General features: G+C 38.3%; 3 protein-coding genes and 1 long non-coding RNA gene across 4 annotated transcripts; 2 read left to right on the top strand and 2 right to left on the bottom strand.

Annotated features, from left to right (window-relative positions):
- Window positions 1–17,626: 17,626 nt before the first annotated feature.
- Reg3g (regenerating family member 3 gamma) lies at window positions 17,627–20,260 on the top strand. Its single transcript, XM_075982036.1, has 6 exons — window positions 17,627–17,694; window positions 18,005–18,085; window positions 18,643–18,761; window positions 18,950–19,087; window positions 19,663–19,786; window positions 19,992–20,260. Exons 2-6 carry the CDS (start codon window positions 18,010–18,012, stop codon window positions 20,057–20,059), a joined length of 525 nt encoding a protein of 174 aa, XP_075838151.1. The 5' UTR covers window positions 17,627–17,694; window positions 18,005–18,009; the 3' UTR covers window positions 20,060–20,260.
- Window positions 20,261–30,546: 10,286 nt separating this feature from the next.
- Window positions 30,547–36,895, bottom strand: LOC142855564 (uncharacterized). Its single transcript, XR_012911525.1, has 3 exons — window positions 36,852–36,895; window positions 35,447–35,545; window positions 30,547–30,763 (listed from the first exon to the last, which is right to left on the bottom strand). It is a non-coding gene; the product is annotated as an uncharacterized LOC142855564 (long non-coding RNA).
- A 6,423-nt stretch (window positions 36,896–43,318) lies between these two features.
- Reg1a (regenerating family member 1 alpha) lies at window positions 43,319–46,165 on the top strand. Its single transcript, XM_075982037.1, has 5 exons — window positions 43,319–43,422; window positions 43,959–44,098; window positions 44,394–44,531; window positions 45,635–45,746; window positions 45,926–46,165. The coding sequence occupies exons 1-5, from the start codon at window positions 43,359–43,361 to the stop codon at window positions 45,991–45,993; spliced, it is 522 nt and encodes a 173-aa protein (XP_075838152.1). The 5' UTR covers window positions 43,319–43,358; the 3' UTR covers window positions 45,994–46,165.
- A 10,551-nt stretch (window positions 46,166–56,716) lies between these two features.
- Window positions 56,717–59,441, bottom strand: LOC142855566 (lithostathine-2-like). The gene is made up of 6 exons (XM_075982038.1): window positions 59,409–59,441; window positions 59,003–59,113; window positions 58,323–58,462; window positions 57,903–58,040; window positions 57,136–57,247; window positions 56,717–56,953 (listed from the first exon to the last, which is right to left on the bottom strand). The coding sequence occupies exons 2-6, from the start codon at window positions 59,064–59,066 to the stop codon at window positions 56,886–56,888; spliced, it is 522 nt and encodes a 173-aa protein (XP_075838153.1). The 5' UTR covers window positions 59,067–59,113; window positions 59,409–59,441; the 3' UTR covers window positions 56,717–56,885.
- Window positions 59,442–72,089: the final 12,648 nt, after the last annotated feature.

Consider the following 72,089-nt stretch of genomic DNA (forward strand, 5'->3'; position numbering starts at 1 on the left):
CATGTTCAGAGAGTCCATTTTATCCCATGCTTTTTTTGGTAACAGTCCAGCTGGCCTTGGTGAGCTCCCAGTAGATCAGCTCCACTGTCTCAGTGGGTGGGTGCACCCCTCGTGGTCCCGACTTCTTTGCTCATGTTCTCCCTCCTTCTGCTCCTCCTTGGGACCTTGGGAGCTCTATCCAGTGTTCCAGTGTGGGTCTCTGTCTCTATCTCCATCCATCGCCAGATGAAAGTTCTAGGATGATATGCATGATATTTGTCAGTATTGCTCTAGGATAGGGTCATTTCAGGTTCCCTATCCTCAGCTGCCCAAGGAACTAACTGGGGGCCTCAGCTTGGGCACCAATCTTGTGCAACCACTGTGGAAGTCAGTGTTTCGGTTTCTCAGGAAATTCGGGATCAACCTACCCCTCGACCCAGCAATACCACTCTTGGGAATTTACCCAAGAGACGCTCTATCATATGTCAAAAGCATTTGTTCAACTATGTTCATAGCAGTATTATTTGTAATAGCCAGAACCTGGAAACAACCTAGATGCCCTTCAATGGAAGAATGGATGAAGAAAGTATGGAATATATACACATTAGAGTACTACGCTGCGGTAAAAAACAATGACTTCTCGAATTTTGCATGCAAATGGATGGAAATAGAAAACACTATCCTGAGTGAGGTATCCCAGACCCAAAAAGATGAACATGGGATGTACTCACTCATAATTGGTTTCTAGCCATAAATAGGGGTCACGGAGTCTACAATAGGCAAATCTAAAGAAGCTAAGTAAGAAGGTGAACCCAAGGAAAAACATATAGTTATCCTCTTGGATAAGGGAAGTAGACAAAATTTCCGGGGAGAAAAGTGGTATGTTGGGGGTGGGGTGGGATGGGGGTAAGGGGAGATGGGGAGAGAAAAGGTAGAAGGAAAGGAGGGGGGACTTGGGGAAACAGGAGTATCGGGATAAAGGAAGGTTGGATAGGGGAGCACGGAACCCCATTTCTTAGTTAAAGGACCCACTTTAGGATGGGCAGGACACGACAACTCTTATAATGGAAAATATTTAACTGAAGTGTCAGTTTGCAGTTTCAGAGTTTTAGTTCATTATTATCATGGAAGAGAGCAAGGCAGTGACATGGAGGCAGACATGGTGCTGGGGAAGGAGATGCTACATGGTGATATGCAGGCAACAGGAAATAAACTGAGAATCCTACATCTTGCAGGCAACAGGAAGTGCTCTGACTGTCACACAGAGCAAAGCTTAAAGGAAAGAGATCATAAGCCTGCTCTCACAGTACCACACTTCTCTAACAAAGCCACACCTACTTCAACAAGGCCACAGCTCATAATAGTGCCACTCTCTTTTGGGGTCATTTTCTTTCAAATCACACAGAAATATCTTCTTTGCAAGAACTGAAGGGAGTCCTGGTAACCAGGCACCCAATATGGCCAAATCTGTTCACTTTGGCCTTCATCATTCTGTCTCAGGGACAAAGCTGCTACTGTACTAAAAGATGCAGCTATCTCTGGAACAGGAAGAAGCAGAGAGCCATGTCTGCTTATTAATGGCCATTTTGACATCTAAGGAGTTGTTCATTAGTTCATTTCTTTTTCAAGTTTGTGTCTTGCAGTACAGCTCTGGCTCCTATCACATTCATTCATTATGTAGCTCACATTGGCCTTGAGTTGATGGCAGTTCTCCTGCATCATACCTTAGAAGTTTGAATTACAGGCTTGGGCCACCAAATTGCAAGTGGTATTATAAAACTGAGGCTAATATTTTACCCATGCTAATAAGGCTAGCAGCAGAAGTAGATCATGAGTCTCTCTACAAAAAGTCTGTGAAATTCAAGGGCAGAATCATACCCTCTGAAATAACACTGTATTTAGGACTCAGAAAGGAATCTTAGCTAAAAGCTTCATCTCAAAGTATATATTTCCCTCATAGCAGCTTCTGTTTTTAGGCTGGAGTTGGAGACAGATGGAAGAAAGGAGAGGTGTCAGGATTGAAGGCTTAGAGGAGTTTCACTGGTCTGGTGAATGGTCCTCTGGGGAAGAGTGTGATCAAATGTATCTCTGTTTTGGTAGACAAAAAGAATTCATTTTCAGGGGAAGTAAATTAAGTGAGCTTACCACCTGGCTATTTCGCCTGAAACCATCCTCTGCTTTCCCAACTTGGCAAGGATTTATCACTCGCCTCTTGGGTTTGTTCCAGTTTCTGAGCAGAGATGCACTTTGCTTTCTCTCCCCTCCAAATAGCTGCCACCCCTGCACCATCCCTAATGAATATTAGCATCCAATCACTGCCATTCCACTAAAAAGTCAAAACCCACAACATCTTGTTATTGTGTGATGGATGAGTGCCACATGTGGGGCAGTAAAAATACTGGGGCTGCAGTTAGGACGTAGTTCTCTATCACTGGTGGTACACGGGTTTAGAACAAGGTTTGTCCAGCCAGGGCCTATATATTGAACCCTGAGCCATGTGTATGCTAAGCAAGTCCTCTATCAAGCCCTGGAAATGGTTGATTTGGATGAAATTTAGATTACCTTTCAACTCTAGGAGTCAATCATTTTATACAAAGGAACACTTAGGGGCATACTTTCTCTTTGCTGATAACCACTGACACATCATCAAAGCTTCGTTCTTTGGACACTGAAGTTGAGATAGTCACCTCTACTACTGTGATATTCATTCGTGGCTCCAGGATAACTGAGCTTCAAAAGCTACAGTGCAGATCCACCCTGGCAAACACAAAACAAAATATCTATCAATGTCACTGTGAAAGTATTATTTAGGTATTTCAAAAAAATTTTAAGAATAACTAAATGCACCAAGCAAATGAGGCTGAAACTGAATGCACAGAGAGTGAGGAACTTGGCATTGTTTTCCTACCTCTTTGCCAAAATAGGTTGACAATTTGTCTTTAAATAATCACAATAGAAAACTTCATGACCTCTTTTACTTTCTCCTCCTCCATGTTTTACTTTTTTCTCTTAGTCTCTTCTCTTTCTCCTCTATCCTCTCCCAATAGGGCCCTCCTTCTTTCTGCCAAATACTCAACCCTGGCCCTGTTTCTATCTTCCATTTTCATGCATAAATAAGTGTATAAGCCTTATTGTACATAATATGATACTCTCCAGTGCTTTCCATTTTCTGCAATGACTCTTGAAATTTTTTATAAAGCCTGAATCTGGTTTATCTTAAGCCATGCAGATCTCCACTCCCATTATTAATCCTGTCCTGTCTATTGCCTAGATTCTAATTTATCATTTTTATCACCTCATGCTCGCACTTTGTCAGGCTTTATCTCTTTAAGACTCAGTTTCCCCACTTGTTCCTTTCCATCCCTAAAACACTCCTGGCATACTTTTCTTCCATATTAGCAACCAAATTTATAAGTGAGTTGATGATATATGCTGAAAATCACTTAAGTTTTTGTAAATACTTCTTATTTATGCACATGTTTGCTTGTTCCTTCCTTGTCAAAGAAAGCATGTAGAGGTGAAAATTGACTTGTGGGAAGCAGTTCTTTCCTTAGACGAAAAGTTAGGTGTTTGAATGCAGGATATGAGGCTTTGTCGCAAGCACCTTTACCTGTTAGGTCATCTTGCTCGTTAGTTTCACTTGTACTGTCTCCTTTATCTGTATTTTTACCCCAAGCCTGATCTACTTGCCTCCAGAAGGTCCCTTCACACTTAATGTTAACTAAGGTCATTTCATCATTGAGTACGAGAGTGATGGCAGTGTTCTTCATGCTCAATGAATTATATCCCCATAGAGATTTTATTTCCTGTTTTTTTTTCTTATTTTGGCTCATTAACACTTAGTTTGAAAGACTACCTGATTTTTTTAATCTTATAAAAATAAAAGAGGGGTCTACATTTCTTGGGGAAAAATAACCAAGTAGTTCAGAATAAGCAGACTAGTCCTGGGTACACATCAGCTGTGGGAGGGGATGGTCTTTGATGAATGCTGTGGGCCTCAATAAGGAAACATGAGCATTGCATACTTGAGAATAAACCAGAGTTGAAAATGAGAACGCACAGAAAGTTGAATGGGAGATGGTAGCTAGTCAGGAATGCTAGCCTTATCTCAAGAAAACCTCAGATGAAAATTATCACCATTGTCATTTATGGAAAGCAAAAATTGCAAACTAAAGATGTCATAAGCAGCTTCAGACACACAGCATGAGTGAATTTTGTGCTTACAGTATCCAGTGGGCCAGATCTAGCTTCCTTACCCTTTAGCCATGCTGAGGTCGATATTGGTCTTTGGTTCGCAAAAGAGTCTTGAAACACTGTTTCCACATCGTTATAGTTGAAATAGACTAAGAGAAATGAAGTTACTTACACTATGCTGTAAACCAGTAACTGCTGGTGTTAATATTGAAAGTCATGTTTGGCCTTGAAAAGCAGCCTTTTGCTTTTTTTTTTTTTTTTTTTTTTGCAAATCTTTACTGAGGGTGGAACTTGAAGTGGATCAAGTTGCAGTCCTAGATAAAGGTATTTCATCTATAGCAATCACCTGAATGTGTTCTGAAGTAGTACCTCCTTGCTCAAGTTCTGTGCTGCCTTCATATCTTTTTTTTTTAATCTTAATATAGACATATATTTATATCTAGGTTTTTCATAAGAAAGACAGAACATATCATCATTTCTGTTTTTCCTCCTATTATTCTCTTGCTTCTTTTTTCCCCTCAGATTAGCCTCTTTCCTTTCTCTTTGCTACTTTCATATCATCTATCTATCTATCTATCTATCTATCTATCTATCTATCTTTCTCTCTCTATATATGTATATATCCAGATACCTGGTATACTAGATAGATAGATGGATGATAGACAGATAAATGATAGATAGATGATAGATTATTAATAGAGATATACAGATAAATATTAAATATCCATAAAGCTATTATTTTATCTATCTGTTTGTTTATTCGTCTATCCATCAACCCATTTATCAGCTATCCATTTATATTTAGGTGTGTGTGTGTGTGTGTGTGTGAGTGTGTATCAGTAGTCTTGGTATGGGGTCCAGTATTTTGTTAGACAACTTCTCTACACCTGAGCTGTATACCCCTATGTATGTATTTACGAGTTGGGTTAAAGGTGTAGCACTTTATTGAAAGACTATATAAAGTACGTAATCAGAGGCTAAAGTACTTCATTTAAGATGAAAAGTGCTATGGACTGTGTGGATGAGACTTTGTTAATGGTGGCATAGAGGGTAAGCTAAGTGCACCAAGGTAAACTTATATTCTGCTAAGTCATTTTAACACTTGGCGTTTTTCCTGTTGAATTCTCTATTTAATAGCCATGCTCCCGAACTTCCATCAATCCCCATTAGTAGTGTTGAACTGTGAGTCATGCCCTCTGCAAAGGTAAAAGCTTTACTGAGGCAAGTGTACTCCCTATGAGTTCAGAACCTGCATTTATGAGCCAGCCGGGGGTAAAACGTAAAAACTTGACTGTGCTCGAACCAGATATATTAAGCCATAGGAGGTTGGAAAACAAATGTCCAACAGCTCAAGTTCCTACTGCTATTTCCCCTTAATAAATGAGAAAGCCGAGTGGACCACATCTTTCACTAAATAGGAATATATAAATATTCACCACAAGACACTTCAGTTAAAAGTTTATATAAGAAAAATGTTTTGAAGCAGTTTAAAATGAATTTTAGTGCTGTTTCTGACTTTTGGTTTCCACTTTGGGAAGTTCACAGACGCCAGAACTCTAGCTCCAGAGGTTAGACTACCTCTCCACCGCTCTGCACATACTCACACACATAAACACACACCCGCATAGATTTAAAGATTGAATAAGACTGTAAGCCTAAATAATCGCTGCATTTATAAGAGTACAGTAGAGTGTGTGGAAGTGATTTTGAAATTATTACCATTATCATCATCTATATTCTTTTTTTTTGTGGTCACTTCCCAGTTGTACAAGTGTATTCTATCATGCTTCCTTCATTTGCACCATTGACCTTCCTAGATTCTCACATTACATCTTGAAACTAAAAAGTAGTACCTAACTGGAGAAAAACCTTAGGTCTTCTACTCATTTGAGACAAATGATTCTTTTATTTTTCTTTAATATATGCCATCTTGATAACAGTTTGCTTTCCTTCTCCTTCCCCTAATTTTATCCCCCCACCTGCCATCTACCCTAGATCCACCCTCCCTCTATCTCACCTCAGAAAAGAGCAGCCCTCTTAGGAGCATTAACCACACATGGCATAATACGTTAGTATAAGACTGGGAAGATACTATCAAGTTAAGGCTGGAGGAGGAAATCCAATAGGTGGAAAAGGCTCCCATAAACAGACAAGAGTCAGTGACTGCCTCTTCTCCTACTGTTAGGAATCCCACTAGAACCCCAAGTTACTCAATAATAACATACATGCAGAGTATCTAAGTCAGACTCACACAGGCTCCCTCATATATGCAAATTCCCAGAAGTCCCAGTCAACTGATTCTGAGGGCCATGTTCTCGTGGTAACGGTGACCACATTGGTTCCTCTGATTCTTCCTCCCCTTCCTCCACAGCACTCCCTGAGTTCGGCCTAATGTTTGACTGTGGGGTTCTGCATCTACTCCCATCAGTTGCTTGATTAAGTCAGTCTGGTCTCTTTGATAAGGATTCTACTAGGCTCTGGTCCAAAACACTCTGTGAGCAGGACAAACCTACAAGGCCAAAGGTTTTGTGGCTGAGTTGGTGTCCTAGTCCGTCCACTTGACGTCTTACCTGGTTACAGAAGATGAACTGTTCAGTCTCTGTATTTAGCATTACTAGGAGTCATTGCTAGTGTTACACTTGTAGATTCCACGGAGTTTCTTCTGCACTAGGTTTATACCTCACTTCTGTAATGTCTCCCCAAATCCAGTCATTTCTTCTGCTATTTACTTCCCTATCACATGATCCTTCTTGATTCCAACCCCATTCAACTGCAGTTCACCTACGAAATATATTCTGTTTCTACTTCACAAGGAAATGCTTTTAATTCTCTTAATGTCTCCTTGTTTATTAGCCTCCCTGGGTCTGTGGACCGTAGCAGGATTATCTTTTACTTCACAGCTAAAATGCACTTATAAGTGAGTACATACCATGTTTATCTTTCTGGGCTTGGGAAAAGTGAAGATGATTTTTTTTTGTCTGCAAATTTTATGGTGCTATTGTTTTCAACAACTGAGTAAAGTAATCCTCCACTGTGCAAAGGTATCATATTTTCTTTATCCACTCTTCTATTGGGGGACATGCAGATTGTTTACAGTTTCTGACTATTAGAAATATAACTGCTACAAACATAATTGAGCAAGTCTCCTTGTGATAGGAAGGAACATCCTTGGGTATAATCCCAGAACTGGTAGAGCTTGCTATTGAGGTTGATACCTAGTTTTCTGAGAAAACACCATATTGCTTTCCTCTTCTCCCACATCTTCACCAGCATAAGCTGTCATGTTTTTGATCTTATCCATTCGACAGATATTTGCTGCAATCTCAAATGATTTGCTTTTCTCTGATGGCTAAGGATATTGATCATTTCTTTAAGTGTTTTTTGGACATTTGCATTTCAGAATTCTTTGTTTAGATCTGTACCCCTTTTTAATTGGATTGTTTAATTTGTTGATGTTTCCTTAGTTCTTTATATATTTTGGATATTAGCCCTCTGTCAGATGTGAAGTTGTTGAAAATATTTTCCCATTTTGTGGGCAGTCTTTGTTATTATTCTATTAGCCTAGTCCACATTCTCAAGTGTCAGCTTTGACTCTGTAGTTTATACTAGAGGTTTATAGGGGTACAAAGTCCAACATGGAAATTCTAGCCCTAATAGCTCTCCTGATAGCTTCCTGTAAGAATGTTGAGACTTCCTTGTATTACAGTCTTAGATTCTCCAATGTCAGTGACAACTTCAGATGCCCTGAAGCTTTCGAGCCACCCCCAGTGTCTTCTTCTGGGTGGACAAAGCTGTTTCTCATTTACTATGGCTTATGCATACCGCATATATTCACTGTCATGGGTTTTGAAGGCTGTATTCCTCCTCACAGATTTTCTCTTTTATAGCAATTCTCTTATCTCCAAACTCCAGGGTGATTTCTCAGAATATGCTTCATCGAAGTTCTTGTAATCCCCTGAACACTTGTGGGAAAGATACCAACTGGAATCTCCCAGAACAAATATTGTTTTTTCAAAGCAAAATCACCACATGGGACCTTATGTGCCTAGATGTTTCCCCAAATGCATAAGCTCAAATCTCCAATAATTGTAAGCCTTATAACCCTATTATAAAAATTATTTAGAGCAATTTATTTGTTCTGAAAAATAAATTACACCTGTCTTTCTTGAAGTACATATATTTGTATAAAAAGACATTAAAACTCTACATGACACTCAGGAAAAGTAACCAACCAATCATCTGTGGAAAACTCCATTAGCAGAAAGCAAATAAGATGTCTTAAACTTAATGAATATATCTACTGAAGTGACTTTTTAAAAATAGTACCAAGTCAGAAAACAATTAATTTGTTCTTTTTTAGAATTTAACTTGTGGCTGAAGAATGCCTGAAGAATCTTAACTGAAATGAAATAATACATGTCTAATACTAGGAAGGAAGAACACACAGGGCTCATTCACTTCATTCTCACCTCGCCCTTAACACACAGTATTGTTTAACCCAAGCCATTTGTCTTCTCTCTTCCTCAGTTCATTCATTGTAACACAGAGTAACACCTGTAATTTATAATGTATGGAACGGTCTGACTATAAAGGGAACTTGTGGACAGTATCAATCAATTGCTTAAATTAAAAAGAAGTTAAACTTAAAGCATTCAGACACTTATAGGGAAATGAAGAGGAGTATCTGTCTTATAAGAAAAAAGAAATTGGTGACACTGTGTTTTGAGTAAGTAAAGAAAATCCAATGACTCCACTGAGCACTCTTCTTCATAATATCCATTAAGGTAATGTAGCTTAGCAAATAACTACTCTGGACTATTGACCACAGAAATTTCCCTAGAGGTTTTAACTTTCCCATGCATAACATGATGCTGATTTTCTGGCCTTAAGTCTTCTTAATATCAGATATTCCCAATGGAAAATTAAGCATGTTCTAAGACACTTTTCCTTTTGCCTCATGTAGTAGTGAATGGGTTTATGTCTTCTCTTCCTCTCAGAGGAAGCAGGTGACAGTGACCTGAGAATCACTTTGGCCTTCAATGATGTTTCTCCCAATCTGTTACCAGGTGATTCATTCACTTCACATGTGCATTCCTTTATGTAAAAAGTGAGGGTTTGACGAACTGTGTCCTAATGATTCTCTGGATATGTCATTGCTGTGTACAGACTTCTGAGTACAGTGGCTACCACAAAATCAGTGCTAAAGAAATGACAGTCATTACTGAACTCCTCCACAAATTATTCTGGCAATTCTTTAATAATCCTCTTAGAAAGCAAACTCCTTAATTAGTAACATCTGAATTCCTTTGTAGAAATTAATATAGTTTTACTATACTTAAGAATACTATGAGAATGAAGAGAGCTGGACAAGTATTGACCATGTGCCCCCAAGGGAGCATTCAATGTTGAAGTTTAAAAAGCAGATTAAATTGATTACAGCTAAAAGCTAAGCTACAAAGTGATTCAGTGGTGCCACTTTATAATAATCTCACTTCAGATCAAAGGTTGGTTTTCCATTGACAACTAAGGAGCATCAACTATATCATGAGCAGCCATTAAGACTATAATTAGCTTCTATTTACTATGTTATGTATGGGAAAATTGATCAATGACTATGTATTGTTTTACTTGATTCCACTTTAACTTCATGAAAAAGATCTGATCCCTAAGCCCAGCTCCTTAATCTCTGTTTTTTGTTTGTCCACTATTTGGCCTGACGTGTAACAGCTCTATGGAAACAAGAATCTGAGAGATCATGAGATGCCATAGGTAGTAAAGGTAGTACCATATTCTTTTTTTTTTTTTGAAAAAATTTCCGCCTCCTCCCTGCTTCCCATTTCCCTTCCCCTCTCCCCACTCCTCTCCCCCTCCCCCACTCCTTTCTCCCTTCCTCTCTGGTCCAAAGAACAGTCAGGGTTCTTTGCCCTGTGGGAAGTCCAAGGACCTCCTCCCTTCATCCAGGTCTAGGAAGGTGAGCATCCAAACAGGCTAGGCTCCCACAAAACCAGTACATGCAGTCGGATCAAAACCCAGTGCCATTGTCCTTGGCTTCTCATCAGGCCTCATTGTCTGCCATGTTCAGAGAGTCCGGTTTTATCCCATTCTTTTTCATTCCCAGTCCAGCTGACCTAGGTGAACTCCCAATAGATCAGCCCCACTGTCTCAGTGGGTGGGTGCACCCCTCGCAGTCCTGACTTCCTTGCTCATGTTCTCCCTCCTTCTGCTCCTCATTTAGACCTTGGGAGCTCAGTTTGGTGCTCCAATGTGGGTCTCTGTCTCTATCTCCATCCATCGCCAGATGAAGGTTCCCTCCAGATGGAACCCCATATTCTTAAAGACCCATACTATCTGGGATAATTTCCAACTTAGGATGTCTGGTGGGCATCTCAAATCCATGTTACCCTACCTCAACAAGTCTGGCATCTCTACTTATGTAGAATAACCTGAATAAAAAACCTTCTTTTTTAAATTTATTTATTTATTAAAGATTTCTGTCTCTTCCCCGCCACCACCTCCCATTTCCCTCCCCCTCCCCTGATCAAGTCCCCCTCCCTCCTCAGCCCGAAGAGCAATCAGGGTTCCCTGCCCTGTGGAAAGTCCAAGGAACCCCCACCTCCATCCAGTTCTAGTAAGGTGAGCATCCAAACTGCCTAGGCTCTTACAAAGCCAGTACGTGCAGTAGGATCAGAAACCCATTGCCATTGTTCTTGAGTTCTCAGTAGTCCTCATTGTCCGCTATGTTCAGCGAGTCCGGTTTTATCCCAGGCTTTTTCATACCCAGGCCAGCTGGCCTTGGTGAGTTCCCAATAGAACATCCCCATTGTCTCAGTGTGTGGGTACCCCCCTTGCGGTCCTAAGTTTCTTGCTCGTGCTCTCTCTCCTTCTGCTCCTGATTTGGACCTTGAGATTTCTGTCCGGTGCTCCAATGTGGGTCTCTGTCTCTGTCTCCTTTCATTATCTGATGAAGGTTAATATTCAGGAGGATGCCTATATGTTTTTCTTTGGGTTCTCCTTATTTAGCTTCTCTAGGATCACTAACTATAGGCTCAATGTCCTTTGTTTATGGCTAGAAACCAAATATGAGTGAGTACATCCCATGCTCCTCTTTTTGGGTCTGGCTTACCTCACTCAGGATAGTGTTTTCTATATCCATCCATTTGCATGCAAAATTCAAGAAGCCCTTGTTTTTTACTGCTGAGTAGTACTCTAATATGTATATATTCCATACTTTCTTCATCCATTCTTCTATTGAAGGGCATCTAGGTTGTTTCCAGGTTCTGGCTATTACAAACAATGATGCTATGAACATAGTAGAGCATATATAAAAACCTTCTTGAATATTGGAGGTAAAACTTTTCACTGGATCCTCAGAGAGCTTCAACCACCTGGGTTTGTCTTGAGTGTGCTCATGCTATTCTACTGGGAACTTCCCAGGGTCCCAGGGTAGATTTCATCTCTGAGATCTGCTATGCCCTTTCTGTCTAGCCTCTGCATGTTCCTTCTATCACCCTTACCTAATCCCAAAGACTGTGCTTGCCTCTGTCCTAACTCTTGATGTTTCCTGCAATAATAACAAAATCATGTTTTCACCTGATTTTTCCCTAAGCAACATATAGAACATAAAGAGAAGATAATGAGAGACATACAGAAAATATTCCATATATCCTAGGTATTTCTGAAAAGTTTTTTTCTATAAGAGTCACTTCTTGTCTGTGGTTCCTACTTCAAGCCATGTGTTGTGAACCCCAATGAGCAAAGTTTCCTTGATCTTGAACTCTGGCTCACCCACAAGATATAGTATCTTGAAGAAACACACATATCTGAGTTTTTATTTGTTTCCTTTCTTTCCTTCATTCCCTCCTTCCCTCCTTTCCTTCCTCCCTCTCTTTTTTCCTTTCTTTCTTTTATCCATCCCTGCTTCCTCTACTCTTTTTCTTTCTCTTAGGAAACCATTTTCTAAAAGTTGACCGTGTGGACAATTTCAGTATTTTGAGCACTGATTTAGTACAAATATATCTGTAGAAATCTCTGAGTTAAATTCTTTATGCAAAATAGGCTTTCTTATAAAGCCGCTTAGGGAATAAGCTCAAAGGCTTAGAAAATAATCACCCTTTGAATAAAGTTATTTAATCTAAATTGTCATGTGAAGGCTTTCTACAAACATACTTTGTTTACACAAGCTACAAGGAAAGGCCAAAGAATGTGTTTTCATTTTAGAATGTTATTTCTAATACTGAGTAAAAAATAAAGTGGTTAGAATTATCCATAATGGTTTGCTTGCAGGCAATTCTGCTATCATTTTCTATTTCCATAGATTATTACAGATGAACTCTATGACCAATAAGAAATTATTTTTTCTGTAGATTGAGATTTTAGCATGGTAGCAACAAATAAACTTCCCAGTTGCTCTCTGATTCACATTCATAATATTCTAGTCCTCATCAAAAATAGAAAACAGGAATTGTACCTCAGGGACTTTTGTGTCTGGCATCTCATTAGAGTATTGAGAAACATATGTAAAAGGAGATAAAGTCATCACTCAAACTAATATATTTAATTTTGGAAATAATATCAAAATATTATTTTAAGATGAAAACACATTTTGAAGTCAATGAATTATTAACAAATATATTAGGTTATTTAATAAATATTAGAGGGTTTAACATACAAGTTGACAAAGGTATAAATCCACATTTAGTTAGTAGACAATGATCACAATGGCAATATATGATTTATTCTATCATATATAGAGATATATGTGTCTGTCTTTCAGGGTTCTGTGAGTGGTGGACATATGTGACAATGCAAGCATGCATGTATGTGGAAGCTAGACCATTTGAACTATTGTTCCTCAGATACTTTCCATATTGTCTCTCGCCTGGCCTGGAGCTCAACAAGCAGGCAATGCTTGTAGACCAATGGGCCACAAAGATCCATCTGTTCCTGTCTCCCCAGCACTGGGCTTGCAAGGATACAATACTACACTCGGCATTTTATAGCCTGGGTTCTAAAGATTGAACAAGAGACCACAAAGGTAAACTGAATCACCTCACAGGACCATGAGAAATAATAATTTGTCTCAAATTGGTAACTACAGGTAAAGTTCATTGTACAGTAATATGTCATCAGATGAACTAATAATGGCAAATCCATGCAAAGAGATTCAAGGGGAAGATGATGACATATTTATTTCTGACTTGAATTCTCAAGTATGGTCTTGAGATCAGAGAGCAGAAGATACATACCCTGTCATCTGCTCTTGCCTTAACATTCATGTTTATAGGGAGTTTTGAAGACTGATAGATGGAATTTGGTGAAGTTTTCCCTTTTGCATCCAAAAGGTATTTTATAGTTCACAAAGGTTTACCATGGGAGCAGAAAAAGGACCAAGTATTATAGATCACGTGACTTGTGGTCTATGACTTTTGAAGTATCAGATTTTAACACTGATCATTAGTTAAGTCTTCAGTATTTTTATACTTTCCTTCTGAATGGACAAGTGGAAGAAGCAAGGGGGCAGGGAGAATGAGAGAATCAGGTGGGAAGAGGGAGAACATTGGATTGAGGGAGGGAATGAAAGGAGATAGCTAGAAGTAAAGGGCATAAGAAGGGTGGTATGGAAACCTAGTGCAGTGGAAAGTAAAAATAAATTGACTCCTAATGATATTCTGCTATGCTTATAGATCAGTGTCTTATCCAGCCATCATCAGAGAGGCTTCCTCCTGCAGCAGATGGGAAGAGATGCAGAGACCCACACCCAGACATTGTGCAGAGACAGACAGATACACACACACACACACACACACACACACACACACACACACACACACACACGGGAGTGAGAGACAGAGAGAGACAGAGAGAATGACCCTGGAACACACAGCTCTAAATTTCATCAAATCCCTGCTCTCAGAGCTCACAGGAGGAAGAAGAAGGGAAGACAGAACACTGGGAGAACTAGGCCCCCTAAAACAACTGAGCAAAGCTCACATGAGCTCACAGAGCCCGAAGCACTAATCAAAAGCCTACACAGGTCTGTACCAAGTCCTCTGCATATATACTATAGCTATTAAGTTTAATACTTTTATGGGACTCCTGACTCTGAGCCGGTGGGTTTCTGATTCTTGGTCCTGTTCTTGTTTTGTTTGTTTGTTTTCTGTTGGCTTGTTTGGTACAACTACAATATGATGGTTCTTGTTTGATCTTACTATACTTTACTTTGTTAAGTTTGTAGCTATCTCCTAGATGACTGTCCTTTTCTAATGACAAACAGGAAGGAAATGGATCCAGATGGGATGGGGCATGGGAAGAAGCGGATGAGTAGATGGAGGGAATTGCTTCAGACTATTTTGTATGAGAAAAGAACTTATGTTTACTAAAAGGAAGAAATGTAGTACCTTTTGTAACAATATTTTTCTAACTCTGCTGCTAAAATTTAAGTGTTTAATTAAAATTTATATGTTGGCAATACTTTTCATGCATATTAAATTCTCTCATTAACTCTAATGATAAATTTAGAGATTCTTCAGGGTTTTATTCTTTACAGAAATGGAATGTTTTTACAAATACTGAAAACTTTATTTACCTTCTTGATTGTTTAATTTTCTTTTTCTTTGAAAAGTTGTGCTTTCCGTAATATGATACTGTTGAATAGAATCAAAAGGGTGGAGAATTTATGTTCATGGTTTTGAAGGAAATATTTTCAATATATTTATTTTGAGCCTTTGAAGGTTTCATTACCCTACTGAAGGACTTTTATCTACATCTTTTGTTGTTGTTGTTGTTGTTACAAAAGAATCTCCTCTCCTCATTTAATTTTCTTTATTCCCCTTTGTATACAATATGGGCAGAATAGTGTTATCACATTATAAAATGTAATTTTGGGGAGTTACCCATTTCTCTATTTCTTTTTTTTTTTTTTTTGAGAAAAGGAAAAAAAAAAACAAGTTTCCGCCTCCTCCCAGCCTCCCATTTCCCTCCCCCTCCTCCCACCCTTATCCCCATCCCCCTACTCCTCTCCCCTTTCCTCTCCAGACCAAAGAGCAGTCAGGGTTCCCTGCCCTGTGGTAAGTCCAAGGTCCTCCCCCCTCTGTCCATATCTAGGAAGGTGAACATCCAAACTGGCTAGACTCCCACAAAGCCAGCACATTAAGTAGGATCAAAACCCCGTGCCATTGTCCTTGGCTTCTCATCAGCCCTCATTTTCGCCATGTTCAGAGAGTCCGGTTTTATCCCATGCTTTTTCAGTCCCAGTCCAGCTGGCCTTGGTGAGCTCCCAATAGATCGGCTCCACTGTCTCAGTGGGTGTGTGCACCCCTCGTGGTCCCAACTTCTTTGCTCATGTTCTCCCTCCTGCTCCTCATTGGGACCTTGGGATCTACATCTTGATTGTTACCAATGTCCAGAGCTAATTAATGAGAGTTAGACTTATGCTAAGTACATTTTTCTCTGCAAGATGATCATTTAATTTATTTTCAAAAAGGAAAATTTTTCAATATGATAAAACAATAATTTCTCTGATGAAGCTACCTTTGTACCCCTGACGTTAATTCTTTTTTCTTTTCATTTATTGTACAGATTTGGTTTGTTTAGTATTTTGTTCAGGAAAATTATATATAGGTTCTTGAGGAAAATTGTCCTTTAAATTTCCTTCCTTTGTCAGTTCTCACTTTTTCCTTCTTCTCGGCATTCCATTTTATTTAACATTTTATGAAAAAAAATCATATAAATCCAAAAGGAACTGTATGATTATTCCCCACATGTCTGTTACTAAGAGATCCATTTATTGCCTACCTTGTTCCATTCAACCCCTCCCCTTTTGTCAATAATGCAGCAAATTATGTTGATGTAAGTTCTGAGAAACATTTTTTATCTGTAATTATTATATTAAGCTTTAAAGGCCAAAAGCATCTCAGATAATACAGTATCAACATCCAGGTTGGCATGTAAAAACATAACACCTTAACTTTATTAATTACTTACATTTCACCCTTAATTTCATAATTATTATGTTTTCATTAAATGTTTCCATATTAGAATATAAATGTATTTTATGTATTGGACTTTCCATATATTTCTCTCAGTTGTTAAGTATTGTGCAATTTTATTTTATTTATTCATTGTTTGAATTCACATTTTCTTGATTTTTCTACTTGCATTTGTTTTGATATAACATAAAATCTCATCATCTAATTTCCTGGAAATAGATGGATAGGTAATAATGACAACTTCTCAAATTGTTTTTCTCTTGGGGAACTTTTAAACACCAAATTATCATAAAAATGCCAATATTATTCACATCAGTGATGTTCATAGCACTAGACATTAAAGTAGGCACTAAACAATATTTGAGCATTTCTGAAGCATTTCTGGAAATGCCCACATGTTTTGAAAACCATATGTATGTCAAGTCATTTTACAAGGAAAGCTATGGAAGGTAACTTGCTTTTCATCAAGATAATCATTTGTCCTCAGGAAGAAGACTTCAACATACATTCAAAGAGAGTGTTTAAAAGTATGTATTTAAGGGATGAGGCTTGTTAATATTAATTATTTTCATTGTTTGGTGTAGTTCAAGGTCATAATGTGAAATGTCATCTTCATTCTGCCTGTACTTGCAGAATTAATGCAAAAGCACACACCATTTACTCATCATTTTCTTGACCTCACAAATACAAGGTTTTGTACCATAAAAATAGCACTCTTTACTACAATTATGAAAATGATACCTTCAATGCCATCCTGAGAGGATCTTAAACATCCCATCAGTGTGTAATCAAAGCTGAAGATATTACTCTGAATATCAGGTGCACAGCTCAGAATTACTGTTAGCCTAGTTCTTATTATGTCTCAATCTTGCCTCAAAGCAGCAGCAGGAGAGCAAGTTTATTTGACCACTGTTTCTTGAAACCTCAACTGTAATATTGACTCAAGAGATTATCAAGCTTCCTACGAACTTTGGTACAGGGTTTTCACCTTGGCCTAAAAATTCCCTTTCTTCTTTCAAGTAGTACACCATCATCATCAATAATTACAAGTCCTGACTAATCAAACATTAAATTATTAATATAGTTTAAATCTCACAAAACAAAGTACCAGGAAGCATGCATGTGAATCTACAGGTATGACTTCCTTCTGGTGGAGCAAAAGTTAATATCTGTTTTCCTCAGCAACTTAAGGTTCCAATATTTTGAAAATGGTGTCAGAGCATTTATCATTTTCTTAAATTTCCCAGAACAAGGTACCTGGGAGGAGGTGGGGAAAGTTCAAACTGCACCCACTCCGGACAACTGCGCAGGGCAGCTAACTGGAAAGGGCTCCATATGTAGCAGTTTACAGTCTTTGCCAGGAAGAAACTTGTGATTTTGATGGGAACCTCCTGGAGTCAGTGCCAAGCACCACCTACCTCCCTGACTTGCATAAGCATTCCAGTTATTCACTCTGATGCCCCTCCCTCAAATCCTGTTATAAAAGCACAGCCATCTCTGCCCTGACAAACCATCCCACATCTCTGCAAGACAGGTAAGTAGGAGCTGAAAGATGATGAGAGCCTTGCAGTGGTTCACCACTCATAACTCAGGAGAAAGTATGGTAGAGTACCAGTCCTCACCAAGTATAGGGTTCCGAGAATCAGGAATGGCTTCCTGAAAAGTTTTCAGAGGAAGGGGAAAAATGGGTTCTTTTCATTTCAGAATCAAAGAAGGAGAGGAATAGGGTGCAAATCTAAAAATTTCTACAGGGTTAGTCAAAGGAGAAGGAATGGGATGGTTCTCTCAACATATCAACTCTTATCATATTTCCCACCACGACACTGGTTGTTCCTCCCTCTCAGATAAGATGCTGCCTTTCACAGCTCTCACCAGCATGTCCTGGATGCTACTCTCCTGCCTGATGCTCTTATCTCAGGTGCAAGGTAAGATTTTTCTGCTCCTAGAACTGAATTTCTTATGAGTGTCCAGAGCTAAGGAGCAGAGGAAGGCTCTGGAGAGTCTCCTGCAACAATGATGAAGAGATTCCCATACAGAAACACTGCCTGCCACTCCTCTGCCATGCTGCGTTCCTCTAAGGCACTAATGACAGATGGTTTCATAGCAGCTCATTATTGAAACTAAAGATATTCCTATTTTTCTAGAAACTTCTAGTTGGTGACTTTAACAAGGAAAGTGTGTCAGTCACTAATGAACTGTTGAACAAGAGAAGGAGTGGATGGGCCAATGTATAGACTGTTGGCCTAGAATTTGGGATCTATGGATAATAAGAGAAGAATGAAAAATAAAATTAAAAGAAGACTGTTTCCCATGCAATACATCAATTTTAAGATCAAAATGAGAAAGTAAAGGTGACAGAGAGTCTGTATTATGGACTTTATCTCCAAAGACAGGCTTCATAAACATTTGCGTTGTTGATCTACCCATATAAGCCAAGCTCTTCATTTCACTCCACCACTGTCTTTATCTCCTTCTGCTCCAGGGGAAGATGCCAAGGAAGATGTCCCCTCTTCAAGAATCAGCTGCCCCAAGGGCTCCCAAGCCTATGGCTCCTATTGCTATGCCTTGTTCAAGATTCCTAAATCCTGGTTTGATGCAGATGTGAGTGCTGGAGGTTGCAGAGGAGGGAACCAGTGGGAAGTGCATGTCAGTCACAGAAAAAGTGGGCTCCCTTCTCTATGCTTCCATGAAATCCCTGTTTTTCTTCCAGTAGCCCCTATCACCTACATTAGCCCATCATTCACTCATGAGATCTCAGTCTGTGACTTATTCTGTCTTTCCTCACCTAGCTGGCCTGCCAGAAGAGGCCCTCAGGACACCTTGTGTCTGTGCTCAGTGGATCTGAAGCTTCCTTTGTTTCCTCTATGGTTAAAAGAAGTGCAAACAGTGGCCAATATGTGTGGATTGGGCTCCATGACCCAACACTGGTGAGATACCCTCTCCTCCCATGTAATTTGTCTCTCATTGATTTTGTTTCCTGGCCCATTCTTTGTGTTTCTATGAGGAAAGACCCAATTATACGTAGATCTCAAACTCTGGATAGCGGCTAGGGCAAAGGGAAATCCCTGGGTTCTGTTGAGGCTCCTAGTCTTCATGATATTCAACTGACCATTGTCAGCTTTTACAAAATTCCTAAATGAGGCTTTGGAATTATCTTTTGTGAGTTTCAGGGTGTTTGTACCCTTGATTCTGACGGAACACCAAAAGAGGAGAATATCCATAATTATTCTTCACAGAATAGATGTGATTCAGAGAAATTTACAAAAGCACAACTTGCTATGTTCACCAAGGGACATATTATTTTTTTCTGAGTTTAAATAGATCGCGAGTATCAGCAAAGATCTGATAATAGGAAGGAGATATCCAGGTTGAATCCTGGGTAGCATTTGAAGGACTAGATCAATTCCATGAGACTGGACATAGGCATCAGCTCTTCCCAGTAAGGAATCATGCAAACAGAGCTTCAGTGGCCCTTATTTTCCCACGGCTGCCTCCTCTCTAGGGCCAAGAACCCAATGGAGGTGGATGGGAGTGGAGTAATGCTGATGTGATGAATTACCTCAACTGGGAGGTAGTTCCTTCCAGTGCTTCAGGCGGTTACTGTGGCAGCCTGTCAAGAAGCTCAGGTAAGAAAGAGGGCAGTCCTCTCTGAAAACCAATGTTTTTCCACTTTGCTATTCTGGATCTCTTGTCTCCTTCCATGTCTCCTTTCTTTGTATCTTGTCCTGCTGGAGTGAGGTACTGGTAAAGATGACAGAAAGACCCTGGATCCTAGACTGAGTTTACAAAATGCCCCCTGACACTTTTATTTTGCTTCTTCTGTGTCTGCAGGATATCTGAAGTGGAGAGATAATTATTGTGACTTGGAGTTACAATATGTCTGCAAGTTCAAAGCCTAGAAGACAGAGTTAGCACCCTGAGATTAGTATGTAGCTCACCATGATCAAGAACCCAAGTGTGAAGACAGATGCAAGAAGGGAACATTCTCCAATCCTAACCTCTATCAATTCTCTCCTCTTCTGCCCCTTCTTCACTTTCATCTGAGACTCTTCTGTATGTACTCATGCCTGAGTTCTCAGACTGTAATAATAAATATATAACTCATATGTATATTTTTTGTGATCTATTTATTTAGTAAATTAACAAAACATATCAGCTAAAAGAAAGGGATAAGTAGAGTTAAATTTTTAAAGAAGATCCAGTTATCATGGGAAGGGAGAGACATTTTCTTTGTTAACCACAAGAAGTGTTTTCATGATCCTTTAAGCTATCCTTCATGCATCTGTAAGGAGCCCTAACTAAATCTGTTGGGTCACACATGCATACTAAAGACAAAAATATGAAAGTAAATGGTAGTAAATAGAAAGGAGGAAGACGATGGATGATAGTGAGAAGGAGATGAGAAATGGGGGCTTCATACAAAATACATGGCATTCATATGTAAAAGTATCATAATGAACCCAAGCAATAAAAGCAACAAAACCAAAGAATATGTGTTTATACACCTATATCATTTTAAATACAAATAAATCTGTTAAAAATAAAAAATGAGAAAGGTAGGTAATAGTATTATTAGAAAAAAATAAAGGAATAACTATGTTAACTTTAGCCAAGTTCTATTTCAGAAAATAAAACATTATCAAGAATAAAGAGAACCATTTGAAAAACCTTAAAATTTCTCAGTTTTTTAAAAAGTATGTGCCTGAGAACAAAACTGCAAATCAATGTGACAAAGACTTTCAAAACCACAGTGGAAATAAACAGCCACTTCAGATCTTTGACCCATGGTAAGGCTGGTTCTGGTACAAGCACTGTAAGTTGCTAACATAGTAGTTCAAAATGATCTTACTTCATCTAGCCTATCCATATGTCAAGTAACCTATAGGTTACTTACCATATAGATTACTAAACACATAGGTTACTTACCATATAGGTTTTTAACCTTAGATTAGCCAAATAGAGCATGTTTTAAAGTGATCATTGTTTACTGTTCTCATGGTGATTTACTTGCCACTATTAGGCATTCTTAGAATATCATAGATTATTCATAGCTCAGAAAAATATTCCAGTAGTATTTACTATTGAATACAAATGTTTTGAATCCTTACAAACTTGAAAAAATAAAAATAAAAAAATTAAGCTTAACCATTTAAAGTTGGGAGAAACTCAAGATTTTAACATCATTATCTTTTAGTAATTTATAGATCAGCTGGCAAAATTTGTAGAAGGAAATAGTTAACTTGACCAGCACACTCAGTCACCTTAATCTGCTTGATCTTTAGAGAATACTCCAGCCAGGTGCTGTGGGACAATGGTATGTATCCTGTCAATTATATTTTAAATAAAAGCTGATTGGACAGAAGCCAGACAGGAAGTATAGGTGGGACAACAAGACAGCAAATACAAACGGGTCAATGAGAACAGGAGAATTCTGGGAAGAAGGAAGCTCATTCCTCTGCAGTCCTGACCCCGCCACAGAAGAAGCAAGATGTGACTGCCTGGCTGAATAAAATACTGAACCATGTGGCTAAAATAGACAAGAATAATGGGTTAATATAAGTTATAAGAGTTAATAAGAAGCCTGAACTAGTGGGCTAATCAGTTTATAATTACTGTAGACCTCTGTGTGATTTCTTTGGGACTAAACAGCTGTGGGACCTAATGGGACAGAAAACCTTGGACAACAGTCAGGTTTGGTGTGGTGGCACATACCTATAATCTCAGGAGTCAGGAAGCTGAGACAAGAGGGTTACTGTGAATTCAAGGCTTCCCTCAGATATGCAGAGAATTATAAAGCAACCCTAGCTACAGTGTAAGACCCAGTAAAGAAAGAATACTTAAACCAGCTATATAATACACATTCTTTAAAAATTCAAATGGAATAGCTACCAAAATAGGTCACATTATAGATAAGTATGAAATAGGATAAATGATACAATATATTTTTATCAGATATCAATGGAATTAAAATTCAAGCCCAAACCAGAAACATAATAGAACAATCTCAAAATTTTGGAGATGCAACTAGACACTTCTAAATAATACATGGAAAAGAGAAGTCATAAAAAGCAGAAATCATTTTAAAAAACAAATATACAACATATTAAAGCACAAAATGTACTTTTAACCCGGTGTTTAATGAGAAACTGATAACAATGAATGATAACATTAGAAAAGAATAAGGATATAAAATCTTTAATCTTATGCTCAAACATGTTCATAGCACTATTATTAGTAATAGCCAGAACCTGGCAGTAACCTAGATGCCCCTCAACTGAAGAATGGATAAAGAAAATGTGGTACATTTATACATGGGAGTACTACACAGTGGAAAAAAAAACAATGATATCTTGAAATTTGCCAACAAATGAATGGAATTAGAAAAAAAGAACATCCTGAGTGAAGTATCTCAGATCCAGAAGAACAAATATAGCATTACTTACTTAGAAGTAGCTTTTAGACATAAAGCAAAGAAAAACCAGTCTACAGTACCTCAAAGTACCTAGAAAACAAAGAGAACCCGAAGAGAGATATACATGAATCTGCATAGGAAAGTGAAAAAGACAAGATCTGAATATATTGGGAGTGTAGTGGATCACAAGAGAGGATAGAAGGGGAGAGGGGAAGAAGGAAGGGGAGCAGAAAAAGTGTATAGCTTAATAAAATATAAATCCAATGGTTCTCAATCTTCCTAATACTATAACCTTTTAATACTGTTTCTCATGTTGTGGTGACCCCCACCCACCAACCATGAAATTATTTTTGTTACTACTTCATATCTACAATTAATACAGTTATTAATCCTAATGTAAATATCTTTGTTTTCTGATGATCTTAGTCATCCCTGAGAAAGGGTTGTTCGATTCCAAAGAGGTTGCAACCCACAGGTTGAGAAGCACTGTGAGTTTAATCCATGCTCACTCCTGAGAAAATAAGAGGAAGAAAGCAATGAAAATTCAAAATAAACAGAGAAGTGGTAAGACTAAAAATCCCTGAGTTTGCATATGTGGAACCCCTAGAAAAATATTAACAAAATAGAATTAGTTATCATTTTTAAAAAATCTGGGCTGAGATTTTGGAGACCAGTTGAAGAAATAGAGAAGCATACCATGAGCAAAGGGGTCAAACCCATGGTGGGGATACTCACAGAAACAGCTGACCTGAGCCTGCGTGAGTGGGAGCTCACTGACTCTGGACTGACAAACTAGGCCCTCTAAATGTGGGTGACAGATATGTGGTTTGGGCAGTTTGTGGGGCCACTAGCAGTGGGACGAAGATTTATGCCTAGTACTTGAACTGACTTTTTCGAGTGCATTCTTTTTGGAGAGATACTTTGCTCAGCCTAAATATAGCAGGGAGGCCCTTGGTCCTGCCTCAGAGTGCTGTGGCAGACTTTTTTTGACTCCAGCCTTATGCTCTCTGAGGAGTGGATGGGAGTGGGATGGGTAGAAGATGGGGGGAGTGGGAGGAGAGGACCGAGTGGGAACTGGGATGGGTATGGAAAATGAGAAAAGGCCATTTAAAATTAATTAATTAATTAATTTGAAAAAATCTATAGTATACCTGAATTTCTAGTCATCTAACCAAAAAAACCATATGTGAGTGATGCTACAAGTGAAAGCTATGTTACTGTGAAATTGTGAAATTACGTATGCCCTGAAGATATAAGGAAGGAATAAAGTTTTGCCAGTTATTTGGGCATAGGGCATCTTTTATGTACAACTGATACCATAATTTTATATAAATGCTCAATACATAGACCAAATAGGAAATAAAGTGCTAATAATAATCTAAAACAGTGCCTTGTAAGGTGTGGATTTTAGCTTAATAGTGATTAAAACTTTTAAGTCAATTCTGTGAATAATAACTAATATAAATGTCTAACTATAAAGGTAACAATATAAAATGCCATATTGTATTGAGTAAAGTTGCAGAAATATTTTAATACAATTTTTATTATAATTATTTGTGCACACATGAATAATAATGATATAAAATTATGTTTCTGGCAGTAAATACTTTTTTATTATTTAATTTATTTATTTATTAAAGATTTCTGCCTCCTCCCCGCCACCACCTCCCATTTCCCTCCCCCTCCCCCGATCAAGTCCCCCTCCCTCATCAGCTCGAAGGGCAATCAGGGTTCCCTGACCTGTGGGAAGTCCAAGGACCACCCACCTCCATCCAGATCTAGTAAGGTGAGCATCCAAACTGCCTAGGCTCTTACAAAGCCAGTATGTGCAGTAGGATCAAAACCCATTGCCATTGTTCTTGAGTTCTCAGTAGTCCTCATTGTCCCCTATGTTCAGCAAGTCCGGTTTTATCCCATGGCTTTTAATTCACGATCCTAGAGAAGCTAAATAAGAAGGTGAATCCAAAGACAAACATATAGGCATCCTCCTGAATATTAAGCTTCATCAGGCGATGAAAGGAGACAGAGACAGAGACCCACATTGGAGCACCGGACAGAAATCTCAATCTCAAGGTCCAAATCAGGAGCAGAAGGAGAGAGAGCACGAGCGAGGAACTCAGGACCACGAGGGGTGCACCCACACACTGAGACAATGGGGATGTTCTATCGGGAACCCACTAAGGCCAGCTGGCCTGGGTCTGAAAAAGCATGGGATAAAACCGGACTTGCTGAACATAGTAAATACTTTTTTGTGAAATATTTTTCTATGCTGGAAATTAATCTCAAGGCATTGTGCATACCAGGCAACCAATCAACCTCTGAACTACAGCATTTCCAGCTAATAAAAATGTCTTATTCTGAATAGCAGTTAAATGTGTGAAAACTGCTCAAAGTTACACAGAATCTTTGAGGTAACTATAGATGAATTAAATAAACTATGAGTAGAGGGAGAGTTAGGTGTTGTAAGGATGGCTGCTAGTTTGTTTTCTGGCAACCCAGACTCCTGAAATAATCACACAGAAGCTATATTATTTAAATCACTGCTTGGCCCATTAGTTCTAGCTTCTTATTTGCTAACTCTTACATCTTAATTTAACCCCTCTCCATTAATCTGTGCACCACCATGAGTTTATGGTCTACCAGCAATGTTTCAGCACATCTGTCTCTGCTGATGGTTCCATGGCTTCTCTCTAACTTTTCCTTCTGTCTCCCAGCATTCAGTTTAGTGTTCCCTGCCTAACTCTGTTCTATCCTATCTGGCCAAGCCAGTTCCTTTATTAACCAATGTTATTCACAGCATACTGAAGGGAATCCCACATCAGTTAGGCCAACACACATTGTAGTTTTGGAGAAAAAAAAAAGTTAAAAAAAAGAAAAAGAAAAAAAATGAATCTGCTGTTTGTAGGAAAGAAGGAACTGGAGAGATATTAGCAAATTAAATATATTTAATATGTTTCTATTCCATCTGAGATTGAGTTGTAGGTCATTTCACAGAATTGAGTTGAAAACTTTCCAAAGTACACAGTAAGTAAATAAAAAAAAAAACATGGTCTTCATAGAGTGAGCCCAAAATTAAGTAAAGAACCAGGAATGTGTTGCAGAAAGCAATTTGAAAGTGTTGGACTAGATGTCCAAACATCAGGGAGGAGTTGCTCCAGACATCACTCACACAGGTGCAATTGATGCAAAAGCAAGAGGATTTTTATTCTGTCATGACAGGGCCCTTCAGGTTCGGGATATGAAGGACATCTGATAGCTGTTACAGTCCATCTTTTAAAGCAAAAAGCCACAGACACAAGGGGGGAAACTGTAGGTTGTTTTCCAACTTATTGGATTGGCTTATTCAAAGGGTTACTAGCAATAATTGGTCTATTCCAGGGCAGGAGAATAGTTGCGTGGTCAGGTGATAAGGGAGAGCATCTCTTTGGTCTTCCTGACCTTGTTCTAGTGACTAAATCAATACATCAGGAACTGAGTCAACATCTGTGGGTTGTCTTTGCCTCAATTCCCAGAATGGAGTTATGTTTGAAGATTATTCACAAGGACACAGGAGGATGAGCAGTCCAGCATGTGTGTGTGTGGGCGACTGTCTTTTTTCCAAAATAGAGTGAGTGTAAGGTTTTAGAAAAATGTCTTAGGGTTGAGGGGCCTTATAAATTCATTTATAGTCTTTCAAAAGAATGCGTGAAAACCTAGAGTTTGCAGGTTTCTTATAACTACCAAGTTGTATGATTTCCTAGAGAATCTGTGCCCACCTTGATATTCAGAAATAGCTTGGTGCTGTTCATAGGGCCTGTGAAATGATGCTGTCAGAAATTCTGCCATAAACGCCTAACTGTGAAGTCACTACAGCCTCTTTCTCAGCCTTCTGTGCCTAGTGCCCTGGCTATGACAGTGGTATGTTGATAGAATTTGGAATGCAGAAAGGGTTGCAAAGATTCTCAATGAAGTTTCTGGAGAATTTCCACAGTGGAAACAATCAAATTTCAGTGGTTGTTGCTTACATGCAACTTCATATTCTCACATTGCTCGAAGTATGTGAGTACTGCTGTCTGGGAGGATAGCCTCCAGAAGCACAAGGGGTTTAAAAGGAACCCACAAAGTCAGCGAGGTTAGACTTTTCTATCTGAAGGAGGTTAGGAAAAAAGCACTCTCAAACTCTCTTAGTGATTTCCTTCTTCATTCTCTCTTTTTCTTCTCTCTCTCTCTCTCTCTCTCTCTCTCTCTCTCTCTCTCTCTCTCTCTCTCTCTCTCACTCTGTCTCTCTCTCCTCCCAAGCCTTTTCACAGCTTGTATATCCCAACAGAATATTCCAGGCAGTACAAGAGTCAAAACAGTTGCATTTAATTTCTATTTTTTTGGGGGGGGAATGATTATAGGTTAAAAACATGCTTTCCATCTCCCTCACATGATTAAACATTTTATGTATTGCAGGCAAAAAAAAAAAAACAAATTATCTCAAAAACCCTCATACAACTTGTTACAGATGTGGGCAAGGAAGGTGTTCTTGTCAGGTCTTTTACCAGTAGTCTGCATTTAAAGGGCAAATTACTTTATTACGTATCTTGAAAGGTAATCTTTTAAGGAATCTAAAAGGAATCGCAAACCTAAACTTTTATACACGAAAAAGTCATTCATCAATAGATTTTTGTGTCAGGAGATTGATGGAAGAAATAGGTTACTAGGAATTAATCATCACCTTTGGTCATCAACCAAGCCTTGCAAGGAAAGTACACCATCCAGTAATAATAGGACCTCTTTGTTCTTGCTCCCTGACCTTAAAGAGTCTTGCATTCATCTATGTGCCTTTCTAAAACTTCAGAATGTCTTCTTGGGTTTTTCACCTTAAAGTTATTTAGTAAAAACATCTTAGTCTAACTTTGTTATTTTCAAAGCTTTGTTTTAGCTGTGATGCACTCAATGACCTGTTAAAAGATCTCCCAACATTAAGGTTAAAAGAATTTAAAGTAGCTGGGCTCCTGGGATTCAACTCTTAGTCATTAGCTTGAGCTACAATCCATGCAGCTTCTAAGGTGAAACTCACAGACTCTGGCTGGGTTATTCAACAAAACTCTATAAACTATTATTATTATCAAATTAGACAGTGCAGCTTAGGGAGGGGTCATCTTCTTGACAATCTACAGGTAAAAATGCCCAGTAGAACAGATGTTTCCAAGAGATAAACACAGGCAGTGGAGATTTTTCTACATCTCCTCGTACCATTCTAGAAACAAGAGAAAGAGAGCTGAGCCAAAATGCAAAGGCACAGCAGAAGGAAATGACATTCAGGGGTCTGCAGTCTTGTGGTCTTGCTTAAATGAGAATGGCCCATCAAAGGATACTGTTCTGGTAGGCTGACACCTGGAACTCAATTGCAATTCACTGGTTCTCTGGCATGGACAATGGAAATTCCTGCTAGAGGCACCATTGGATTATTCTCTGTTTCTTTGGGTTCAGTCCCCAGGTCTCTCTGCCTTCTGTGATCATTCCACTTCAAGCTTCTGGCTTACAGAGCATCTCCTATGAATATTTACTTTCTCTCTACTCTGATTATGGCCCGGTTGGATTTTTTGCTGGTCAATCCTTTCTCTGGCCCAACTCCCTACTGAGTTCCCACTAGAGGTCTCAGGTCAGCCTCACATTTCCTTTGTGTCTCTATAATGCATAGTTTGTAGGGAGGTCTAGAGGATGACTGGCATGGGAAAAAGGGGTGGAGTTAACATATGGTGTTAATCTGATGATTACAAGCAAGAGTCGCTCAGAGAAGACATAAGATTTCATTAAAGTACATAATAGCTTACCATGAAGACAACAAGAAGTGACAGAGCATATGCTTGTGAACTTGCAAAAACTGTAAATTAAACACAATGTGTGCATGCTAACAGCCTACGAAATGCAGTATGTCACCATTTAAATTGCTGGCACTCTCCACACCCCTCCTCCCCCATCAACTGGCATAATCTGAGCTCTGCAGACCTTATCCCATCTGCTTTTCCACCCAGCCGTGCCAGCCCATCCTTGAGTAAAACCCAGGAAGACTCACCAACACAGAGAAGCCAGAGATGTTTTTGAGGGGATCCCAGCTACTCTTTAGATCTCAGTAGGAAGTGTGAACAACTGGCACAATAGTTGTGCCAGCCTTAAGCTCACAGCTCCCAAAACCACAGAGCTCTAAATGAACTGTCCTCTGGCAGGGAAACAGCAGTAATTGAATGTGTTTCAAAGTAGACACAAGCTGTTTATTGTTCCTTAGATATGAAAGCATTTGTGTCCCACCACCAAGTTTCTATAGTGTTTGGAAACCTCCAGATTCTCTCAGGTAGAAAACTGGTTGGTGTGTTAGACAAAAGTCACTGGCACTTTGCTCTCAGAAAGCTTTGCTACTGTTCCCTAAGCATCCCTCTCCTTCCACTATAAATATATTCCCTTTAGACTTTTATTGGAATAAGAGAAAAACTATTTTGTATCTGAAATAAGGAGTTGCATCAAAAGTCTAAAACTAAGGACTGGCATCCAAAGCCTAAAAATAGTTCCAGGATATCTAGAAGATCTAGAACTCCAGGGTCTAGTGGCAGTGTGGAAACATTCCTTATACAAAAACAGAAATATCAAAGATGCCTCTCCTCATTGACTGGGCTGCCAGTAGACCTCTCTCCGGATACCCTTTCACAAATCAGTTTCCTGTCACCTTCAAGTGAGAAACATTTGTGCTTTTCAAACTCTCCCTGCTAGAGTGCCATGATTCTACATAAAAATGTCCTTCCCCCTCAGGTTGTGATTCTTGGACCTAATCTGTGCTATGTTACAAAAAAAAAAATTATATTCCTGAAGGAGTAGACACTATGTTATTTTCAACTAAAAATAAAATCAGCTAATTATCAAAACATTCACCCATCAGTAGAGAGCATCTGTTTCTAATTCTGCCTCTACAGGCCTCATGTCACAAACATGCCTTTCACTTTGGAATGCATTTCTTCCCATGATGACGTTTTAGGCTTCTGAATGGTTGGTCTCCAGTGAATGATGCTGTTTCAGAAAATTGTATAAAATTTTGTAGGTGGATCAGAGGGGACAGATCTGGAGGTTTTATAACGTGGTCCCATTTCCTGTTCACTCTCTTGATTCCTGGCTGCTGATGCATGGTGACACCTGATGCTCCTGTCAGCATACCTTCCCTTTCTGCTGCTACAGCTACCCCACAGCGATAGACCTGTTACCTATTAACTGGAGTATCTCCTTCCTCACTAAAACTGTTCATTGGCAGATGTTTTTATTAAAGAAATAGCTTAAGGTTCCAAAATTTAAATAGACAGTTCTCTTGGCTTATTACTTTAGACCATTATTGCTCTTAAAAAGTAACAATAGCCAACATTTATTGAAACTTGACCTGGTGCTTGACATTTTATGAAACCTCCACATGCATTAATGTATATAATCACCAAATAAAACCTATGTAGCAAATATTACTACTTACCACTGCCTATTTTCATGCACCATGGGATACAAAGTACAACACAATTAAGTGGCTAGCCAAGGTTTTCAATATCAGGGCTTCTGATCTGACTACAGATTATAAAATCAAGAATGATGAAATCTCAATGTCTCCTTTAGACTTCTTTCTATATAAACTGTCACTATCAACTTCTTATGATTTTTCTGTTTGTCTATTTTATAAAAATAGAGATTTTAAACTACTATGGAAAAAGTTAGCATCATTCATTATGACTGGGGGAAAAACTACCTAGGCATCTTTAGAGTGACCAAGATCAAAAACACTTATGACAACTTATGCTGGAGAGTGGGTGGACCAGTAAGATATCATCCATATACGGGATTACCGATATGTCATGAGGAATATTTTTTAGAGCTTGTTGCACATAATTTGACAAATTGCATTCATTGGTAAAATCGTGCAGGTTTGTGTACATTAGGCTCCCAAACCATAAAGGCAAACCACTCTTGGTCAAGTCCCATCAAAAGTAGCCTTAACATTTATTATCTAGTCTCTATACAATGGTACAGTACAAGTCTTCTCTGTAATCATGACTAGAATAGTCTGTGTGACTGGACCATCTCAATCAACAACCTTGAATTTGTTCTGGATGTAGAACTTTGAGGAAACTGCAACAGATGTGCTCTAAGATGCTGGATCACGTGGGTCATCCATTTTCACTGGTTTCTGGTCCCCTGCCTGAAAACACAAATTTTCAAAGGTAACATACATATCTTCATTAACACAAGTATGGACTGTGTTTTGTGCACAAACCAGCCAATGAAAATTTTTTTGTTTCTTCTTTGAACAGGTAAAATATGTCACCTGTCTTGTAGATTTCCTAGGTTTATTTCTTCATGTCTAACCTAGATTTAAATCTAACCTAGATTTTTAGGGGTTCTTCCCCCAATCAAACCTGGTGTCTATCAATCTTGAATGAATCCACTGCAGCATTTCATGTTCTGTAGAAACAATAACATAGCCTCTTCCCCAAAGCAACACTTTTTCTGCTTTGCAGTTTGAAATTAAGACATCCCTAAAGGCTGGATTAATTCAGCAGTTCCTTCAACATTACAATGTCTCTCAGCAGTTATCACCCAATGTTAATTATCAATCAATAGTTGTCTATTCTTACATGGCTTATTTCTTTATATTACTTTACTCTGCTGTATCTCCTGCCTAGCTATTAGCCATTTAGCTTTTTATTAAACCAACCACAGTGGAATATCTTTACACAGTGTAATTAAATCTCTCACAACAAGCTTTCTGACTTGCTGTGTCAGATTTTTACTTTTGTGATTCCATCATCTCAGATATTAAATTATTAAATGTTGTGGAATCCCATGTATTTAGATATATTTCTTTTACTTTGTTTTAGATGGTATTATCATGACATAATTGCCCCATCCAAAGTCATAGTTACTTATTTATTTTAAAATATTCTTATTATTTTTATTTATGTTTATGCTTCTCTCCACAGATATCTTATAGATATGTGCCCAAGAGTCCAGGTACCTATAAAAGCCTGAAGTATCCGATTCCCTAGAACTGGAGATACAGGAGATTGTAAGGTACCCGACATGGGTGCAAGGTATTAAACTCAGGTCCTCTGGAAGAGCAACAACAGCTGTTAGCCACTGAGTCATCTTTCCAACTCTAACTTGTGTGTGTGTGTTTTTTTCCCTAAGGATTTGATACTTTCAACCTTTCAATTTAAGTCTATGAAGCCTTTTCAGCTAATTTGCAAGTATAACATAAGAAAAAGACTTAATTTAATATTTTTAGATGAATTACTTTCAGTCCATTTGCTAACTAATATTCTTTCACATAGATTTCTCACAGGATGCTTGTATAAATAATTACTTCTGAACCCAGATTTATGACTCTGATATCATGATTGGTTTAACACAGCCTTAATTGGAGTCACTTTATATGAAATATTGAAATACAGAACTGAAAGTTCTCCAATGATATTCTTTGTTATCAATATTGTTCTATTCTAATCAATATTTCTATAGACGCTTTTATTCATGGTAGGAAATTTATGATTGACCTGTCAGTTTCCACCAACCTCCCCCCCAAAACTAAGATTATGGAACTTTTGATACATCAGTACAGCCAATAGCCACTGAAATACCAGCTCACTGGGCATGGTCTATTGCTCTTTAAAAAAGAACGGCAGCCCTCTGCTTGCTCTTCTTGCTTCTGGCTCCTGCTCCTTTCCTGGCTTTCGATGTTCTGTAAGTTTTTCCCCTAAAATAAATACCCCTTTAAATCCAAACTGATGTGGGATTGTTTCGCGCATTATCAAATTCATTATTTCTTCTTCAATTACTATTCAAGAAGTCTGTGTGTATGTGTGTGTGTATGTATTGTGTACAGTCTGCTGGATTTATTTAGTGTTATTCACATATGTATGTATTTAGATATGGACCACTAAGATGCGGACACTTAGATATGGACAATCAATGAGGACCATTAACCTACCAAGGTCCTCACCTGCTGACCCTAGTCATTAAGACTGCAACTATGAGAAAAAACAAGGTTGAGAATCAGCAACACCAGCCTCTTTCTCTCCCACCCCATTGCACCTGCCCACCACACCCACTTGCCCCCAGTAAGTCTGCTCTACTAGTAGCAACAGTGGGTAGTGGAAGCCCTGGAGGGCATCACATTGACCAAATCCATTAGCAGGGACAAGAAGGTCATTGCAGTGAAGGTTTGTAGAATAGTAAAATTGTTCATTGTAAGGAATGAATATAGTTACATCAACAGGAATGACATCAAGGAAGACATTTGTACTCCAGACTACCTTAAAGAAGGACAATCCCAGGAAGCACCTTTGCAGCATAGATGGAGAGACTGTGGAGTCTGATGTTGTTGAAGGAGAAAACGGTGCAGAGGCAGCAAATGTTACAAGTGGAGTTCCAGTTAAAGGTAGTAAATACACAGCAAACCATAACTATTTTAGATTTTATCCACATCATAGGTGTCCTCCATGCAATTACCAGCAAAACTTCCAGAATAGTGAGAGTCGAGAGAAGAAAAATGGATCTGAAGTGCTCCCAAAGGATAGGGCCAGCAACCCAGGTCCCATGGCAGGCAAAGGTACCTTACTATATATGGAGGCCCTATGGGCATTGACCGTAGTATTCCAACTCTGTGCAAGAAGTGTTGGAGAGTGATGGCAATCAGGGTGCAGGAGAGCAAGGTGAGACAGAGTATGTATTGGGATTAGGGACCATGATTCTGCAGGGGTCCGCCTGTCGGGGATTGGCCTCGACAAAATCATCTCTTACCAGGGTAGGGACAAGGGAATTGAAGAAATATAAGTAATGATATGAAGACACATAGAATAATAAGACAGGAACCATAAACAGTACAGGGAGGGTATTCCAGGGATTACTGAAATCCTAAAAATCACCCCTGTTTTTATCCCCCAGCTTTTATACCCAATATAAATTGGGGGGAGAAGATAACAAAAGACTTTAATTATCATGATACAAAGGATAACTCACACGGTCAATGGCCTTATCACTCAGAGACATCAAATCATTAGCATTATGTCCTCTAGGTAGCTAAGGTGCCCTAAATCACTGCCCTTCCCTAGGTGACCTCATAGTTACAATAAAGGAGCAGAAGTACATTTACATAGCCTGACCTCTCATCAGGATGGTATTGAGCTATCCTAATATCAAAAGAGCCAGGAAACTACCTCCTGAGTTAGGCATTGCAATTATGCCTGTCAGTTTCTAAACTCTCTGACCCACAGACAAGGTGGAAAAGGGCCTGCAGTTTTTAGCCTCCATGCCCTCCTCATCAAAGACAGTCTAGAGAGGATGGCAAAGAGGACAAGGGAAGTCATGAAGAGGCCCCACCAGCAACAGCCACCTCAACATCAATATCACACTAACTTCAATTCCCAACGCATATGGCCCAGAGAACCCTAAATCACAGGATAGCAAAGGGACAAAAGCAGCCAATTTTGCATTTTGCTTTTCTTTAGACAAGGCCTTACTATATATCCCAGGCTGACTTGAATCTCACATGTTCAACCTGGCCTGTAACTTCCAATTCTCCTGCCTCAGCTTCCCAAGTGTTAGGGTTTATGACACCATTCCAAGTAATAATTCTGACATAGAACATATATTTCAATGCTATCATGGTTACATTTGAATCATATATTTTCTATCTTTTTGTTTTCAAACTATCTGTCTCTAATATAAGTAAAGCTTGCGTATTTGTCTTTCTTGTGCTGTGGTTATGGCTATAACTCAGACTGACAAATATATTTTCTTTGTATTGACTTGACAAATCATATTTAAATGTATCAATAGGATAATCAATGTTTGGGAATGAGTTGTTTCCCTGAAAAAATTTTTAAAAACCTAACTCTTAATGTTTCAGAATTTTATATATTTAAAAAGGCAATTAAGTAGGACAGTATATTTTGTTTGCCTCATTCATCATAAATTTATTTAGTCATTAGTTTAAAGATTGCCATTTAATATCAGTTATAGCCTTCCAGCCCTCATTTTTTCTACCACTGATTCATTAAACATTCTAAACCCAAGAAGGCTCATGACATTGTCACATTGGTTATAGCTTAAATCTGTCTAACTGAGCAAGGAAAATGGTCCTTTGACAGTTTAACTATGTGAATCCCTCTAGAGTACCAAGACACTCTAGAGTGTAACAAACTACTAGTAATTCTTATATGAGCCCATGCAAACATATAGATTTTAGGTAGAATTTTTATTCATTCATTTATCTTTCATGACTGTGGGCTCATAAACTAACACACAAATTGTGTGGATGGAATTTTAAAAGTTTCTTTATCAAAGAAAGCATGACATATACCCCAGATATATAAGCATCATCAGTGTACATTACTGATTCAGAAAAACCACATTGAGAAGGTGTTTTTATTTAATTGTGTAGGGTTCCAGAAAATAGTGTAGATAAAGGTATCACAGGCCAGTGATGCGGGAAAGCTGGTCCAGAAAGAGGAGTCTAACTCACTTTTGACGGATGGCTCAGTTTAATTTCTGACTCCATAGTAATTTCTGGTCAGGCTCTAGATGTCCCTCTCATTTTTTCAGGTTACTTTTAGTCTTTGGTCTTTCAGACAAAAGGGTACTCTGCATCATGATTGTCATCTCCTCATTTCTTTTATCCTACTAGCCCAATGGGAAAAAATCAGACTGAGAGATTCAAAAAGAGCCATGGACCTGCCAAACCTAAAAGTTCAGGACAAGAAATGAGAGAGACTGTCTTCCATTTCTCAAATATGATATTACCCTACCTCTAGCGCAAGCCCCACCCTAGCTCCATCCCATGTCTTAACAGAGGCAAATAGTATGGGGATTCTTTGTCTCTGACCTGTGTTTGAAGTCAGGGATACACACAACCTCAGGATTTGTAGACAAATAGAAACCCACTGTTCCGGTCTTCTGGTAGACAACACGTAAAATAGGAGATCTGCAAATCAGAAAGGGTTAAAACAATCTGTCTTAACTGCACACTTGGAAACCACCACCAACAACAACAAATGTTTGGAGAATAAGCTACAGTCTCTAACGAATTTCATGAAATTCCCCAGGCTTTTGTTCTCAGCTTTACTTTTTGCTTGTTTATTTTGTTTTGTTTTTCAAGACAGGCTTTTTCTGTCCTGGAATTTGCCCTGCTCAAGAATGGTCTTGAACTCAGAGATCTGCCTACCTCTTCTTCCCAAATGCTGGGACTAAAGGCATGTACCACCACCTCCTGACCTCAGCTCCTCTTTTAATTGAATAGTTCTTCCTCTGTACCACAAGCATGCAAGTTTTTCAATTTTACAGAATTTATAAACACTCATTACAGAAAATGGTTCCTAGATTTTTTTAAATTTATTTATTTATTAAAGATTTCTGTCTCTTCCCCGCCACCGCCTCCCATTTCCCTCCCTCTCCCCCAATCAAGTCCCCCTCCCTCGTCAGCCCAAAGAGCAATCAGGGTTCCCTGACCTGTGGGAAGTCCAAGGACCACCCACCTCCATTCAGGTCTAGTAAAGTGAGCATCCAAACTGCCTAGGCTCCCCCAAAGCCAGTACGTGCAGTAGGATCAAAATCCCAAGGAGAGATGGAATTAGAACAGTAGTAAAGATCAAGCCGTGACTGACATTGCCTCTGCCTTTCTCCAGGTACATCAGGTGGTAAGCATGCAACGATAGTTTCAGAATAGAAGTTCTAGGAAAAGAGCAAATGTTGACTTGGAGACAGGTAGATCAGGCATGAGACCAGGATGAAGTAGGCTATGCTCTTAGCCATATTGAACAGTAGACTGTCTTTTGTTTAGGAAGCAAATTAACAATCTCTACTAAATAACACAGAAACTAAAATTCTGGAATGAACAGAGCACACTTGATCTTTTGCAAGGACTCTCTGCTCTCCATTTCTTGGTGGGTGAAGGCCATCTGAGTCCCAGACTGCTCAAATATTTCTCTTCAGGGGATAAGATAAACCCTGAATCTCAAAGGCAGCTCTGGCTCTGTTGCTGCATCCTTGTTAGCAGCTTCTGTATAAAAATTACCTTTTTATAAGTGTGACCTGCTCTATGTGTTCTGATATGTATGGGGTTAGAAGAGAATTAAATGAAAATCGGTATAATTGCAAGTTTCTAAAGCATGTAAATCAATATATTTATAATAGAACCAAGGCTTTGGTTTGAAAAAAAATACCTTTTTACTTTCCCCACGTAGATGAGGAATAACTTATGTTACAGGTGCCTACCTACAAAAAGTACTTACCTGCAGACTGAGATCAAGATATCATGTCGGGCTAGGAAGAGGGAGGTCTTTCATATACAACAGGGTTGAATAGAAACTCTAGGGCAGGTGAAGAATGGGAGTGGCAAGAAATGTCAGAACATTTTCATTGGACACTGAAACGCAAACTCTGGCAATAGTAACAGCTCCGTTCTGATACACTCTGGGAACTATCACAGATGGGGTCCTTTTCCCGCACCTAGGCTGGCGAACTTCCCAGGCTAAAGACTATTTCTTTGCTTTCCCAGAAGCAAATAAGTGCTCAGGTCCCTGAACAGCCTAGGGGAAACCCTTCCAGAAACTCAGAAAGGCTAATTGGAGCAGGGGAGGAGAGAAATATCCTACGTGCTTCCAGAACAGGGCCATCAGTGGGGACAGGGACAGGAAAGGCAGATGCAGCAGGATATGTTGTGAAGCATCCCTGCTTGAGACAATGAAGAATATAGTTTAAACTTCAGATTGCTTACATGCCTTCTTTCGATGGTATAAGCAAAGTGCTAAAACTGAAATCTCTGGAACTTCCTCACTGATCTGCTCACAAAGTCAGCCTCCTGTGAAGCTGTCTGCCTGGCTTTGTGATTTCCCTGTTCTTTTCAAAGGGCTGAGAACTTTCTAGCAACTAAAAAGAAGTCTATGACTGTCTGCCATGGGTGTGTTTTAAGAACAGTAAACATAATACAATATGTTATACTGACTCCCCAGGTAATTTTATAATCATCCTAGCTGCACCTGCTGTACTGTCCTTGGATGATCTGGTTTTGGGATTTTTCTTGATACTTTTTCAGTATTATTTTCTTTTTTAATCAAAGAACAAAACATTCTCCTCCAAGATTTTTTTCTTAAACACTATGATTAGGATACAGCAAAAATGGGTTGGAATAGTCAAGTAAGATTTTAGAATTATCTAGTCCTTTGTCTTTTGATGGAAACAGGAGAGAGTGCTGAGCATTTGAAATCTTTAAGGTGATGAACTTGATGTCAGATGGTGGTGGCACATGCTTTTAATCCCAGAGTAAAGTGACAAGTAGAGGCAAGTGGATCTTCGTGAGTTCAAGGCCAGCCTGGTCTATAAGAGCTAGTTCCAGGACAGGCTCCAAAGTTACAGAGAAATCCTGTCTTGAAAAACCAAAAAGAAAAAAAAGGTGACCTTGAAATGGACACATCTAAGCCATTGCACAGCTACAAAAGTTATCATTCTTGGGAGACATTTCAGTGCACGTAAAACAATATGGGGATCTCGCAAAGAAAGATTTTTTGTTCTCATTTTTTTAAAAAAATCTCTTATTTGTTAATTACATATATATATACATATATGCAATGAGATAAAGTTCAAGATGTTCGTATTTATTTTCAGGTTCGTGGACCAATAAACTATATAAAGCATTACAATAGAACCATTGTAGACACAGGAATTTGATAATGTGTGGCAGCCAAGCTCAGTTCTGTCAACCCAGTATTAAACACTGCAAATGTCATTCTGTTGTGTCAGCACCACTCTTGCTCTTTGAATGACAGCCCCATTCTGGCAGGAGTGACATAGCATCTCAATGTACTTTACTTTGCATTTCCCCAAAGCTTAGGGATATTTAACTTTTTAAAATGTATCTACTGGCCACTGTACTTGATCCTTTGGAAAACGTCTGAGCATTGCACTAGTCTGCTTATTGATTGGATTTTTTTTTTTGGTATTTCTGGGTTTAATTTTCTTAGACATTTCTATATTTTAGATACCAATTCACTGTCAAGTACATGAATGGTAAAAAATTTTCTGCTATTTTTCAGGTTGATTCTTTTCCTGGGAAAATTTGAAAAAAATTCCAAAATTGGAAAGTGATATTTGTGAAATGGAAACGTTTCTAGAAAGAATATTGGCCTTAATGCAGCATCTTTACTCAAAGTTTGCACAAAGCTATGTACAAGTTACCTAAATCTAAAACTAAATCCTTTAACAAAGTGGTAAGTATGTTAAGCCTTAAGTTACATTGGAAATGCATGAATCAAGATCCAATTTACTTAGTACTCAGGAGGAACAATAAAGGCCTACAAAGAGGCACAGGTCACAAGTGTGCAGTTGCAAAGAGAACCATCATGGAGCAACAGCAATTCATAAAACCAATAAAAGAATTTTACAAATATAACTGACTACTTATCAGAAAGTTATTTTCCAAAGATCTTCCTTAACATCAAGGAACATTTTAATATATACATATATGTGTATACACAAAGTACATAAGTATGTTTGTATATTTGCACATTAATTTGAAGAATTGGCTGGGTCCTTAAAGTAGACATGCCCTATACTATTTTTTTAATGTAGAGGAAGTATAAGTTCCTCTACAGCATATTTGTGATATATCAAATTTCTTCAGGCATTTTTGTTGTTAAATTTTATTGAGATAGTTTTGATTATCTTTTGCCATCCTTATCAGCCACCTTCAGACTCTGTATAGGCAAGAATTGGCAGTTTTTATTTGAGGTAGAGTCAAGAGTTAAGGCTCACCACCAATGACAGGAATTCTGCTCACAGTTTCTGAGTGTTTTTTCTTCATTTTTCCCCCACACAAGTCTTAATTGTTCTCCAGTGTACCTTCATTTTTCCTTTCTTGGTTACTTCATCTTTAATTTGCACAATTTCCTGGAAGATGTTTTCATGCTCTCTTTGTTTTTCAGGATCGTGGGAATTGGACACCTGGGAACATTTAAAACAAAAGAGAATTCCAGCTTTGCCTGATGAAAGGTTTGTTCTGATGGCATCAATCTAACTTTGTGCCAGCCCAGTCTCTACCTGGAGGAGCACCTCACTGTGCCAGAATCTCCCCAGGCCCACGCACCTACATGCTTCTCCTGTCCTGGGTTGCTTTGAGTAGTCTATTCTCTGCCTTGCCAGACATTGGCTGGGCACTGATTCTTCTTCCTCATGTGTTATGAGACAGACTGTCTCCATGTAATCTGTTGATTCTTCAAGGTGGACCACAAGTAACAGAATGTAAACAGGGTTATCTAAACCTTCCTCCTACATCCATGTATTTCTCTAACTTAATAAGACATTTTATTGTTGTTTATAGTAAGTAATTAAACCACACTCAGTTTAATAACTTTGCACAAGATCTCAATCCCTCCCAACTCATGTTCCTTTTCTTCCATCTTCTCTTTTTTGAGATAGGGATGTTGTAAAGAGTCGCTTGTTCATCCTGGCCACCCAGAGCCAAAATAACCACACAGAAACTGTACTAATTAAATCACTACTTGGTCCATTAGTTCTAGATTCATATTGGCTAACTCTTAAATATTAATTTAACCAATTTCTATTAATCTGTGTATTGCCATGTGGCAGTGGCTTATCGGCAAAGTTTCGGCATGGGTGACTCTGGTGGTGGCTCCATTGCTTCTCTGTCTGACTGCCTTTCTTTCTCCCAGCATTCAGCCTAGCTTTCCCTGACTACCTAAGTTCTGCCTTGTTATAAGTCAAAAGCCGTTTCTTTATTCATTAATGGCAATCACAGCACACAGAGGGGGCTACCACATCACCTTGTCCAGCAATTTTTTTCCATGAAGCAGGAAATTTCAAAGACAGTTCCATGTATTTTGGCAGTTTGTTGGTCACTGTCTTCTGTGTCCTGCAGAATGTCTGGTAGACTCTTTCATGAACCAGGAAACCCAAAGAACCGTCTCACCTTTATGCAACTTCAGTAGTCATTTCTCTGTGGGTCTTGCATGTCCAGTTAAGCAGTCGAGCAAGAGCAGTTTCTTGCCCAAATGGATGAGGAGCCTCTTAAATGCCCATCTTCCTCTTGAAGCAATTGGTGCTATCAGGAGTAGACATGTCTCATTGTCATGAAAAGTCCTAAGTTATTAAAACATTTTAAGTGCCAATTCTAAAAGTTTCTGTGAGATTTGAAGAGCACCTATCTAACTGAAATATAACTACATATCTAGAAAATCTAACTAAAATGACTACAAGCTTAACTATTATAGATGAGTATTTATTAACTTATATTTCTTAATTATACATTATATTTTTAAATGAGTTACACAAACACAATACCTTAATCAAGATCAGAAAAGCATATACATATAACAAAATTGACTTTAAATTTGTATCAGTAAACCAATATTCATACCAATGCAAATTATTCATTTCTATATTATATCCCCCTTTTAATGTAAACAAGCATCTATAGATAATATTTGGGAATATGAGTGTAGTTTTGTTCATTCTGTTTCCTGCTGATTGGGGGAACTGTTAATCAGGTCTTTCAGGGTTTATCCTGTGTGCTAGGTTTATCTCAGTCAGTACTTGGGCAAAGTAATTTTTTAAGGGTGTTCAAGGTGACCTTTCAGGGGTTCTTATTCCATCAAACCACACCAGTCTGGAAGCAATCCATAGGTTCTCATTCTTTGCAAAACCAAGAGAAGAACTTCTTTTCCAAAACAACCTATCCTTAGACCTAAATTTGGAAGTCATGCTAGCTACGTTTATAATATACATACTGGTTTAACTTAGCAGCCCATACAATGAAATGTCTTTCTGTTCTTAGCTCATTCATAGTCAATAACTTCAAAGATAAGACAATAATATACATAATCCAGATTCTGTGATTTTTTTTTATTTTTATGTGGTTTGTTTTTCTTACTCCTTTTAATCTATGACTATCTATACTCTGTCTGTTTAAAGAGTTTACCCTTTTTTAAAAAATCATTTACTCCTTTTCCAATTCTCTATACTCATTTTCTTCTGTCTTCCAAGGCTACATGCCTTTTTCTAACATTGTGACCAATTTAGAGGTCTTTTATGTCTAAATCTGTCCTACTGTGTATCTGTAACTTTTTACCGTCCAGGAACACTATTAAACTGCTAGGATCTTCTTAAAACCTTAAGCTGCATTTCTGCTAGGGAAAAAACAGCAGTGCCTGATTGCCCCACCCAGTCCAGCATGGCGGAGCTGCTCGCTGCTAGGAGAGCCATTCACACTGCCCTATTTCCAGGCACACAGCCAGTCCATGTCACCATTAAAAAAGCTGCAGCAGTCTGTTCAAAAACTCCATTAGATGCTCCATCTCTCTAAGGAGACAAAGGTCATGCTGACAGCACATCCCAGAAAGCCTGCATTTCAGAAGAGCCTGGCTTTTTTTTTTTTCCTGCTGCTGCTACTGAATCAGGAAAATCTCTTTTAAAGGAGTCATGCCTCTGCTTGCTTCTAGCAAACAGAGCCCACCAAAGAAAATGGCACTAGGAAACCATGCTTTACTCTGTTCTTTGGAGTCTCAGGTTTTTACATGGATTTTAGTTGTCCATGTGGTTGCCAATTTGTTGTTAGGAGCCACTTGTTCATACTGGCCACCCAAAACTGAAATAACCACACAGAAACTGTATTAAGAAGGGAGTCAGAATAAACTTTCTGATAATGAGAAAGGCAAAATTCTCCAGATCAGTTTAGGAAGAGGACGGTCAAGAAAGGAGTAGGCATGCTGCATAGGATCCTGCCATCTAGGGAAGTGGATAAAACCATCAAATCATGATTCCATAAATGGTAAAGTTTAGGGAGAAAAGAGTACACAGTATAAAATTTTAAAAAAGGAAAAGGTAGGAGAGGAAAATACAAGGAAAAAAAAGAGTTCAGTCTTCATTTTTTATGTAGTGGCATGCTAGAGAAGGCATCTAAGTTGTCTAAATCTTAAATTGTTTTATTGCTGTCACAAGCAGGTGTGTGGCATGTCATGTGAGGCTGCCTACCCTGCACCAGGCCTCACAGACTGTCCTGTTCTAGTGTCACACATCTTTGGGTTGCTCACGCTAGCTCGCCTCACCCCTTTAGACATCTTGAGATCCTGGAAGGGTTCTGTTTTTATTCAGGGATATGGGAACTAGGAATTTGGATTCTGTTATAGAACAAAACATTTTTTAGCTTGAGAAGTTTTCCAACTGTGAATATGAAGAATTCATCACCTGTGATCATTCCCATGATATTCCAGAAAAGGTGACTCCTACTGCCAGGATTTCTGTATGCCATCTGTGCCAAAGGCAAATGTTCTGAGACTCATGTCCCTCCCCTTCATCATTTGTGATGACTCTTCTACCCTACTCTGTCATATAAAAGACCTTGTTAGCACACAGCCTGGCAAGATTTATTCTTCCCAGGTGTCTGGTAAGTGTGTTTAAAGTGGAAGACTCCTCAACACAGGCTAGTTTATTAGATCTGGGAAAAAAAGACAAAAAAATGTTATGAAATGTTCTAGAAGTATTTGTAACTCAGTAGAGGGCCAAGCTGACTTTCTATTCCTAAGGCTATTGCATATTCCATAAATCTCGAGAGAAGGAGTTGAGTATACGGGGATGCCAGACAGCATTCTTGAACTAAGAAATCAAGAGACAAGAGACTTTGTATAGGATCAAGATAGCTGTGTTAACCACTCCTAAAGTTTTCTTCTCTTTTTCTTCAATAGTACTGCTGATTTCGAATTTAAATCTAAGACTCCCCTCTGCTGAGCATGGCTCAGAACAATGCATATCATATCCTGTTTGCATGCCTGATTCTCCTGGCATGCAGCCAAGGTAGGCTTGATGCACCATGATCCCTACAGAACTGAAGGTTTTATTCCATTCCTATAGATGTTTGTGTTTTTTGGGAAATGGCATAGTAAATGTTGGAGGTTATAATTTAACTAATCACAATTAAATAGACCATCAACAAGAAAATTTGAATTGGGTTATTAACCTATATTTTCTTCATGGCAACTAATGTTTCCATATTTGTTATGATTAAATCTAGACATCTTTATTAATTAATGGAAACTTTATGCAGAGACTCTTATGTAAGAAAAGGTATAAAATACAAAAGAAAGGTAACAGCTTCAGAAAAAATAAAGATACAATTGTGGAGAAAAAAATCCCAGAAACGAATAGTGAGCTATTGTCTAAAGGAAAGAGATCCTGGGAAAGAAAAGTAAGAAAAGAGGCTAGAAGTCAGTCTAGTGCCTCTCTTACATCCTTGCATGCTGAGAGAGGACTTGTTTCAACGACAGGTGTCTCAGCATCCAGGCTTTGTACAATCCTCAGCATCTCCTTCACTCTCCTCTCACACTCTCTAGGCGAGAAGGCTGAAGAAAGCTTGCCCACACCTGAGAATGATCTTCCTTCTGCCAGGATCAACTGCCCAGAAGGTGCTAATGCCTATGGTTCCTACTGCTACTACTTTGTTGAAGATCGTTTGACCTGGGGAGAGGCAGATGTAAGTGAAAAGAGAAATATGAGAAGAGAAAGGTATCTGAAAATAGAGAGTGTTAACCTTTTCTAGTTGCTTCATAAGGTAGGGTTGATCACCTATTTGTCCCACCTACGTTTTTCCCTTGTTGGTGACTTTCACTCTGAATTTTCTGGGCAGAAATCTTAATGCAGAGTCATGGTATCATCAGGAGTATTTCTGTCACTGTCCTTTCCCTCAAACATTCTTTATTGGGGCTAGTATCTTGTTCAAAACAGCACTTCTTTGTTGAACAATCTATTTTCTGTCTGCATGCTTACAGCTCTTTTGCCAGAATATGAATTCAGGGCACCTGGTGTCAGTGCTCAGCCAGGCCGAGGGCAACTTTGTGGCTTCTTTGGTTAAAGAGACTGGTACTACAAATGCCTATGTCTGGATTGGACTCCATGACCCCAAAAATGTGAGTATATGGCTTCCTTATCTCCTAATACACAGGTGAAGGAGAAGGGGGAGAATCAAGTCTAGATTGTAAAAAGCCAATTTTACAAAAAGTATAGAAAAGCAATGTATTTGTTGATTCTAGAATATATGAGCATGTTGAGGCTCCCTGCACGTTGTTATGAGGATAGCTGGGGCTCAACTTGTTAAAAGCTCCATTCATTCAAGAAAAAATGTATTGTATTTACTGAGATGTGTTTTTTTACATATTCATTACTATTTATAGAATATCTTGTAGATTTCTGTGTTAGAAGAGAATCCTTTTGAAATGACAGAAGAAAATAATTTATTGCCTGTTTTTGTGAATCTGTTGCTTTACCAACCCAACTAGCCCTATCTAGTGTTATGCTAAAAGAGGATAGGTTTGGCCTCAAGAAAGAGACTCTAGGAGCAGTTTGTGTGATACACATTTATGGTTCTTTGTAAAATTCAGAGTACTTCTCTGGGGGACAATGGAGGAGATGAATATTTCAGGAAAGCACAAAAGTGAAGAAACACTATGGTTCTTTCTTTTAATTTATTTAATTATTAAAGATTTCTGCCTCCTCCCTGCCACCGCCTCCCATTTCCCTCCTCCTCCCCCGATCAAGTCCCCCCCTCCCATCCTCATCCATTGCTGGTGGAAATGCAAACTTGTCCAACCACTTTGCAAAGCAGTGTGGCGGTTTCTCAGGAAATTCGGAATCAACCCACCCCTGGACCCAGATATACCACTCTTGGGAATATACCCAAGAAATGCCCTATCATACTCCAAAAGCATTTGCTCAACTATTTACATAGAAGCATTGTTTGTGATAGCCAGAACCTGGAAACAACCTAGATGCCCTTCAGTGGAAGAATGGATGAAGAAAGTATGGAATATATACATATTAGAGTACTACTCAGCTGTAAAAAACAAGGACTTCTTGAATTTTGCATACAAGTGGATAGAAACACTATGGTTCTTAACAGGAGTATGATCTTTATTTTGTCCTATATTTTGGTTCATTTCGTAAAATGCACGTGGCCTGAGAGTTTCTACAAAATTCTGAGTAACATTGGTTCGATTTGACTCTTTCACTGTAGAACCGACGTTGGCACTGGAGCAGTGGATCTGTGTTTCTCTATAAATCATGGGCCACTGGAGCTCCAAGCACGAGCAATCGCGGTTATTGTGTGGCACTGACTTCAAACACAGGTAGGAGGAAAAGATATTGTTGTTTGCTTCTTCAACTCAGTTCTGGGGACAGACCTCAGGGTGCAGAAAGAGAAAGGGTTACTTATGCAAGAAATAGAACTGTTCTTATTTCCTATCTTGAATCTTAGAGCTAGGTGAGACCACACTTCTCTTTCTGACCTTTTTTCATTAATTTGTAGCATACAAGAAATGGAAAGATGAAAATTGTGATTCATTGTACTCCTTCGTCTGCAAGTTCAAAAACTAAAGTCATCTGAACAATTGACATCTCGAACTTCATTAGTATGGTTTAGAAAATCAAACAATACCATCTATCCACCACAAATTAGATACTCATCTCTGTTGAATTACACTTGCACTATGTTTATCTACCCCAATTTTTATACCCTGACCTAATGAAAATAAAATTGTATCCTCCACTTGTGTTGTCGTCTGTGTTCACTGTTTGTTGCTAATGGATGGGTGTCGTAGGAGGCTGTTTGTTTGTTCTCTGCTGTCCAGAACTGAAACAATCACTCAGAATCTAAATTATTTGCAATACTGTTTGGCCAATAGCTTAAGCAAGAATTTCTAGCTTGCTCTTATATCCCAAATTTGCCCATCTCCATTAATCTGTGTATTGCCGCATGTCTGTGGCTTCCTGGATAATGTTCCATCCCCAGCATCTATCTCTGTCAGGGCTACCTGAAATCTCCCTGATTCTGCCTTCTGTATCCCAGTAATCAGTTTAGTTTTCCCTGCCTAGTTCTGTTCTGCCCTGCTATAAGCCCAAAGCAGTTTCTTTATTCATTAACTAATAAAACCAACACCTATACAGAAGGACTTCCCACATCAGCTGGGTATCTGACGAAGTCTAGCACTGATAAGCTTACTCTGGCATATCCATTTTTAAAAATACTGCCTTCATCAACCATTAGTGCTTTCGTTTGTGATAAATTTGAAACACATGCACTCTTTGTGTTTGCTTAGGCTTTGTTTTGAAGAAATAGTGAATGGCATGGGTATTTTGGTACATAATACATGGTGATTTTACAAGCTTGAGTTCTAAGGAAGCCACACTTTTGTACACAAAAAATCAATTTGAAGCCATGATTGATTTGAGATTTTAAGGAAAATTGCTTCATGTAAAATATGGAATGAATTGGTGACCAACATATTGGTGACTAGAACCATAAAGGCCAACATAGTTTGTTAAATGACACACCACCAGCAATCAGCAAGAAGCTGGTCTTTTTTGTGTCTAGAATTCCTTTTCAAGCTTTATCAGGTTTTATGTGAATTTTAGTCCACCATGTTGGCATGCTAATTTGTAAGAGGAGGTTCTTTTTTCCAGCTGCCCAGCTAGCTTAGACCCAAAATAATCACACATAAACCATGTTAGTTAAATCACTGCTTTGCCCATTAGCTCTAGCTTCTTTTTGGCTACTCTTATTTATTAATTTAACCCATCTCCATTAATCTGTGTATTGCCATGTAGCGGTGGCTTACTGGCAAATTTCAGTACATCTGTCTCTGGCAGCTCCATGGCTTCTCTCTGACTCAGCCCTTCTTTCTCCCAGCACTCAGCTTAGCTTTCCCTGCCTACATAAATTCTGCCTTGCTATAGGTCCAAAGCAGTAAGGAGAACCAGGGAGATGCCATGTAGGTACCTGAAGAGAAAGACACAAGCCTCCAGTATGAACCTTTCCAGTAAATTACAAGCCTCATGATAAAATACAAAATGATAGAGTTTTTTTTTTATTTAATATGTAAGCGCTAGCTAGAAATATGCTTAAACTCTTGACTAAACAGTATTGCATGTAATAGTTTCTGTGATTAATTTGGTTCTCAGCGGCCAGGAGACTAAAGAGCAGCCTCTGACAATGGAACGTTCACCAACGTGTGCTGACTACATCGACATAAAACCTAAGAGAGCTTAAAAAGGAATTCTAGATACAGAAAAAACAGTTTGGTGCTTCTTCTTGGTAGTCATATTATTTTTGTCAGATAAGTTCTGCTGACTGCAAGCATGGGTTCTATGGCTCCTTTAAAGAAGTTCTTCCTGATTCAACATTGGCAGCAAAGACCAGCAAAGACTCGTTTAGGGGATGATTTCCTGTTTCTGGTTTGTGCTAGTTTCAGGAACAGCTGTCTCTTTTTAAAATATATATATTAAAAATATATAATAATATGATATATATATATATACACACAAAGAGAAAACAAACTATCTGTTTTTCATTATACATACAAATCCAAATTCCCACTTCCTTCCCTCTTCCCATTCCCTCCACATACCCTCCCACCCCACCCCAACAAATCCTCAGAGAGTGTAAGACACATTACTTTGTGGAAGGTCCAAGACCCTGCCTACTGTGTCTAGGCTGAGCAAGATTCCATCCAAATAGAATAGGTTCCCCAAAAGCCACTTTGTAGGCCCTAGAGAATGGGGTACCCAGAGCATAGTCGTTCACTCACCTCTTAAGTCCCATCAGTACTGAAGTGATCTGAGTTTCAGAGTTCCACCGAGGTTGCAGAAGGATAGATGTGTTTGAGTGCAGGGTGCTTGGTAGTTTGAAGGGACCAGGTGATAAGGTTGGGTTTGGGGGTAGCCTACTCACAGGAAACTCCCTTTGGGCTGGCTAGAAAATTTTAGGAATTTGGGGGAGGGGCCCCGGATTTTCTCCCACTGTAGAGGTCCTAAAGAATGGTGTGTCCAATAGGTGAATCTAAAGAAGCTAAGTAAGAAGGGGAACCCAAGGAAAAACATATAGTTATCCTCTTGGCTAAGGGAAGTAGACGAAATTGCTGGGGAGAAAATTGGGCTCTTGGGGGGTGGGGTGGGATGGGGGTAAGGGGAGATGGGGAGAGAAAAGTTAGAAGGGAAGGAGGTGGGGCCTTGGGGAAACAGGGGGATTGGGATAAAGGAAGGTTGGACAGGGGAGCACGGAACCACAATTCTTAGTTAAGGGAGCCACTTTAGGTTTGGCAAGAGACCTGACCCTAGAGGGGCTCCCAGGTGCCCAAGCCGAGGTCCCCAGTTAGTTCCTTGGGCAGCTGAGGATAGGGAACCTGAAATGACCCTATCCTAGAGCAATACTGACGAATATCTTGCATATCATCATAGAACCTTCATCTGGTGATGGATGGAGATAGAGACAGAGACCCACACTGGAGCATCAGACTGAGCTCCCAAGGTCCCAATGAGGAGCAGAAGGAGGGAGGACATGAGCAAAGAAGTCGGGACCACGAGGGGTGCACCCACCCACTGAGACAGTGGAGCTGATCTATTGGGAGCTCACCAAGGCCAGCTGGACTGTGACTGAAAAAGCATGGGATAAACTGGACTCTGAACATGGCGAACAATGAGGGCTGATGAGACGCAAAGGACAATGGCAAGGGGTTTTGATCCTACGTAATGTGCTGGCTTTGTGGGAGCCTAGCCAGTTTGAATGTTCACCTTCCTATATATGGATGGAGCGGGGAGGACCTAGGACTTACCACAGGGCAGAAAACCCTGACTGCTCTTTGGACTGGAGAGGGAGGGGGAAAGGAGTGGGGGGAGGGGAAGAACGGTGGGAGGAGGGGGAGGGAAATGGGAGGCTGGGAGGAGGTGGAAACTTGTTTTTTTTTCTCCTTTTCTCAATAAAAACAAAAAAATGGTGTGTCCCACTGAATGGCTGTTCAGTCACTTCTTGACTCCCCTCAAATTTGGAGTGATCTGTATTTCAGAGTTCCACTGAGGTTGCGGGAGGATAAGTGGGATTGGGGGCAAAATGTGGCTAATAATTTGGAGGGGCTGGTAGATGGGGTTGGGTTTTGGGGGCCCTTCCCACAAGAAACTCCCTGCTGACTGACTAGAAAACCTAGGGAGTTAGGGGAGCAGCCCAGGGTTTTGTCCCACTGAGAAGGTCCTAGAGAGTGGGGTGTCCAGCTGTGCGGTTATTCATTCACCTCTTAAGTCACCTCAGTATTGGAGCAAGCTGTGTTTTAGTGTTCCACTGAGGTTGCAGGAGGATATCTCTGGCTCTTTTGGGAGACCAAGCATTTGAATGGGGTTTGTTAGCAAAGTGATACAACTTGCTTAATGGCAATATAGATCTGCTTTGTGCCTGAAATGGGGCTATGAGACTGGCTCGCAGAGCTGACACTGAACAGATCTCCACCATGTGAGACTTGGTGGAACAAAATGTCAAAACATTTCTAGTCCTAGCCATGCCCCTTAGTATTTTAAGAAGCAATCCCAGACCAAAATAAAAAAAAATTACAGCTACACAATAGGACAGATTCAGACATAAAATACATCTAAATATGACACAGTGTGTTTTAAAATGTACATAGGCTTGGGACCAAGAAGAAAAAGAAAAAAAAGAGAGTTATAAAAAGTAGAAATGTTAAAAAATTAAAACAAAGTATTTAAAGAAACAGAGTAAACTTGTAGAAAAAGTAATAGAATAAGAAAAATAAGCCACATAAAGATGGAATGGACACAGAGAGTCTGGATAATGTATATCAATGTGTTTACTTTGGAAGTTTTGACTGTGAATGAGTGAAGTACAGAGAAACATTTCATTGAACAGGCTGCTAAGCTAAACCAACATATATACTTTAAACGTAAATTGACTTCAAAGTTTGGGTCTAAGAATATGTTTTTCTTGGCAAAGAGGTTCTGCTTTTGTTTTTACAGAAGATGAGAACCTGTGGATTCCTTCCAGACTAATGTGGTTTGGAGGACCAAGACTACTCGAAAGGTCTCTGTGAACACCTAAAAATACTTGGTGCAAAAGCAAAAACAAAACCAAAAAACAAAAATAAAACAGCATGAAGGAGTTTTGAGAAAACTATGCCCCAAAATTCCCTAAATAATTGTTTATAAATGTTTGTTTATATTTAAAGGAGAATATGCTATAGAAATGAATACTTTGCTTTTGTATGGATCTCTTTCTATTGATTCAAATGTAAGGTCTATTTTGTTATAAGTATATTTCTACTCTTGATTAAGGTATTGTGTTTGTGTAACTCAAAATGCATAATTAAGAAATACAGGGTAATAGATAGTCATCTATAATAGTCAAGTTTGTAGTAATGTTAATTAGATTTTCTAGATATACAGAGATATATTTCAGATGGGTATTCTTTTAACCTTTCAAAGACTAACAGAATCTGACACTTAAAATGCTTTAATGACTTAGGACTTTTATGACAATGAGACACATCTGCTTCTGGAAGCATCAGTCTACTCCAAGAGAATGATGGGAATCAAAGAGGCTCCTTATGGACTTTGTTAGGCATTTGGGCATGAAACTGCATTTGTTTGGATTGCTTGATGTTATGCTGTATGAAATGGACAAGTAGAACCCACAGAAAAATGACTGTTGAAGTTACATAAAGAAAGTGAGACAGTCCTTCAGGGTTCTTGCTTCATGAACGAGTCTGCCAGGCATTCTGCAGGACACAGAAGAAAGTGACTGACAGACTGCCAATATAGGTGAAAATGTCTTTGAAGTTTTCGGCCTCACAGAGAAGTCTGCCAGATACTATGGGCCTGTAGGCTGAAGATGGGTACCCTGATGTTTTAAAGGAACTTTGAGTGACTGCCCAGGCAGTGAGACATCTCTGTCAATTTTAGAGTTTTGGAAGTTACTTATAATGTACTTCCCGTTTACTTAGATAATGTTATATCCTTCTGGAGCCTGTCATGGAGTTGAAGAATAGATAATTATAGTTATTGTTTTCCTTAGTTATGATAAAATATAAAGTAGATATAAATATTTTAACTATATTTCTTGCTTGATAGCTTTTTTATGTAATCTTGCTATGTTAAAGTTAAAACCTTCCTTTTTATTTAAACAGAAAAGGGGAGGTGATGTGGAATTCTACTCTGAATGCTGTAAATACTGTCTTTTACCTCTTTTTTCTCTTCACGTTTCCTAGGTTTTACTTTCCCTCAATTCTCCCTTGTCTTCCTTTCTCTTCCTCCAAATATCACATATACCTCCTGCCTAGATATTGGCCATTTATATTTTGTTAAACCAATTACAGCAATATATCTCCACACAGTGTAAACATATCCCATAACACTTTCCATTTTGCCTAAATTAAAAGAACATATTTTAACTCTAACATAGTAAAACCTATATATAAAAAGAACAATTACCAGGTAACAATTAAATCCACAATCTACAGTCCATTTATATTTGGGAAATTTAGAGAAGATATTATTTTATCAATCCCATCTGATAAACTTTTTTGTGTTGTAGCAATTTTGAAGGACTGTCCTACCTTGTTTGATCCTACCTTGAAAGTCTTGTTCTACCAAAGATTGACTGTTTTGTGTATGTGTGTGTCCCCTGTTTTCTCAGTTTAGACAGCATACTGTCAGCAGTTGAGGCAAAGAAGATTTCCTCAGCCAGTGGCCAACTTTGTCACAAAAGAAATCAAACTCTATATGGAGTTTCTTTGATGCCTCTCTTACTGTCTTCGTTTTTTTTTTTTTTTTTTGAAATAAGTTGATGCTGCCAGAAGCAGACATATCTCATTGCCATGAAAACTCTTATGCTATTAAAACATTGTAAATGCTATATTATGTAGGTCTTTGAGTATTTGAAGACCATCTATTTATAATATATCTCCATTTGACCTTGTAAACATACCTAACATGATTATATATTTGATTATTATAGATGACTAACTACTAACCAATCTTTTTTTTAAATCCTAAGTAGCTTTCAAGGACTAAAATTCTGTATTATATCTTTAAATGAACTGCATATATCTGTTGTTGCATGACTCAGCTTAGCACATGGTGCTGGTGAGTGTTGTTGGGAGCTGACTCCAGCCAACAGGGAACAGTTTATTACATGGCATTACCGCTCTTACATCTTGTACCTCCTGTTTCCTCTCCAAATCCCCTGGCTTCTCCTGCCCCTCAATTCTCCCTCTTCTTCTTTTCTCCCCCTAGAAATTCTACATACACCTCTTTCCTAGATATTGGCTGTTTAGGTTATTATTAAACTCATCACAGCAATATAGCTTTATGTGTTGTACAGCTATCACAAAATACCAGAGAATGCAAGTCAGTAAACAGTACTCCTTGATGGTCTCTGCAACAGTTCCTGCCTCCAGACTCCTTCCTTGCTTGAACATTAATTTGTAACTGTAAGTTGAATAAACATTTTCCTCTCCAACTTGTTTTCTGATCATGGTGCTTAATTGCAGCAATGGAACCCAAACTAAGATAATGGTTATATCTTTTTGCATCCCTTTTCAATGGAATGGTAGCACTTTATCCCTCTTTGTAGATGAAAAAATTCATTGCCCTCATAAATCACATATATTTTGATTATTTACCTATTGTTATACACCTAGGTTGGTTCTATAGATCAGTTACTGTTAATTGGTAATGCAAAAAATGTTGATTGTCAAGTATCTCTGTGATATGTTTAGAAGGAGTCTTTTTGTGAAGCCATAGATGGATCACAAAGAAGTTTTATTTTGATTTTTATGAGGAACCTCTGTGTCTGAAATTTACATACTCAACAGATATTTCAGTGTTATCCCTTTATTCATATCCTCACTAGCATTTATTTTTATATTTTTCTTCATGACTGCCACTCTAAGGTAAGGTTTAATATCAATGCAGTTTTCATTTGTATTTCTGTGATGGCTAGTGTGGTAGAAATTTTATCATACTTATTGGTTATTTGTACTTCATGTAGGAATTGTCTACTGATTTTATTAGCACATTTTTTGCTGGTATTGCACTTTTTATTGCCTTCCCATTAGGCCTTGACCAAATACTTGTGTAGCAGGTACAGCCTCTCCTTCCGCTGCTGCTTCTTTGTCTTCAGCTTCTCCTTGTGAGTCACCGCAGCATGGCTCTAGTTTTCTTGGATCTCAGGTCCAAGGGTTGTACTTTTTGCTTTTGTAAAATTTCCTGAGGTTTTCCTTTTGAGTCTGGTTAATGCCGGTGAGGACATGGGCGATGAATTTGCAGACAACTCATATCTTCTAGAGCTTGGAAGTAGCCTTGCCTGTTCCTAGGTGATGCTAAACTGGGATAAGCTCCACCTTCAAATCTTTAAATCTTTAAACAAGACAAGGAAACAAAAGAGATTCTAGGAAAGGAAAAAGTCTTGGCCTTTTCCTTTGGGAAAGGTATCCTTGAGCTCAGGTAGCATGTTTTAATTTTTTTAACTTTTAATGGTTGCCTAGTCCAGTTCTTCAAGGCTACCTCCAGAGTTCTAGGAAGAGTTCCACAGAGAATCAAAACTGACCTTAAAAGTTTTCTCTCTGAGGGAATATAGAATAAATTCACACTTGTGCTGCTCAGTTAATGTTCTTTATTCTTATATTTTTCTGTCCTCTAATTTTCTTCAAAGTTCTAATTCTTTCTAGTTCTCCTTTGTTTCAATTCCCTGTTCGAATTTTCTCTTGCTTCTTTGTTCACCTAGCTTAAATACATTTTTACAGGAGTCTTAAGTCAAAAAGAAAATGTTTTAAGAGTTACATTTCATTTGGTCAGAGCACATTGCGTGGGTAAATGATAAGGAGCCTTCAGAATATGGCATTTAAAATGTTTAAGAATTTAAGACTTTTCATGACAGTGAGACACATCTCCTGGCAGCACTAAGTTACTTCAAGAGGATAATGAGCACTGAAGAGGCTCCTTATGGAGTTTGTTAGCCATTTGGGCAAGGAACTGCTTTTCCCTGGGCTTTTGATAAACTGGGCATGCAGGACCTACAGAGAAATAACTGTTAAACTTGCCTAAAATTGAGATGTTCCTTCGGGGTTCCTGCTACATGAAAGAATCTTCCAGATGTCCTGCAGGGCACAAAAGAAAGTGACTGAAAAACAGTGATTATAGGTGGAACTGTCTTTGAAATTTCCTGATTCATGGAAAAGTCTGCTGGATAATATGGGACAGTAGCCTGAAGACAGAAGCCCCAAAGGTATAGAAAAATCTTTGGGTAATTGTCCAAACAGCGAGATGTATCTGTCAATTCTAGAGTTTTGGAAGTTGCTTACAATGTACTTTCTGTTTACTTAGGTAATATTTTATTCTTTTGGAGTCTTTGATGGAGTTGAATAATTTATAGTTATAGATTTCCGTAGTTATGATGAAAGATAAAGTCAATATAAATATTGTGACTTTAATTCTTGCTTGATAACTGTTTTGTTATGTGTAATTTCACTGTGTTAAAGTTAAAAATTTCCTTTTTATTTAAACAGAAAAGTGGAGGTAATGTGGGAGTCCCCTCTGTTGCTGTGATTACTATTAATGAATAAAGAAACTGCTTTGAACCTATAGCAAGGCAGAGAGTAGGTAGGCAGGAAAAGCTAGGCTGAATTCTGGGAGAAATGAAGGCTGAGACAGAGAGAAGTCAAGGAGCTGCCGGGGACAGTTGTGCTGAAACTTTGCCAGTAACCCACTGCCACATGACGATAAACAGATTAATGAAGATGGGTTAAATTAATATGTAAGCATTAGCCAATAAGAAGCTAGAGCTAATGGGCCATAATTTAATTAATATGGCTTCTGTGAGATTATTTTGGGTCTAAGCTAGCTGGGCTGTTGGGAAGAACAATTGTCCTCCTCCTACAGTTCTGCCTTTATCTCACCAAATGATCTGTAAATGTGCGATATCTGCTTGATCTTGAGATATGGACCATGTGAGCACAAGTTGTTTTCACAATCATTATGCAATATTTTAATTATATTATTTTACACTTTGTTTTTTTTATTACATACTATATTTAGAACTCTATCTTCAACTATTCTTTATTATTTTGCCTCTCATATGATAGAGGCACAGTTAAGAATTCTTAGGTAATCTTATATCAATAAATTTTAATGTTTTTATTTTTACTTTTATCTTATCTTTTACATATTTTCCTTTGAGACTATTGCATCTTCTACAGATATGTGAATTTACACATTTAATCTATTCATTTTCCATATAGTCTGGTTATAGTTATAATTCAGACTGACAATGAGTGTTCTTTTATTAGAGTGAATTGTTACATCAAATTTTATTTAATACTCTTATTGGTATTAGGTACTTAGGCAGAATTACATTGCTAAATTTCTAACTCTTGCTGAATTTGGAGAATAAATTTCTTAAAGGGGAAAATAACTATTTTTATACATTTTCTTTATATAAATCATCATGTGTTTATTTATTAGTTCATCCAAAGAATGCCATTTAAAAAACTATGTTGACCTTTATACTTCTAGTTACCAATATGTTGGTCACCAATTCATTCAATATTTTACATGAAGCAATTTTCCTTAAAATCTCAAATAAATTATGGCTTCAAATTGATTTTTTGTATACAAAAATGTGGCTTCCTTAGAACTCAAGCTTGTAAAATCCCCATGTATTATGTACCAAAATACCCATGCCATTCACTATTTCTTCAAAACACAGCGTAAGCAAACACAAGGAGTGTATGTGATCGAAATTTATCACAAACAATAGCACTAATGGTTGATGAAGGCTGTATTTTTAGCAATGTCTATGCCAGAATAAGCTTGACAGTGCTAGACTCCCTTCTTGCTCAGGTACCCAGCTGATGTGCGAAGTCCTTCTGTATATGTGTTACTTTTATTAGTTAATGAATAAAGAAACTGCTTTGGGCTTATAGCAGGGCAGAATACAACTAGGCGGGGAAAACTAAACTGAATACTGGGATACAGAAGGCAGAATCAGGGAGATATCAGGTAGCCCTGACAGAGACAGATGCTGGGGATGGAACATTATCCAGGAAGCCACAGACATGCGGCAATACACAGATTAATGGAGATGGGCAAATTTGGGATATAAGAGCAAGCTAGAAATTCTTGCTTAAGCTATTGGCCAAACAGTATTGCAAATAATTTAGATTCTGAATGATTGTTTCAGTTCTGGACAGCAGAGAACAAACAAACAGCCTCCTACGACACCCATCCATTAGCAACAAACAGTGAACACAGACGACAACACAAGTGGAGGATACAATTTTATTTTCATTAGGTCAGGGTATAAAAATTGGGGTAGATAAACATAGTGCAAGTGTAATTCAACAGAGATGAGTATCTAATTTGTGGTGGATAGATGGTATTGTTTGATTTTCTAATCCATAGTAATGAAGTTCGAGATGTCAATTCAGATGACTTTAGTTTTTGAACTTGCAGACAAAGGAGTACAATGAATCACAGTTTTCATCTTTCCATTTCTTGTATGCTACAAATTAATGAAAAAAGGTCAGAAAGAGAAGTGTGGTCTCACCTAGCTCTAAGATTCAAGATAGGAAATAAAAAGAAGACTTCTATTTCTTGCACAAGTAACCTTTTCTCTTTCTGCAGCCCGAGGTCTGTCCCCAGAACTGAGTTGAAGAAGCAAACAACAACATCTTTTTCTCCTACCTGTGTTTGAAGTCAGTGCCACACAATAACCGTGGTTGCTCGTGCTTGGAGCTCCAGTGGCCCATGATTTATAGAGAAACACAGATCCACTGCTCCAGTGCCAACGTCGGTTCTACAGTGAAGGAGTCAAATCGAACCAATGTTACTCAGAATTTTGTAGAAACTCTTGGACCATGTGCATTTAAGAAATGGACCAAAATTTAGGACAAAAATAAAGATCATACTCCCTTTAAGAATCATAGTGTTTCTTTGCTTTTGTGCCTTCCTGAAATATTCATCTCCTCCACTGTCCCTCAGAGAAGTACTCTGAACTTTACAAAGAACCATAAATGTGTATCACAGAAACTTCTAAAGTCTCTTTCTTGAAGTTAAAACTAACCTCTTTCAGCATAATACTAAATAGGACTGGTTGGATTGGTAAAGACAGATTCACCAAAATCAGGCAATAAAATATTTTCCTCTGTCATCCCAAAAGGATTCTCTTCTAACACAAATCTACACAAATCAATAAATTGTAATGAATATGTAAAACACACATCTCAGTAAATGCAATATGATTGACCATGAATACATGGAGCTTTTAACAAGTTGAGCTGTAGCTATCTCCATAACAACCTGCAGTGAATGTCAACATGCTCATATATTCTAGAATCAACAAATACATTGCTTTTCTATACTTTTTGTAAAATTGGCTTTTTACAATCTAGAATTGATTGTCCCACTTCTACTTAACCTCTGTATTAGGAGATAAGGGGCCACATACTCACATTTTTGGGGTCATGGAGTCCAGTCCAGACATAGGCATTTGTAGTACCACTCTCCTTAACCAGAGAAGCCACAAAGTTACCCTCGGCCTGGCTGAGCACTGACACCAGGTGCCCTGAATTCATATTCTGGCAAAAGAGCTGTAAGCATGCAGACAGAAAATAGATTGATCAACAAAGAAGTGCTGTTTTGAACAATATACTAGCCCCAATAAAGAATGTTTGAGAAAAAGAACAGTGATCAAAATACTCCTGATGATACCGTGACTTGTTCAGAAAATTCAGAGTAAAAGTCACCAGCAAGGGACAAACTCAGGTAGGTGGGGCAAATAGGTGATCAACCCTACCTTATGAAACAACTAGAAAAGGTTAACACTCTCTACCTTCAGATACTTTTCTCTTCTCATATCTCTTTTCACTTACATCTGCCTCTCCCCAGGTCAAACGTTCTTCAACAAAGTAGTAGCAGTAGGAACCATAGGCATTAGCACCTTCTGGGCAGTTGATCTTTGCAGAAGGGAGATCTTTCTCAGGTGTGGGCAAGCCTTCTTCAGCCTTCTCGCCTAGAGAGTGTGAGAGGAGAGTAAAGGAGATGCTGAGGATTGTACAAAGCCTGGATGATGAGACACCTGTCGTTGAAGTAAGCCCCTCTGTCGGCAGGCAAGGATGTATGAGAGGCAGTAGAGTGACTTCTAGCCTCCTTTCTTACATTTCATTCCCAGGATCTCTTTTCTTGAGACAATAGCTCACTATTCATTTCTGGGATTTTTTTCTCCACAATTGTATCTTTATTTTTTTCTGAAGCTGTTACCTTTCTTTTGTATTTTATACCTTTTCTTACATAAAAGTCTCTGCGTAAAGGCTGCATTAATTAATAAAGATGTCTAGGTTTAACCATAACAAATAAGAAAACATTAGTTATCATGAACAAGGGATAGGTTAATATCCCAATTCAAATTTTCTGGTAGTTGAGGATTTATTTGTTTGTGAATAGTGGAGTCATAATCTCCAATATTTACCATGCCCCTCTCCAAAGAACACAAACATCTATTGGAATTGAATAAAGCCTCGGGTCTGTAGGGATCATGGTGCAGCTAGCTTACCTTGGCTGCATGCCAGGAGCGTCAGGCATGCAAAGAGGATATAGAATGCATTGTTCTGAGCCATTCTGAACAGAGGGCAATGTTGGATTTAAATTCCAAATTAGCAGTACTCTTGAAGAAGAAAGAGAAGAAAACTCTAGGAGTGTTGAACACAGCCAACTTTCTCCTACATAAGGTCTCTTGTCTTTTGATTTCTTAGTTCAAAAAAGCTGTCTGGCATCCCCATATACTCAACTCCTTCTCTTTAGATTCTAGGAATATACAGTCCTAGGAATAGAAAGGCAGCTTGGGACTCTACTGAGTTACCAACACTTCTAGAACATTTTATAACATTGCTTTGTCTCTTTTCCCAGATCTAAGTAGACTAGCCTTTGCTGAGTTGTCTTCCTCTTGTAAACACACTTACCAGACACCTGGGAAGAATAAATCTTGCCAGGCTGTGTGCTAACAAGGTCTTTTATATGCAACAGGGTAGGGTAGAAGAGTCATCACAGATGATGAAGGGGAGGGACAAGGAGTCTCAGAAGACTTGCCTTTGGCACAGATGGCATACAGAAATCCTGGCAGTACGAGTCACCTTTTCTGGAATATCATGGGAATAATCACAGGTGATGAATTCTTCATGTTCACAGTTGGAAAACTTCTCAAGTTAAAAAAATTATTTTGTTCTATAACAGAATCCAGATTCCTAGTTCCCATGTCTCTGAGCAAGGTCCCCATGCTCCCAATTTTCTACTTCCGATATATTAGATCCATGTATGTATTTCCTAGAGTCCTCATTATTCTCTACGTTCTCTAGGATTGTGATTTGTGAGCTGGTTTTCTTTGCTTTATGTTTAGAATCCACTTATTAGTGAATACATATGATAATTCTCTGGACCTGGGTTGCCTCATTCAAAATGATGTTTTCTGTCTGTTTGTCTCCAAATTTCAAGATTTTGTTATTTTTTTCTGCTGTGTAGTACTGAATTTCCTTATCAGTTCTTCAGTATGGGCATTCATGTTGTTTCCAATTCTGGATATGATAAACAATGCTGCTATGAATATAACTGAGTACATGTCCTTGTGGCACGATTGAGCATCATTTGGATATATACCCAAAAGTGGTATTTCTGGGTCTTGAAGAAGGTTGTTTCTTAATTTCCTGAGAAATCACCACACTGATATCCAATGGGGCTGTACCAGCTTTCATTCCCACCAGAAATGCAGGAAAGTTACCTTTAGCCCACATCCTTTCCAGCATAGGGTGTCATCAGTGTTTTTGATCTTGGCCATTCATACAGGTGTAAGATAGAATCTCAGAACTGTTTTAATTTTCATTTCTCTAATGACTAAAGATGTTGAGCATTTCCTCAAGTGTCTTTCAGCCATTTTAGATTCCTCTGTTGAGAGTTCTCTGTTTAGGTCTACACTTTTTTTATTGGATTATTTGTTCTTTTGAAGATGAATTTCTTGAGTTCTTTGTATATTTTGGAGATTGGACCATGGATGTGGGGTTGGTGAAGATTTTTTTGCTCATTCTGTAGGCTGTTATTTTGTCTTATTGACTGTGTCCTTTGCTTTACAGAAGCTTTTCAGTTTCAAGAGGTCCCATTTATTAATTGTTTCTCTCAGTGCCTGTGCTACTGGGGTTATATTTAGGAAATTGGCTCTTGTGCCAATGCGTTCATGTGTACTTCACACTTTCTCTTCTATGAAGTTCAGTTTGGATGGTTTATGTTGAGGTCTTCGATCCATTTAAAATTTAGTTTTGTGCATGGTGATAGATATGGATCTATTTTCATTCTTGTACATGTTGATATCCAATTATGCCAACACCATTTGTTAAATATGTTTTATTTTTCCCATTTGATATTTTTGTTTCTTTGTCAAAATCAGGCATTCGAAAGTGTGTGGATTAATATCCGGGTTTTCATTCAGTTCCATTAGTCCTCCTGTCTGTTTTTATGCCAATACCAGGCTATTTTCAGTACTGTAGCTCTGTAGTAGAGTTTGAATTCAGGGATTGTGATGCCTCCAGAAATTCTTTTAATGTACAGGATTGTTTTGGCTGTCCTGGGTTTTTTGCTTCTCCATATGAAGTTGAGTACCATTTTTTTGAGATCTGTGAAGAATTTTGCTAGGATTTTGATAAACATTGCATTGAATCTGTAGATTACTTTTGGTAAGATTGATAGGGAGCATTCTTAACTGGATTCCTCGGCACAATATCATTTCCATCTTCTGCAAAAATAATGATTCCATGGCACTTTTGTTTCTTTGATTTCATGTACACTCCTGCTGCCAACCAGCGGAGACCCTCTGTTTCTAAACAGATCAAATGACTATGCTACATTCTTCCTAAAGATATCCGAACTCTCCATTTTTATTTAGTAAGGACAATTGAATACTGGTAACAGTTTCATCTTGCAGAACTTCTATTGAAGAAGAATATGGTATCATTGAGAGGTGCTCATTTCATGGCTTTTAAAGGTTCTGGCCACACTCAAAGAGCACTCTGCATTTGAGACTTCCTGGCAGTTAGTCAGAATTCATGTAAAAAAACATGAGAAGGAACTTACAACCTGAAATTCTTCCTGTGCCCCTTTGGCTAATTCTGCCATTGTAACATTTACATTGCCTATAATGGTTTCAGTCACTAAATGCTTCTCTGAACCTATTTTAAGTAAATTAAGATTGCTCAAGTTATATCTAGTAATCAACACAACCAAACTATTGATTCTTGTCAATATGTGAACCTTAACCCATGCTACTACATTAAAGTTCTATAGATTATTACCCTCCTCTTCTGAGTTACAATGATCTTAGGTGCAATGTTCTTGTGTCAAGCAGTCTCAATAAAAAAATTGTTTTGGGGATAGAGATGGTTCAGCAGGTACATGCCTCTGCTCTAAGAGAGGATCCAAATTCAGTTTCAAGCACCCATACCAACTGGCTCATAATTGCTTATAACTCTTCCTCTATGGGAACAGATGACATCTCTGGCTTCTGAAGGCATCTGTGTGACTGTGTTTGCACAACCACATACATACACATACACACACAATTAAAAACAGAAAGAGAGCTAGCTAGATAGATAGATAGATAGATAGATAGATAGATAGATAGGTGTACATATATATTATTTGGTATTTGGGTCTATGCTTAATACAGTTTCAGTTTATATTATACTGCCTTGTATTCCCTGGTAATGAAGCCTTCACCATCTCTTTTTCTCCTTATAAAAAGTTCTTGCTCTAGTTCACTATTCAGCAATCTCAGACCAAGTGGAATTATAAGGTTAAAGACATAAGCTGTTTAGCCCTGTCTTAAATGGGCAGTTACTCAATGAATTTTAGGAATGATTTCTGTGTTTTAATATGAACAATGATTGTGATATCAACAGGGCCAAGCACTTAAAGCTCTGGTAAGATGACTCCAGGAACAGGACAGAACTCTATCAGCCCACAAATAGTTTGAGTTGTTAAGAAGGCATCCACTGTGTGGTACTTTATGTTCTAAAGTTATAGAAATTTCAAATAAAAATAGTCTCGAATTTTGCATGAAAATGGATGGAAGTAGAAAACACTATCCTGAGTGAGATAACCCAGACCCAAAAATATGAATATGGTATGTACACACTCATTAGTGAATTCTAGCCATAAACAAAGACATTGAGCCTATAGTTCATGATTCCAGAGAAGCTAAGTAATAAGGTGAACTCAAAGAAAAACATAAATAGATCCTCCTGGAAACTAGAATGTAGTAAGAGGAGCGGGTCCTTTTTGTTCCGTTCCCCCCCCCCTCGGCTAGCTTACACCCAAAATAATTACACAGAAACTGTATTCATTAAATCACTGCCTGGCCCATTAGTTCTAACCTCTTATTGGCTAACTCTTACATTTTTGTTTAACCCATCTCCGTTAATGTGTATCACCACTTGACTGTGGCTTACCGGCATGAGTTTAAACAGTGTCCATCTTGGGCAGGAGAAGCATGGTGACCGCCACACTGCCCTTCTTCTTAGAAATCTGTTTTGTCTACTCCACCCACCTAAGTTCTGCCCTATCAAAAGGCCAAGGCAGTTTTCTTCATTCAGCCAATGAAACCAACACATAGAAAGAAGACCCTCCTACACCACTAGAAACAGACAAGATCCCCAGACAAAAGTTGGAAGCATGGGAGCTAGGGTGGGGTAGAGGGAAGAGGAGAGGGGGAGAGAGAGAGGAGAAGAGGAGGTTTGGGGAGAGCTTGAGGAGTGGGATGGTTGAGATGGAGGAAGGCTGAATATAAGAGCAGGGGAGGAGATATCTTAATTGAGGAAGCCATTTTGGAGTTGGCAAGAGGCTTGGCTCTGGAGGGATTCCCAGGAGTCCACTGGGATGATCCCAGCTAAGACACTGGGCAGTGGAGGAGAGGGTGCCTGAACTGGCCTTGCCCTGTAGTAAGACAGATGACTATCTTCAATATCATCATAGAACCTTCATCTGGTGAAGGATGGTGACAGAGTCAAGAGACCAACATTAGAGCACTAGACTGAGCTTCCAAGGTCCATTTGAAGAGCAGAAAGAGGGAGAATATGAACAAGAAAGTAAGGACCACAGGGGTTGTTTCACCTATTGAAACAGTGTCCCTAAGGTAATGAAAGCTCACTAACTCCAGCTGGACAGGGAATGGGTGAGTCAGCATGGGATGAAACTGGACTCTGAATGTGTTTGACAGTTGAGGCAGACAGAGAGTCCAATGATAATGGCACTGGGATTTGTCTCTAATGTATGTACTGGCTTTTTGGGATCCTATTCTCTTTGGATGCAGAAACTTCCTAAGCCTGGATGTAGAGGGGAGGGCTTTGGACTTCCCACAGGGCAGGATGCCTTGCCCTCTTTTAGGACTGGAGGGGGTGGGGGCGAGCTTGTGTGGGGGAGAAAGAGGAAAATGGGGAGGTGGGGGACAAAGTAGGAATTTTGATTGGTATTATTTATAAAGTAAGAAAAAATACTAATTTTAGAATGTCAGGAAACAAGAAAAGCCTTAAGATTTTACTCAGTTTTCAAACTAGGTTACTCTTTCACAGGTATTTTTTTTTCCATATTGGAAGACAAACATGGTGTTATTGCAGTGAGCATAAACTTAGTTTTTTACCCTTTTGTCCCAAGAGAGAGACATTGATAAATGTCTCCACATGTACGGAGTTACATTACAGGGAAGAACTTACCCCTGTGAGAAACCAGATAACTTATTGTGGGCAATAAATAATGTGATCATTTGCTTAACAGAAAAAATTTGTACTATACTGGGAACAAAGAAGGTCTTTTGTTTTCTAGACTACGTACCAACTTTCTCTCTTGAAGAAAATGTCAATACATCTATCTTCAAATTTTTTGAAAGACCATCTAGACCAGTGATTCTCAACCTTCCTAACTCTTTATCTCTTTAATACTGTTCCTCATGTTGTGGTGAAACCCAACTATAAACTTAATTTTGTTGATATTTTATAATAATTTTGGTACTATAATTTTTTTACTGTTATGAGTAGTAATGTAAATATCTGTGTTTTCCAATGGTCTTAGTGACCTCCGTAAAAGAGTCATTTGACACCAAGGTGTGTCACAGACCACAGGCTGAGAATTATGGGAAACTGTTGAGAACTTGCTTTAGAGGGAAATTTCATCTCTATGTCCAAAAACGCTGAAAGACATTTCAATCAAAGTACCTACCACATTGATTGAAAGAAGTAAAAGATAATAAGAGGCATGTGGAGGAGTGGTTCTAACTTCTCAGAGCATCCTTTTCTATCTCGATAAAACAAAGAAGATATTTTATTTGAGATTACTTCTGAGTGTCCATTATTTATAAATATTTTATCATAATCTTAAACAAACTTGTAGCTTTTCCCAGAATATTTTTTATATATTTGTTTAATATTTGCTAGGTAAATATGCTACTTATACTTGGGTTTTTAGATAAGGTTATTCTGAGGAGTGTAATGTTATAGAGGGGAGCTTCAATGAGATGTTGCAGTGAAGAGAGGAGAACATTGGAAAATGGTTAAAACATGGGAATAGAAGTGAAGTCCACAGCAATAATCATATAACTGAAATACCTCTGTCATCCTTACTATGCATTTATTCATATGACTAAAATGAAGGCAGATCCTGCAAAAAGCATCTTTGTTCAACATTTTTAAATGAAATTCTCCAACTTCAGTGTTTATTTCTCCATTAAATAATAAACTGTTGATTTATTGTCCAAAGATTTTCCTGTGATATGTTTGTTTTAGTGTATCACAGCATAACATAATTTGACAATGTTCACATTTCATTACCTTTCTTGCTAATCTCATTTCTCTTTTCTGGTCGTCTTTTTTCCATTTTTATATACACATCCATATGTGTACTTTTGTGCAAATGTATGTGTGTATAATGTGTTAGTTTCACAAGTGAGTATATGAAGATATACATGACAACCATTATCCTTGATTTGACTAATATAGCTTAATATGATCTGTGATTTTGTTCCTTCCTCAAGAATCTACAAACTACACTTCCTTTTGCTGCTCCAAGCATCCCTTAACTTGATAGCCTCTTATGCCTTGATTTTTATTGGTACATACATATATATGTATAGATACACATGCATCTGTAAATATTATATATGTATAGATACAATGCATCTGTATATATATATACATTTATATCATGGCTTCTGCTTCTATGGCTCAAGGAATATCATAGAAGAAAGGGCAGAGAAAGTGTAGGAACCAGAATACAATGAAGTCTGTAGTCATCAGATTCTATGTAGGTATAAATACATCTTTTTCATTTATAAGGGTAAAACATAAAGAATAATAAAAACAAATTCTGCCCCGGTTCCCTACTACTCTTTTCTTCATCTGTTCTCTTCTGATTTGTCTTTATTATTCCCCGAGAATGTTTGTGTTCTTGGCTACTACAACCATCTTTTGCACACTTTCCGGGAAAATCTTTTCTTGACCCTTCTGAGTCCAGGGCTGTGGGAACCGGGCATCTGAGTACACACCCAAAGAAGTTAAATTCTATCATTACTTGACTAAAAGTTTGTTTTGATTAGGCTATCTTGCCTCTGCCTGGAAGAACATCTCAACATGCCAGAAACATCCTGACCTACCTCCTTGTATGTATGTTCTTGGTCATGTTATGGGCTGCTCTGCATGACTCTCAGTGTCCTTGGCTGCCCTGTGACTCTCCTTGAAAGCTCTTCTTGTGTTTGATTCATTGGCTACACACTGATTTCTACTTTGGGTGATATGCAGCTTATCTTCCTTAGGCACCCTGATAAGAGCTGAGCCACGAGTAAGACTATAAAAAGAGTTCCTGAGTAGCTTCTCTCTGGCATATACCTTTTTAAAATTTAACAAACCAGAAAAATTTTATTGCTAATAAGAATGGTGAAAATCTATTCAATTCAATACTTTTACCACATTTTCCCCTTGAGGTAGGCTCTCTACCTCTGTATCCAAGACCAGTTTGAAACTCACTATGCAGAATAGATTGTTCTTGGACTCACAATTGTGGTTTTTTTTTGCTTTATTCTCAGATAACTAAAGGGTTATAAGTTATAGGTGGTAGCTAGCAGCTCTAATTCTTAAATACATCTGTCTTGCTGAATGCCTTTCTTTTTCATTTTTTAAAGATTTATTTCATTTCTAATTATGTTTGTGTGTCATGGGGGAAGGACTTTTATGTCATTGTAAAAGCTTGTGTTGTCCAGAGGGTGTCAGATCCCCTAGGGCTGGAGTTACTACAGATAGTTGTGAGATTCCCAAGATGGGTGCTTCGAAAAAGTAGAGTACTCTTACAGAGAAATACACACTCTTAACCTACAGAGCAATCTCACTAGTCCATACACCTGCATTAAAAAATAGTTTAAATGTCATATATTTGAGGGGCAAGATAAATATGTGAAACAACATTCTCATAAATTATTATTTTAAATGTATGTGCTTATAACAGTAGGTGAGGTTTTTGTTATATTAACATAAAAAATACTTGTTTTTAAAACAATGCCTTGGAATGTAGACTTGCTTGGGTTTTGTTTCTACATTCTTAAGGAATGACTTATAGTCATTTGGTCTGTAGACTGAGAATTCTGTGGAGCCTCACTGGAGTTATAAATTAAGTATGTTCATATTGATCCCATTATCCAAAAAGAAGCAATGTCCAATTTAACACTGACTTAGAGAGATTAATCTTCAAAAATATTATTGAGCTGTGCTATTAGAAATCTTCCCATACCATTCAGTCTCCCTGAAAAGTGGGTATAATTTTCATTTCATTTTAACAGATGGTTTCCTCACTCCCTACTTGCCTAAAATGTACATCAGCAGATTTATATGTGAAACTCATATCACCTAAACTTCAGTATCATTGAGTTTAGTTACTTTGAGGAGTTAAGGTATAGCCAAATGCAGCTGAAGAAATAACAGAGTGTTGTAAGGAGCGGCAGGCTGCTTCCCGCCACCCGGCTAGCTTTACCCGAAATAATTACACAGAAACTGTGTTCTTTTAAACACTGCTTGGCCCATTAGTTTTAGCCTCTTACTGGCTAACTCTCACATCTTGCTTTAACCCATTTTTAATAATGTGTGCAGCACCACGAGGTGGCTTACCAGGGAAGATCTTAACCTGCGTCTGTGTTGGGTGGGAGAATCATGGCAACTGCCTGACTCGGCTTTTTTTCTCCTAGAATTCTGTTCTGTCTACTCCACCCACCTAAGGGCTGGCCTATCAAAGGCCAAGCAGTTTCTTTATTAATTAACCAATAAAAACAACAGATAAGACAGATGACCCTCCTCCATCAACAGAGCTAAAAGAAATTATAATGGAATGTTGGCAACATAAATTGAAAAAAGAATTGAAAAAGAATAAAAGGAGGAAATTAAGATAGTTTATCTCTGTGTAGCCCCATGCTTGCCATGAACTCACTGTTCCTTGCCCCATCACTCTGAGTTGTGGGATTATAGGGACATTAAAGATATGTGTCACCACACTTGTCAAATATTTATATATTTTATAGCTGCCAAGTATCAGTAGTTAAGTGACAATAAGAAAGTGGGGATGTCTGAGATAGAATACATCCTATAAATATATCTGTACCTTATTTGGTTGGTTCATTTCACTTATTTAATTATTCATTTTAAATCTTGTGTGATGTTCTCTCTCCCCCCACCACTGAATTTCTTTGTTAGTGTGGATGAGTACAGTATGAGTGTGCGCACATATATACACATGGTTATCAAGGTCAAAGGTAGGTTTTCAGCCTTCCTCAATCATTGTTCATCTAATTTGAGAGTCTCTTGCTCAACTTGAAGCTCATTGATTTTGCAAGTGTGGCTAACCAATAAGAATAAAGAATCTACTTGCCTCTGTCAACCCCCCACCACACTGGTGCAGGTGTGCACCACCACTCTTGAGTTTTTTGAGTAGGTGTTGATATCTGAGCTCTAGTCTTAATGGTTTTGCACTAGACATTTTACTGACAGCCAGATCACCAGCCTCTGTTTATTTTTCAAAAGATTATTTTATTGTAGTTTAGGATGACAGTCAACTGTATAGACTAGGATAGCCTTGAACTCACAGAAGTCATTCTGCCTCAGCTTCTCAAGTGATGGATGAGCGTGTAGATACCTTGATTTATCTGCTGTCTGTACCTTGTCTCTTTGGCTGGCAAAAATAAACTGAAGGTTTCCAAATGAAAGGGGCTTAAATCATTACATGTCCCCTTTTATCATGTTTGATCACAGCATCACATCTTGTCATCCATCTTCCTGTTGTTTTTTTTTGAGTGTGTGCAGTGATAATCCTTGACTCTATCCCTGACCTCACTGCTCCCTTCACCTAAAACATCCTAAAACAGCACCCATGCATGCCTCTGAAAAAACACTTCCACTCATCTTCAAGACCGTGTCTACCTGAAGTTGTGTTGATAATTACCATACTCTAATTATCCAGACAGTTTAAAATTTTTATAATTTATTCAATTTCTATATAGAGAATGCTCTCTTTGTTGTAACAACAATGCTGAGAAACATGGGTCAATGACATGTCCCTGGCCATGGGGATGTCTCAAGTCATCTTAAAAAGAGAAGCTCAGAGTTCTTTTGTAATTCCAGCCAAGAGAATGAATTCTCTCTTATTGTGTAGGTGGGCATGGATAGTTTTAGTTGCTTCTGGCCATTATCTTAAGCTGTAAAAGCAAGCAAGAAACAGGGAAAAGGTATAGATTAAGGAGTGCTCAAGCAACTTCCCACCCAGAGAAACAGCATTTGAACACTGAAAAAACAAAGTACAAAGAAAACCTTACTGTTTGGTTTACCAGATAGATAGTTGATCCCAAAGTTTTCTTTTTGAATTTTTAAGGTCCCTTTGTGTAGTGACTGCCCCATGTATAAGTGACTGTCTCATGTATTTGAAGTTCTGTGTGAAAGAATCAGGCAGACACCATAACAGGCTTCTCAGTCTTCTCTCAGAAATCAGGCCTCCATTTCTGTTTCCTGAATCTGATCAAGCAGTTTCTGAGGAAGAGACACAAACAAAAGACAATCCATTGTCCAACACCGCAAAAAGAAAGAAGGAGACCTGGTTCATGCAGTACTAAGTCAGGCCAGGCCTGAGCCAGCCTCCACAGTCAGTAATCTCAAGGTGATAACCAAATAAGAACAAAGCCTGAGACTTATCCAAGACAGTCCAAAAATGGAAAACTGTAGCCCTGACCAGCTCCTAACTAGCCCTAGCCAATTAGAATGTACTAGTATGATTGATGCTTATTTAATCCAATCATATCTGAGACGAGTTAATTACCATAGGACCTCCCCTTGGCTATGTTCAAAAGGAGCCTAGGAACACATGTCCAGGTCTTTGACATCTTGCCTTTGTGTAGGATAGTCAGCCCAGCATACTGGAATAATAAACGTTCTTGTTGATTGAATATGTGGATAGTGATCTTTTGTGGAACTTCTCCAGGACACTAAAATGCTTGAACTTTTCAACTAATATAATATCCTGTAGGTTCACTAATGTGCTAACAGATGACAGAAATTTCTTATACCTAAAGTTTTCTATAATAAACATAACATATAAGAAAAATCAAGACCAGGAGAGATGCTGTTGCAGAAGACTCACGTTCTGTTCTCAGCACCCATGTCGCCTGACTCACATGCCTTTGATTTCCGCTCCAGGATCTCCAACTCCCTTTTCTGGAATCCACTAGAGCATGACTCAAACATGCACACCCCCCCCCCACACACACACATACAAAATTAAAATAACATAAATGTTTTTAGAGGAAAGTCTGTTCATGTACCTCTTTTCAATTATGAGCAATACTGAAAGAAACAAATAGACCAAATAAATTCCATTTCATATTGATGTTGTTTCCTTTCGGTGTTTATCAGGGAATTGCTGAATCACATGACACTTCTATTTCTAGCTTTTGGAACAAGCCCCATATTTTACATAATGGCTGTAAAATTTCCTTCCTTTTAAACATGTACAAACATTTCCTTTTCTCTGCACCTGCCCCAACATTTATCTTTTATCTACTGCTAATAGTCATGATAACAGGTGCAGGAAGAGGACACATGATGATTTTAATTTGCATATGCCTGATATTTAAGAATGTTAAACCCGTCTTTCAAACACTCCTGTAGCAGTTCCTAACACCTTTTGAGTGGTGTTATTCAGTTGCTTTTAAATTAGGTTAATTCTTCATGCATGATTAAATTGTTTGAGCTCCTTCTATGTTTTATGTATGAGCCATTGGTCTCCCATACAATTTCTAAGTATTTTCTCCTGTTCTGTAGATTCTCTTTCCATTCTGATAACTGCTGCATTGTGCTACAGATACTTTCCCACCTGTTTTCATTTTAATATATTTATTTTTGAAATCATAATATAATAAAAATATTTTCCATTCCCTTTCCTCCTTCCCTCCAAACCCTTCAATAGACCCCTACCCATTTTTCTTCATGTTATCGGCCTCTTTTTTCATATACATGTACACACACATATATATCTATGTGTGTGTACATATATATGTATTTCTAAATAGAACCTGTTCAGTCTGTATTGTGTTACTTATATTTACATTTTCAGGTAGACTTTTTTTTATTTTTGGTAGACTCACTTGTCTCTTTTGTTCTTTTTGCCTGTACCTTTGAACTTTCATCCAAAAATATTGTTCAAACTAATATATTATCAACATTTCATAAATTTTTTCATGATTTTGATAGTGCGATCAAGTAATTTATCTATTTTTTTAAATTTTCATTTAACTTACTTTTAAAAATTATTATTTTTCATTTATTCTGTGTACATGTATGTGATGAGGAAGGTACATGTGTGCTACATGTGTGTGGAAGTCAGAGTTCTCTTTCTATATCATTTGGGTACTGAATTGAACTCTCATGCTAGGCTTGACAGCAGGCACATTTACCCACTGAGCCATCTCTCTGGTCTTTGAGATAATTTTTAGCTGCTCATATTTTTTCATGTGGCTATCAAATGAGTATTGATACGTGATATGTATATGTATACATAATTTTGTTCAATTAGTTCTTGATAAATTTGTACCTGCCATTTAGTAATAATCATTGTTTTGTACTTTCACAATTTTCAACTGCTTGCTAATAGGCAGCCTAACCACTGTAATAAACAAGAATTCTAATTCTATAGGGATTGGTTTGAATCACAGCTTTGTGGAAGTTAGATGTGTGGGCATCACTGATTTAGAATGGTTCCTGTAGTCATGAGGGATAGCCTAGCAGCAGGGCCATGAGAGATTATCAAATCCTGAGGTCTGCTTTAATGGGACTTACTTGGGGTTAGGTATAAAATGAGAAAAGGCTATTGACAGAGGAAAGATTGATCAGGCACTCAGCATTCCTAAAGTTTGTATCTGTGAGTACTGGTTTGGTGGCTAGTTACACAGGTGTGTCTTAGAGTCTTAGACTGCAGAGTCTAGCCTACAGGCATAGTAGGTGACTGTAGAGATTGAGACTATGAGGCTTGATAAAGTCTGAATTAAATGAACGAGATTTAGCTAACAATAAGCATATCCTAATATCTTGAAG

This window comes from Microtus pennsylvanicus, chromosome 8 (assembly GCF_037038515.1).
Source record: "Microtus pennsylvanicus isolate mMicPen1 chromosome 8, mMicPen1.hap1, whole genome shotgun sequence".
In the NCBI taxonomy this organism is placed as follows: domain Eukaryota; kingdom Metazoa; phylum Chordata; class Mammalia; order Rodentia; family Cricetidae; genus Microtus; species Microtus pennsylvanicus.

Coding starts and splice junctions, on each gene's coding strand:
- Reg3g (XM_075982036.1), top strand. CDS start 18,010: ATGCTGCCTTTCACAGCTCTCACCAGCATGTCCTGGATGCTACTCTCC. Junction 18,762..18,949: donor AATCCTGGTTTGATGCAGAT/GTGAGTGCTGGA, acceptor TTCCTCACCTAG/CTGGCCTGCCAGAAGAGGCC. Junction 19,787..19,991: donor CAGCCTGTCAAGAAGCTCAG/GTAAGAAAGAGG, acceptor CTGTGTCTGCAG/GATATCTGAAGTGGAGAGAT.
- Reg1a (XM_075982037.1), top strand. CDS start 43,359: ATGGCTCAGAACAATGCATATCATATCCTGTTTGCATGCCTGATTCTC. Junction 43,423..43,958: donor TCTCCTGGCATGCAGCCAAG/GTAGGCTTGATG, acceptor CACACTCTCTAG/GCGAGAAGGCTGAAGAAAGC. Junction 45,747..45,925: donor GGCACTGACTTCAAACACAG/GTAGGAGGAAAA, acceptor ATTAATTTGTAG/CATACAAGAAATGGAAAGAT.
- LOC142855566 (XM_075982038.1), bottom strand. CDS start 59,066: ATGGCTCAGAACAATGCATTCTATATCCTCTTTGCATGCCTGACGCTC. Junction 58,463..59,002: donor GCTCCTGGCATGCAGCCAAG/GTAAGCTAGCTG, acceptor CACACTCTCTAG/GCGAGAAGGCTGAAGAAGGC. Junction 58,041..58,322: donor TGACCTGGGGAGAGGCAGAT/GTAAGTGAAAAG, acceptor GCATGCTTACAG/CTCTTTTGCCAGAATATGAA.